Source organism: Misgurnus anguillicaudatus, chromosome 2 (genome assembly GCF_027580225.2).
Source record: "Misgurnus anguillicaudatus chromosome 2, ASM2758022v2, whole genome shotgun sequence".
Classification (NCBI taxonomy): domain Eukaryota; kingdom Metazoa; phylum Chordata; class Actinopteri; order Cypriniformes; family Cobitidae; genus Misgurnus; species Misgurnus anguillicaudatus.
In genome coordinates this window covers 11856772-11928860 of record NC_073338.2, presented here as the reverse complement: position 1 = coordinate 11928860, position 72089 = coordinate 11856772, and the positions used below count along the sequence as shown (strand labels likewise).

The 72089-nt window shown below is 38.5% G+C and overlaps 1 protein-coding gene and 2 long non-coding RNA genes across 5 annotated transcripts; all 3 read left to right on the top strand.

Moving 5' to 3' along the window:
• Window positions 1-24231: 24231 nt before the first annotated feature.
• Window positions 24232-58848, top strand: LOC129441706 (polymeric immunoglobulin receptor-like). Of its 3 annotated transcripts, none has more exons than XM_073872771.1 (8): window positions 24232-24406; window positions 44632-44958; window positions 45092-45391; window positions 45469-45505; window positions 57916-57972; window positions 58085-58179; window positions 58479-58534; window positions 58621-58848. In XM_073872771.1, exons 1-8 carry the CDS (start codon window positions 24349-24351, stop codon window positions 58687-58689), a joined length of 999 nt encoding a protein of 332 aa, XP_073728872.1. In that variant the 5' UTR covers window positions 24232-24348; the 3' UTR covers window positions 58690-58848. The 3 variants fall into 3 exon arrangements, with proteins under 3 accessions (XP_073728872.1, XP_055057365.2, XP_055057367.2); XM_055201390.2 differs by lacking the exon at window positions 24232-24406 and adding an exon at window positions 44200-44460; XM_055201392.2 differs by lacking the exons at window positions 24232-24406; window positions 57916-57972 and adding an exon at window positions 44200-44460.
• On the top strand, window positions 29068-32304 carry LOC141368385 (uncharacterized). Its single transcript, XR_012371943.1, has 4 exons — window positions 29068-29198; window positions 29294-29376; window positions 30097-30189; window positions 31616-32304. It is a non-coding gene; the product is annotated as an uncharacterized lncRNA (long non-coding RNA).
• Window positions 40751-41580, top strand: LOC129441708 (uncharacterized). Its single transcript, XR_008643628.2, has 3 exons — window positions 40751-40840; window positions 41138-41193; window positions 41281-41580. It is a non-coding gene; the product is annotated as an uncharacterized lncRNA (long non-coding RNA).
• Window positions 58849-72089: the final 13241 nt, after the last annotated feature.

Sequence of the window (72089 nt, the reverse complement as noted above, 5' to 3'; positions counted from 1 at the left end):
GTTTTACTATAGAGAAAGTTACATTCCTGTTAAACATCCCCACAAGGCTCATTATGTGGCTCATTATTAAACTCTTTTGTCTCTCAGCTGCCAATCACTGATTATTCAGGAGCTTTCCCGCCTCCACGCATACAGCCTTTCCCAAGCAAAAGTGTCTTAGAAATTGTAAATCAATCACCGTTTCTCAATGTCAAAGAAGGATCCTCGGAAGCCAGAATTTCGAGGATGCTACGTCATTGACCTCCATCGAAGGACTGTTCCAATGTCGAGGATCCTCGAAATTTCAGCCAAGGACTGAGTCCTTCGTTCGAGAAATATCCCATATACAGTAAAGGATGTATATGTGTATCCTTCGCGCTCTTCACGCGCTGAAATCACCCACAATCCTATGCGCGCAGCACCGAAAGCACACCTTTCAAACATCATTGCATCATAAGCAATGACGTGCACTTGCTAGCCTGTTCCATTAATGTGTTCTCCGAATTCTTAAAAGGAGCCTCGCCTAGCCTTTGAAGGAAGTGACTTGTAAGGTCTAGTCCTGCCAAGGAAGTATCCTTGACATTGGGAAACGGCTAATATCTTGCTTTATGTGAATGAGTAGGCCGAATGATTTTCACATCATTTTGAAGAAAAAACTCTAGACTACTAGATCCTGTTTTGGAAAGTCTTGGGAAAACATGTTTAGAATTAGTTTTGTGGACTTATATCAGTGACTTAAAAATTTAGCTTTTTCAAAAACCATGCATAAAAATGTTTCTCTCAAAAATACAAACATGTACATACATGTTGATTATATGATATTGTAGCCCAGTTTGTGATGAACGCAGTGTTATGAGACTTTTGCCATTATTATATTTTTAAGCAACTGAAAAAAGCACAAATGTCAGTGCATGTTAAAACTTCCACAGGGCCCTAAAAAACACCTTAGACCCCAGAGGGTTAAATGTATAGTGATGTTAATATTGTTTGTAGACAGTAGGCTATATAGATATTTTTTGCAGGGTAGATAGTTTGCAGCGTGGTTTCGAAAGTTAAAAAATATTTAACGGCTTTATTTTACAATTCTACAAGAACTAATTAATAGTGCTTTGCCAAACTAAAAGTGTTTTGGCAAACTAACCGAGACCGGGCCTTACCGACCCGGCTTTTCTGACAATGCTAACGTAACTTCTAGCAATTAGAACGCGGTCTACAAGCAGTATACATCCCCCGTCGGGTCTTAATTTCTGTAATTTGCGGAAAAAAATGCATTTGAAAATGTTTTATAACAGGAATATGTTAGCATTGTCTAGGGAAAATTACCCAGACAGCACACATACATCTGGCCGACGTTGTGCCGACTTTCAAAGTTCCATCGGCAAGATGTCGCTCAGGGAGCGTTTGCTCATTGGGAAGATGTCGTCTAGATGTCGGCATCTCGTCGCAAATGCCCTCGGGCCGATGTTTAAACGATGCAATTTCAGCCGCTCTGCACGGGCTTTACCGGGCATTTATTTATTAATTTAAACCTTTATTCATTCACACTTATTCAGAATAATGTGCTTCTGTGCAATAACAACTAAAAACAAGTATACCACTGTCAATAACCGTTGAAAATTTATTCATTTGACAAATATAACACATAAACAAGTCAAATCAATCAGTAACAGAATATTTAGATGTGTCACACATAAATTACATATTCTGTAACTATTATATACTGCTATACTACTGTGTAAACGTTTTTAAACACTTAACTAAAATATTTCTTATACCCTTCAAAATAATTTACTCTTAAGGTATATGATTCAATTACGTTTGTGGACAAAAATAGTCTCAACATATACATTTATTTCAATTGAGAACTAAAATTTAAATTAAAACTTTTTTCAAATTACTTGGACAAAATGATAAAATAAACAAGTAATTCAAGCCCATAATACATGGACATTTCTTTAAAAATATCTCAGGGTGAGATCTCAAAAAATTACTGAAAAAACCCAAGGGTATATATTTCAAATTCTAGGCAAAAGGTGGCTGCATTTGAAATGCTAAAATATAACAGTTTGGATTTCAGAAGTTTTAGTCTCAAGATAATTCACATATGTTGTACAAATGGGACACAGCCTGTGAAAACCCAGCAAAGTATTTCTTTGTGACTTACTGTTTTCTACATAAAATCATCCTACACAATACAGAAAACATTCTCTGAAAATATAATCTTGACATCTTCAATACTGACTGAGTAAGGTCATGCCAAAGACTGAACTCAATGTTAAATCAGTAAATTCAAACTTTAGATGTCATTAGATGTTAAGACAGTAGCCTGGATTTCATATACAAGGTCACATATTTATGTATCTTAGAAATATAATGTAAATAATAATAATGTGCATGTACATAACAAAAACATTTAATCATAAAACATTCTCGTCAGGTCTTCTGTCTTTGTTTCCTACACTTGTCTCTGCAAGCAGCGCCTTTAAACCTTAGAGGTCTTCTTTGTTGCCTTTGTTTCCTGTCCCGAACGCCGCCTTTTAAGCTGGGCGTACACGGTGCGAATTCTGATGGTCGGAACGTCGTGAGCTCTCGCACACGACACGAGAGAGTTTATGCGAAAATAATTCGGACGCAGTCACACACGACAAGATTTTACTGTAGGACTTGACGAATTCTGACGTAAGCATTTTCGCAGCTGTGAGTGGCAGAATGTCCAAAAAAAACCCAAGAAGAATACGGCAAAGATATTGGCTTAAGTGCAGAAAACAGCCTGGAATTTCTGTTCTTTTGTATTTCTGTTTATGCATTCCGAAATTGCAATAGGTCTATAGCTGTTGCGGTGAAGGAATTTCTCTGGCAGTGGTTTTTCGTGCTAGCGCATATGCGGTTTTACCGTCTTAATATATCATGATTGTAAATATCTATATTGCTATTATTAATGTTACATATATATATATATATATATATATAGCTTTTTTATAAATATGACCGTTTAAAAAAAAATTCAGTGGGCCTATTTATTTATTTGTAAATGCAGAATGAGGAGCAATGAGATAAAATGCAAGGTAATCTAACACGTCTTTCCCTTTATGATTAAATTATTAAGACAATACATCTACAGCTAAATATTAATTTGTAAAACGAAAATCATTTAATTTAATATAAAGCACATTGTCTAGGCTTGTTTGCATTGTCTAGTGCATATGTACACGGAACCTCGGTCAATGCGGTGTCTTGAAGTAAAAGTGAGCCCGCAACATTTGTGCTCCTGTAACTGTACAAAATAAATGCCATACAGAAGGCATTGCATATTAATATATGGCATTTTCTCAGTAGGTAAATTAATACATAGCAATACAAATATAGTATGAAAACAAATTAATCATTATTTAAATAAAGTTTCAGAGATAGCCTACATTTTTAGTCATTTAAATATTCTCATCATTTCAGAACAAGCTAAGGCTACCATAACAACTTACATTGGGCTATATCTCGTGTTCCTTTGGTCGAAAATATGTAAAAAAAAAAATACTGAACAAAAACCTTTAAGCTCACTTATTAAAGCAAAAGCTCTATAATAATGTGTATAATAATGTGTAATTTATTATACCTGTATAAAGTGTAAAACAATAAATGCATATCTTATAGCCTTTTAAACATGGACATTCCGTTGTTTTTTATTCTCTGTCGCGACAGCCCTTTTAATATCCATTCATTTATGAAACTGTACTACAGCGACTTTGGCACAGCTTGGATTACACAAAAATTGCGACATTCATTGTCCATCCTGTACTATTTAAACCAGTGGTCTCTGCACGGAGTCTAATATTTTTTATATTCATTTATTACATATTTTAGTTGGCTTATTTTATGTTTAGATTGCAAATAATGATAAAACATATTAACAAGTAAAGAAAAATCAACAGTATTTCAAAGTAAAACAAAAAAAGTTTTAATATCAAAAAGTAGCCCTCGTTTTATGCATTGTGGTAGCCCTTATAGCCTTATCTACACTCTCTCTTTCCGCACACATCCAAAGCTGTGACAGGACATCACAAAAACAAGTATGACAGGTTTTTCGGTCAAAGAAGATGATCAAGAGGTCGTCACTGAAAGGACCTGTCATATTTGTCATGATGTCCGGTCACGTGAGTTTGTGTGTGCGCAAAACATAGCCAGCTATAGAGTTGTCGTCCATTTTTGAGGTAATGCCGCATTTTTCTTTCTTCTTGTGTGTTTTGTACATTTTGATTGGTCAACTTCAAGTGCTTTGACAGATCGTCTCGTTCACCTGTACCAACACTACGAATTTATACCGACAGCTCCCGAAGTTTTTTGACATGTTTAAAAATTATCGGGAGGTCGTAAGGTGCTCGTAACCTGCTCGGCTCGGCTCGTAATTCCTCTTACACGGTGCGAGCCGCGACCATACGAGCATGAACGATTTGCTCCCGAGAGCAAAAATCGCACCGTGTACGCCCGCCATCTGGACACCACTTCTTCCTATCCATTGTTCCTCTTTTGTTGCTTTAGGATCACCTGAAATGGAAACATCCCAAAAATTATTAATCATACGATCACATTTTTATATTTAAATTTAGGTGCCTATGGCAAACATGAACAATCGTGTATATTGGATAGATAATCAAAAAGTGGACCCACAAAGCATACAGCACTTTATGTAAGCATATAAAACATCTGGTCTACTGTGTTGTTGCATTCCTGAATGTCTGGCTGTGCATTATAAACAGAGTTAATTCTTCTTTGCATCCTCAGCTATACTTAAAATGAGTGCTATAGGAGGAATTAATGCAAATGTCTTGAAAATTATACATTTTATTGTTAAAGATATCTAAAGATAACAGTCACCCACTTGCTTACCACCAAACTGTGTTGAACAAGTGCTTGCTTCAGTGTTCGTGTAATCGAGTAAAGTATAACCTTATTTACACAGCACTTTGGTCCCAGAAAATATCCATAAAATTGGCAGACAGGCATTTGTGTGAACGCAAACATGTGCTGCAGATGTTCTGGGATTGTTCCAGGAAAGAGGACCTAGTACAATTACCGTAACATACCTGGAAAGCCCTCTTTGTGAATGAGATGCAGAAACAATGGCGTAGTTTTTAAGTTATGGTTCAGCTCTTTAAAACAAGGGTTTTACAAAGGTCGGCAAACTGTACTGAAGCAGAGATCATGGAGCTCGTCACTATCCACGCTGAAGCAGAGATAATTTAGCAGCATAACAGTTCTAGCGTGTCAGGCGCTCACATGAGCTTATATTAAACAAAATACATGTGCGCCATCGCAGCTCTTTAAAACGGGGGTTTAAATGAACATTTACATTCACGATGAGAAATGTCTGCAAACTGGACTAGGACAGAGTTCAGGGAGTTTCAAATATCCACTTTGAAATTGGGTTAATTCATGTGCATACTAGAACAGCGCATCACACATTCCATTATAGTCTTATCATAAACAAAAATGCAGTCTTCTGCCGAGAGAAATAACCAATAATAACAAACCTTCAGACACTGTGGATAAAACCTATCAAGTGCAGGACTTTAAAGACATCATGTGTCTTTACGGCATAAACACAGATTCCGGAAAATCATTGACAGTGTGAATGAACCAAAAATCAAATGGTCCTGGACCAAGTTTAAGTATAATATGAATGGGCCCTTCTTCAATGTATTGTGTCTAACAGATACCAGGTAGCAAAGTTTGTCTCACCTGTGGGCCACAACACTTAGTTCTGTCCTAGTATACGCCTTAGTCCTCGGTCTAGATCTCACCCAAACACTGTAAACGGAGCAGAACAGAAATGTTAATTTGTAAGTAGAAATGATAAGTGGACCCAGATTTGTTCCAGAATGTATTAAATGAAATTAACATGGTCTGCTTTGTCTAAGATAAAGGATAAAATGCACAGTTAAATAAAAGACATTTTAAAAGGGTTGAGTTGTCTGAACCAAGTCATCTTGTTGCTTTGAGGTCTTTGTTTTAGTTTATCTTTACCCTTCTGATTGTTAACAGCACACATCATCAGTTATGTTCAATTATCACTTTATGCATTACTTAATTATTTTATTAATGTTAAACACACCTTCAGGATCATCAGTGTACTTAAATAGATAAGACTGAGCAGTGTTGATTTACCATCAGGGATTTTGATCTGTAACTTAATTCAGTCAAAGCAACAAGATGACTGTCTGATGACTCGAATGAGTTAAAGGATTACTCCTCCACCCAAAATGAAAATTGACTGATTATTTACCATCATGTCATCCAAGAAGTTATCTATTACTTTTTCAACAGAACACAATCAGAGTTATATTAAATAATCTCCTGGTTCTTTACATTTATATATTGTATTTATATTTTTGCTTTATAATGTCATTGACTGGGATCAATGTTTTTCAAAGCTCAAAAGTATATCCATCTATTATTAAAGTAATCCATACGCAACCCAGTGGATTAATAAATGTCTTCCGAAGCAAAACAATACATCTGCGAGAAAAACATATTTATAGCTTTTTATGATAGAGACAAGACATTTACAAAGTTAAAAAGACAATTTAAATATGGCGGCACGTGTTATCGCATTGGATGTTATGTATCTCATGACTAGTCGTAATATGAATTGTGATGAAACACAGAGACACGTGAGAAACAATGCGATTGAGTTGTTGTAGTCTGTTTCCATTACATATGCATCGTAACTCGCTTAAAGCTTAAAATATAAAGTTTTTCTCACAAGCCTATCACCCCGCATCAGAAGACCCACTGGGCCACATATGGATCACCCCAATGATGGATGGATGCACCCCCGGAACTTCAAAACACTGATGCCCAGTCAATGCCATTATCAAGCATTGAAGAACCAGGACCAGTGGCGGACAATGACTTGATCTTCCGAGACAATGCAATGCGAAGCTCATCCCAACATGTATGTAGCCCGTCATGTGTGTTGTTCGTCATTTCAAAATATGTGTTAGGCCTATCGCATAAACCCATGTGAATCACGTGGTGTCATGTCAAAATAAGTGACTGCTGCATACACGTCTGAATGGTTTATGATAAAAGATACCTGCATTATCTCATGCATAATCAGAGTTTAATGTTAAGTGAATGTGTTGTGTGTATTTTGTGAACGTGAGCATCTCATCATACACGGTTTTGACGCGTGTGCAGCAGGCACTTCTTTTGACAAGACACGTGATGCACATGGTTTACACGACGCAACAAACACATATTTTTGAAAACACGAGCAACACACATGACACTCTGAACACTTATTTTGAATTCGCACCCCTCAGAAGAGCAGTCACGAGCCGCCACTGGCCAGGACAGTATTTAATATAACTGTAATTGTGTTTGGCTAAAGAAAGAAAGACAAACATCTTGGATGACATGGGGTTGAGTAAATAATCCTTCAAAGCTAAAAGTTTATATAAAAATTATAATTGTATCATTTACTCACCTCCATGTTGTTATAAACTTGCCAGAAATTCTTTAATCTGATAAATGATGTCAATCATACAGTTGATGGTACCCATTGACTTCCATAATAGGAAAAATAAATTTTATTGAAGTAAATGAGCAGCTGTGTACTTAACATCATTTATCAAAATATCTTGTGTTGTGTATATCACAATAAATAAACTCATGCCGATTAAGAACATAAACAGGGCCTGTCTGATCACTAAAGCACAATGAAAGACATGTAAAGCTATCTTACCTTGAAATAAAATTTGACACAGACTACTGAAAATCTAATGAATGAAAAAGACAAAAAATAATATATTATGCACAAACGTTAAAAACAACATTGCCGTATAGTGCTTAGTATAATGTGTTTTAAATAAGTAAATTCAACTTACATTATTTGTATAGTATATATCAGTACAGTGACATGCACAAGTTTGGGCACCCCTGGTAAAAAAATTCTGTTAATGTAAACATTTAAGCGAGGGGAAGATGAAATGATCTCCAAAAGGCATAAAGTTAAACATGAAACGCACATGATTACCACTGTATGTAGTCCAGTGCTGGCATTGTCTGAAGTCCTTGCAAGGGCCGATGTCATCTTTCCATTTGTGTTAGGTCATCTGACAGAGGCAGGATCCAGACTGCAGCTCACATAATTGCTAGTATAAATAGAAAAGCAAATTGAGAAAATTTGCATGACTGCTGTTCATAGCTTTTTAGGTAGTGGATAGTTGTGATTATTAAGTTATTTATAACCTGAGGCAAAGGTTAGTGAATGCAATTATGTGTATGCTAGACTTAGAGCTGTTGCGTTTGGTCGATTAAATCGGGGGTGTCAATTTCAACGTCAATAATTAGTCAACATAAATATTGTGTCATCACAACAAAAATATAGCCTTTTCCCCTTTGACATGGCAGATTTAAATGCAGATTAACATTCACAATGAGAAATATCTGCAGACTGGACTGAAGAAGAAATCAGGGAGTCACTATCAGCTATGAACATTCACCAGCATAACAAAACAGCGTGTAACGCAGTGCTTCCAAATCCTGGTCCTCGAGCACCCCCTCCCAAAAACTTATTTAAAACACCTGATTCAAGTTATCAGCCTCTTTCAAAAATGGTAAACATGTCTCCCTAACAAGCTGATGAGTTAAATAAGGAGACATCTAAAACTTTTTGGGAGGGGGTGCTCGAGGACCAGGATTGGGAAGCACTGGTGTAACGCACTCCTTTATGATCTTATCATAAACAAAAAAATACACGTGTGGTTTCTCGAGAGAGAAATCACGGATAAGCAAACTACAGATGCTACAAAAAAAACCTACCAAGTGCAAGACTTTAAATATGTCATGTCTTTATGGCATGTGTGTGAAAGCACAAACAAATTCAGAAAACTATTGGCAGCGTGAATTGACCAAAATCAAATAATCCCGAACAACTCCCGGATGTGTTTTCTGTATTTTTTCCATAATGTGTGTGTGAAAAGGGCTACAGACATTAACCATTCATTGAAAGCAAGTTGTCCATTGAACCTTAAATGTCCTTGTCAGTATCGGGAAAGCGGTCCTGAAACAAATATCCTTGTCATAAGAGATGTACGGCGTACTGTCTTGACTAAACATATGGAGTCCTTCTTTAGGATCTCTGACTGCCGCACTCTGATGTTGTTCACCTGGCGTGTAACACAACAACCCAATTTGTCTTCATTATCCCAGGCACCTGCACAGAAACATTGAGAACACAAGCTCCAGGGAAGCAGTAAGTGTGCGTCTTACCTACATCTGATGTAGCGTGTACATGCCGGGCGATGGAGGCCCCGGTGATCCCAACATAGCATCCGGTCTCATGAAGAGGGAGCAGTTATAAGTGGTTATCTCCAAAGCCTGAGGCAATGTGGGGGGAGAAGTGCTGGCTCGTGTCTTCCACTGTCGGTTTGCTGGCATTGGAGAGAATCTCATCTGGATAGGCCGCATCCTAGATGTACATGCCCTGCACAGAGAAACAGATGGCTTAGAGGTGGCATGTCCTTTCTCCGATAAAACTAATATGACAGTATGGTTAAGATTAAAAACACTTAGGGTTAAAGTCAAATAATAAAAATGTCTGTAACAGCTGGTTAAAAACAACTTACAGCAAATGATGTGGTGATCTGTTTTGCAAAGACATAAAACATAACAATTGAATATTACAGATTTACATAAAAGATTTCCAGTTACACCCACTAAAATGTCTTGAGGTGTCTGTCAGTGAAATACTTACACAGCAGTGCCAATGACCTGTTTACACACAAGAAGAGAAGAAACATATATAAAGGAAAATATTAGCTGAGGGAAATATTAGCTAAGGAAAAAGGCAAGAAATGTATTCAGTCATTTCCAGCCCTTGATGTGTTTAAAATACACAGTATGGCAAATGACTATGATATGAAACACCTGTTCATTAAATCACTGTACATTTCATTCATCTGACATACAATAACGTAAATCAGATTGCACTGTGCATAACAAAATGGTTGTCAAAGTATCTAAACTAACTTACATAAACATCTTGTTTGTTTTGCTTTTAAATTTGCTGCCATTGTAAGCACTCAAACTATCATACAGATCATAATAATACACTTTATACAGTAACTAAAACTGCTTGATGATTTAAACTTGATCATTTAAACACCAAACAAACACTCATAAAGAAATTAAACAACCAAAATTACTATGTTATTGAACTCAATTATATAATCATCGATACTCATCTTCGTATTTTTCCTAAAATTTAAATTACCTCAGATTACTTCCAACTGCTGTTCAGAAAAGCAATGGCCATCTGCCTATATTAAGTGCATCGTTATATAGCAACAAAAACACAATACTGAACGAAAGGGTATTTAGATTGATTTCAAGTACCACATTTTGTCATAGTATAAAAAACTAGACGATAAATGACATTTGTGTCCTCAACGTTAACATTACCTCTAGTCGGTCAGACTATACATAACAACAAACTGACACGTATTGCTTCACAGAAACATTTTAGAACAACAAAAATTAATGGAAATTATAATAATACACAAACATTTTAGCAAAAATGCCTCAAGTCTGAATAGCGCTGCAAGTACTACAAATGTTACTAACTATGACTTTATTTGCTGTGCTGTAGTAGACGGAGTGCCTTATACTAACTTTTAAGAGTCACAGACATTTAATATAAGATTTTTGTCGAAAACTTACCTGAACCACGGACCTTTGCGAAGCCAGCTCCCGCACTTTTTCCTTGTTGGCAAGACGAGACTGGAGTGGCTTCTCTGGGTTAAGGAATATATCGCCATCTGTTGGTTTGGCATGCTCATGACAATGCTTCATACCGGGGTTTTGCGTGTTCGAGTTGACATGGAATTATTTGTTTTTTATGAAGGAGGGGAACACAAAACAATGATACGTGTAAAACAAGCCAATAATTCCTTATTTTTCCTCACTTTCCCCAGTTGCATTTTCTCTAACTTACTTGAGTATTAACGGCGGCTGGCAACCAGCGTATGTACATTACTGCCCCCTTCTGCTTCGGAATAATGGAACTTAGCAGCTGTGTGTCATTAAAAGCAAAGAAGGCGCTGCTATTTTATTTATTTTACTTGTATATTATATTAAAACATTTACATTTACTTAACGGATTCCATTTTTCTCCACTTATTATCATTTACTTAGTTCTTGTACATACTTACACCCATAATGTCGCCTTTGCTCTGGTGGTTGCAAAGGGAGGAATAACTGGGCACGCACCAACAGAGAGAAGCGCGGCATCGGCCTCCGGTATAGTTATCCGACCCAAAGCCGACGTAACAGACAAGCCTGATGAGCGGGAAATACCGTCGACTTGACTGAAGATTTGGCAGATGCCTGGCCGATACTTATTAGATGTTTTAAATAAGGAGGCCGACGTACGCTCTTGAGCCGACGTCGGGCAGACGTACGTGTGCTGTCTGGGTAGTGTATTGTTGAAACTGCTACATCACAATTTACTCTGGAATCTTCGTGTGTCATGAGTTTCTTCTCCTGGAGTGTACTTATTAGTGATACTTTTCTGATTGATTTGTCTGTTGGCAACATAAACCGTTAATAATAATATATCAAAATAATAACACAGTATGGTCTGTACTGCTCACGATATCACTGAGCACGTGCACATGACGTTAGTAGTGGGGCGTGGCCAAAGGAGCAGCAGCTCATAAATATGTAATGACCACCTCGGCACAATCTGACCACGGCACAATCTGAAATGCATTGAAACAGAGGCTACTAGAGATGGGTAACAATCTTTTCCTACAAGTTATTTCGAGCAAACAACTTTTGAAACATGCTATATGGAACTCATACACCTATTTAACTAAAAAGCAGTCATAAGATGGGCACTTTAAATATAAAATCGAAACAAACGATTCCCAATTCAAAAATCCTGGTTTCATTCAAGTAATCGATGCATCGAGAAAACGAATGAATCGTTACACCCCTAATTTCAACATATTTCCTGAACTGCTTGTCGATTGGTCAAAATCAACGTGCGCGAAATTTCAACGGAACCCCAGAAGTAAACAAAAAGAAGGAGAATACAGCAGACACCAAGGACAGACAGCTGCGCATGGTAATTATGTCTCCGTGGTTGTTATACATAGTTTGTATACAGCACTCTAGACAAACTGTTCATTTCCAGAATGAATCCGCCTACAAACGGCGAAGACACCAAATTTCTGAGGCTCTGCTCGCACCTCCTCGCAACTCCAGGTATGTCCGCGATCTGTCATTGTTCTAATATTGCTAATAAAAACTGTCAACAAACACTCCTCATCCGATAATGCACTGCGCAGCTGACTACGGCAGCTGGTTTATTCCAAAATGCGCAGTAGCCTACTTTTGCAGTTAGGTCGGATCTCGGATCGTGTTCTCACCACAAACGAACCGCTCTACAGTTTGTTTGAAAGCGTACAGAGCGCTTGTTTGGTCTGCTTTTGGTGCACACCAGCATTAGATTGTTGCATTCTTACCTGCTCAAACAAACCGCACCAAGTGAGCAATCGAACTCTGGTATGATTAAAAAAACTGAACAAGGCAATTGTGAAAGCACACTTTCAGATCGAAACAAATTACATTTACCTGCAGTACCTTAAGGAGTTTTTTCTACCTAATCTTACTCATGTGTTTAGTTTTGCTGGAGTAATGTATTTATGTAATGCACTGATAGTAACTAATATTTCAGACTTCAAATAAAAAGGAAGAAACTCCAATAACGAGGCATCAATGACGGGTTGTGAATTACTACAGTATATTGTAAAGTTTTATGTTGTTATGTATTGCTTAGTTATTCAAGACCAGTGTATGGCAAACTGTGACCATATTCACTTCATACTCTTTTGGTTCATGTTGGTCCAGTTCAATTCAGAGGACTCATTGGTTTGGTGTATTCATTTTCATTGTAAGCCTTTAAAAAGTAATTTTTTTAGATCCAATTTTGTAATATTTATAGCTTAAATTCTCTAATATCTTCTAAAAACATTTAAAATCATTCCGCAGAGTTCCGCATTTTTCCGAAAAATTTCCACAGAAAAAGCAAAAAAAGTCAGCAGATTCCATCTGGCCCTGATTTTGACTAATAAAATGCTTAAAAAAAACTACATATTCCCTTTAAAGGAATCCAAAAGTAATCAGATTAAATTCTAATTTTATTATTATACACTCTTCTCCTGTTTCTCATTTTAAAGAGCACCTATTATGCTAATAATTAGCACGTTAGCACGTTATTGTAATATCCCATAGTACATACATGTTGTTAAAACTTGAACTAATGCATTATGAGTCTTATAAATTGCTTACATACCTCACTGATTTTTCTCTGTCTGGGAAACGCTCGGATTTAGTTCCTGTCTCCACCTCCCAAAATGTCTAGTGTTCTCGGATTGGTTAGATGACCTATTCAGCTATTATTGGTCAACTGGGTTCAGCGTGTGTTTGAAAGGTTACGCCCCTGACTAAGTGTGCGTTTTCCGGTTCTGACTGAGATTCACAGACATGACTGTAAACAAGCAGTTATATTTCTCTATAAATGATGCTGTCTGTACTGCCTTACCACTTTGAGCTCGATCCAGAGAGTTTAGACGGCCATTACGATATAAACGATCTCCGTCAATGAACGCGATTGGATTTAACTTTTATAGGTGTCTTTAGCTCTGCCAGAATGACGGAAGGAAGACGAAAATGTGTTGCAAAGACATCCAAAAGGTAATTATAATGTACTGCATTGCTGTGCAAACTATATGGAAAGACCAAATGTAGACATAAGCACTATTCGGATGGGATTAGTTTTCCAAACGACGTTTGAGTTTCAACGTGTCCCCTAGGACGTCTGTGATTTTATGTACTGATTCGGACGGGATTAAAATGATGCAGGCTATTCCAGAGATTGGAGTGTCTATTTCATGTATTTGGGCGTTGCAGTAGCACGTGCTCTGGATACGCGTGTTTGTAATGTTAAATATTTTGCTTTAAATGTAAAATTATGACAGAACATGTAATTTATTAATTTAATTTTAACAAATCAAAATAAAATATACAAATCCTACTAAAGTAACGTTAGCCTACGCGTTTTATATAACTGTCTGCTTATAACAAACACAAAGAAATGAAGAAATAATGATTAATAAAATTTTATATCTTTATTAATTAACATTACCATTCCGGAGTTGAACAAGTTTGAACGGAGTTTCTTATAACGTTAGTGTTTAGTCTTAACAGTGTATGATATTCAGCTCGTCTTGATTTAATTACTTTATTTTGCCAAATGCAAAAAAACATTCATATCTGAATGAATGGGACTCAGGAAATACAATAAAACCTACGGCAGATCACGTTGGCCAAAACACGAAATGAACCGCGTTTTCAAAAGATATTGCGGGCAAACACAGACATTTGCATACGGACGGGATTCAATTTCTCAGAGGACCTCTGAGTTCGGCGAAAAACAGTAGGGAAATTGCTCTGGAATTCTTACGGAGGTCGTCAGAGAAAAACACAGATATGGCCGATTCGGACGGGATTAAAAACACAGAGAACCTCTGAGAAGCACGATTTTCTCAGAGGTCCCCCTGTAAAACTAATCCCGTCCGAATAGGGCTATAGAAAGTATTTGTTGAAATGATTATAAAACGATTTCATTTGTTATTTTATTTGCTAACATTCTTTACTATAGTAAACTTTATTATAAAAGACTGCTTACATACTACATTACTGTAGCCTGGGTGCCAGCCGATCTTAGCCCCCGCCCACAAAATTTTGAGACTAGAATTGAGTATGACAACGTCAGGCTAATATTACTGTGCAACTATATGGAAACACAGAATGTATCACATGAAGTATTCATTGAAATGAATGTTATTTCTACATTATTTTACTATAGTAAACTTTATTACGAAAGAATGCTTACTTATAAGTGCTATGTTATTACTTATTAGGTTTTTAGGAGAATGCAACAGGTTCCAGGACCTCTTACCTGCGTGATTCATCATCCAGGTTTTGCACAAATTGTCTAAATCCCTACACACAGAACATTTATTGTACCGAATTTGGGCCTTTAAGGCGCAGGACACTAGAGTAAGTGTTTATAAGTTTTTAAACTAATAACAATAAAGTAGCATTATAGTAACAAAGTACCCAAAGTAACAAAAGATGCAACTTTAAAGAAAATATAGTAGTCAGTCAAGTTTTTAATGTATTACAAATATATATGTAAATGTTAAACAATTTACAAATAAACATACTTTAGTAACCATATTGTGCTCTTCTTTCAAAATTTTGTCAATTCACTTCTTTCAGATATATATACAGATAAATGGCATATCAAGGCTTTGTCAGCTGGTGCTAACTAAGACGACACTATAAGGTTATCATCCTGTCGTGTGTTGTTCTCCAGATACGCTTGGAGCTTCCTGATCAGACTGGTCAGTATGTTGGCATCAGACGACCCCTACACTGAAGATGGCATGCAATCACATCCTCCTTTGAAGGTCTCTCAAACTGTGATGCCAGGTCCATTGGACTCGGGGTTTCCTTCAACTTATCTTCAAATACCTCATCAAACACAAGCCGGATCACATCATCCACATAACTGTACAAATATTGCAGTCAATAAATCTTTTGTTTTGATCATTTATTTCCCTGCTTCATAAATTTTTCAACTGATGTTTATGTTGTCATTTTGTGTATTGGCCACCAGTTGTGTGATTGCAGTACCAGTTTTAGCCACAAGTTTTGTGATTGCAATACCAGTTTTGGCCACAATCCTACATACTGTTTTTTTAAATACCTGCACAGCATTCCAATAAATGGGAAAATCAAATTTTTTGCTGCAAATCTGAAATCTCAGGCTATGGAAGGCAAAGGCATCCACTGATGATGGTGTTGGAAACATTGTGAAATGACACTACTGCCTGGGTTCCTATGATTATGCAGAAAAAAAACTTTGTCATCATCAGTTATACATTTAAGACTGGTAGTGGTTTCACTAGCTAAATACATCATATGTGTTACATACCTTTGCTTCTCATATGCCAGTCTGACTCCTTGTACTGTGTGCCCACAGATGTTGCATGTTTGGCATTATACATCACGTCTACTGCTGCATACAGTGTAGAAGGATGTGTCCAGCTGCGAATCTAGATAGACAAATAAAACAAACATGTAATCAGTCAAAAATAAATTATTATTATAATTATAACAATAGGGTACAACGACTATAAATCGTTAGACTATTCATTAAAACTTTCATGTATTACATATTACATGCCCCAACATACGCAACACACGTGTTTACTTCGTCTCAAAATCTAAGAAAGCTTGAAGTAAATACAACAGTAAAATACATAAACAAATCATCTGTAATGTTACTTAGAGTCTCTTGAGTTTGATCATGAGAACAAACTTGACCAGTAACAGTTTAGCTGGTAACTTAGCAAGTTTGTAAACACGTCTAAATCAACATCAATAAAAAACTGATAGTCTGCATAATTCAACATACACGTGGGTAAATATGGTAAGTTGTTTATGAAATACAGTATTACAACACAAAACAATTAGCTTGCAAGCTTAGCTCTACATGCACACGTTAAGCTCCGGTAACCAGTAATGTAAAAGATAAATAATAAACATGGATACTTACAGCCTGTGATCCAGAAGTGCACGGTAATCCAACTTTCAGGAGGATACGTTGCGCAAATCCAGCTTCGGTTCATAAAGCAGTCATTGTGAAAACTCCATGAACTTACAAACAACTTCTGACTGGATTTTGCCGGAACCGTATTAACCCTCTGGGGTCCGACCATTTTGGGACACTGTCAGAGGTTCTGACATGCTCTTACATTTGGTCTTTTTTCAGTTGCTTTAAAACATAATATGAGACAAATGTCTCATACCACTGTGTTCAGCACAAACTGGGCTAAAATATTATATGAGCTACATGTATGTACATGTTTGTATTTTTGAGAGAAAAAGGTTTATGCATGGTTTTTAAAAAAGCTAAAATTTTAAGTCACTGATATAAGTTCACAAAACCCATACTAAACATGTTTTAACAAGACTTTCCTAAACAGAATCTAGTAGTCTAGAGTTTTTTCTTTAAAATGATGTGAAAATCATCCTGCCTTCTCATTCACATAAACCAATATATTGATTTAGAAATTGTAAGATACTTTTTGTTTAGAGTGGCCGTATGCGAGAAGGATTGATTGAGAGCTAGCAAACAAAGGCTCACATAATGAGCGGCATAATAAGGCAGGAGGGAACTACAGTAAAGAATGTGAGGACAAATGTACATGTTTGTTTGAGGTTTATTAAGAAGTTAACAATATAATCAAAATAGAAATGAAGGTCAGTAGGACATTATCAGTTTATTTGGAAACGAACGGAAATGAACCCTATTCAAAAAACTTAACTTGTATAAGAAACTGATAAACAACAGAGCTTTAAACTTCATGTGGCTCATGTTACCATATAACTTTATGTCCAAAGAGTGTGAATATGTTTTTACACTTCATAGTTTTGTACTGATGAGAGGGATGCAGACCTGTAAGAGAGTTATGAACAGCTGTCAGCATAAATTGTCCACAGAAATACCCTTACATATATAACTGATGGGTAAATGATAGCACTACATTCAGACAAACTATCATAAACTAAATTAGTATCTCAGATAAAGATCTGCAATGATTAGTTATATAAAAAGCTGTTTTCAGATGACTGTTTTCAGATGCCCATCCCCTTATCGTCTAGCTTCTGTTTTAAACGCGTTTCTGTAAGCGAGTATGAACTTACACATTGCAAAATGGGTGTGCGCGAGCTTGCGTCTCCGTGTAAACAACGCGGAGCTCATAATAAAACGGTGTCGCGTGTAAAGCGCAAATATAAATGAAGACAAATGACTTACAGTTTCTTCAGGAATATATCCTTCTCCATTGCGTCTTCCATTGTTCTTCTTCTTAGGTAACGTTAAACTTAGGAAAGTTCTTAGTAAACGCTTCTCTTCCTCAATGTCCAGACATAAATGAAGATATTCCTCACGTGTGTGTATAAAGTTTATAATCCAAACATGCGGTAAAGTCTTTAAATCTGATAAAACTTTACGCTTTGTTTATTATTGTTGGAACTGCTCGTCTCTTCATTACCATGTCAACAGCCTGAGGGTGTGACCGCATTAGAGATAATGAGCTCAGCCAGGAAAAACGGTACTCTCTTTACTTCAATGCAGATTATATAAACAGGAAATATTTGTTTTCGATGATATTAGCTTGTTTAAAAGTAGACATTTCAGGCTTTCTTTGGATATGTGTATCATGTTTGTGTGACGAGTATTCGCGGAGTTTCAACTGATTTTTGTAAAGTGATTTGAGAGACAGCTGGCGGAGACAGAAATGTCTGAATGCGCACCCTGTTTATTTTCTTTATTTGACAAAAACACAAAGAGATCTCGTTATTGTGAATGTACACTAATTAACGAGGACCCTTCAGAGTTTCAAATGATGTCAAACACGTAAGTGTTTGATTATAAATGATGGAGTATTTTAAGTTGATTCTGCTATGATAAGGAGAAAACACATCAAAACGTGTCCCCGCGTTTTTGGACCCCTGGGGGTTAAACATGATGCCTCTGTGGAAGTCCATAAAGTGCTATTTTGCCCTCGCATATAAAGAGACACCGTCTACTCGAGAGGTTTAATCGCTTAAACGATGAAACGAGTTTAAAAACAAACTTGAAACAGATGTACTCCCAACCTCCGCCATTTCAGCTCTCTTCTGACTCGCCGCTCTCCACCCCCGTCTTTGAGGGCATACCCAACCAAAGCAGAGAGGGATGAACTATGATAATGTTGGTCTTGTCTACGTCACCAATCCCAGGAAGTAAACTGTTGCCTACAATCCGAGTGTTTTTTGTAGTCCTAGAACGTTAGAGACGGTAACTCGCGTCATCGTTTTCTTTGAGGTATGCACTTTTTGAATATTGTTAGCATGTACTAATACACACTTACACACAAAAGGATGTTTAAAAACGTGTATCTCATAATAGGTGCTTTAAATAAATTGTGTTCTATCAAAACGTGACACGCAGTATTAAATGTACACTATATAATCTCTGCTAAAAGTTTTTAACAGTTTCTCACAGTGGTTTCCTGTTTTTGACCTCTAGTGTGCCATGTGCATAGATTAAAATGAACATTAAAATTATAAAGCTGTGCAAATGTCCTTAAATTTTTTGCATTTCCTCTCTAACTTTAACAAAAAAAATACACTTACAATACATGCAAACATACAATACATGCACACATGTAAGATGGTAAAGTAAGTGTAGTCTACAAGTTATACTTCAGGCATAGTAAACAACTTAAGAAACAGGAAGATAAAGTTGAGAAATTGTCGCATACAGGAAAGCAGCTCTATTGTACAACAACATCTGGTTTTACTTTATTTTAGGTGAAATTGTTCAATGTTCACAAAACCCATTCTAAACATGTTTTAACAAGACTTTCCTAAACAGAATCTAGTAGTCTAGAGTTTTTTCTTTAAAATGATGTGAAAATCATCCTGCCTACTCATTCACATAAACCAATATATTGATTTAGAAATTGTAAGACACTTTTTCTTTAGAGTGGCCGTATGCGAGAAGGATTGATTGACAGCTAGCAAACAAAGGCTCGCATAATGAGCTGCATAATGAGGCAGGAGGGAACTACAGTAAATTATGTAGTATAATAGTCTTTTTCCATGTGGGTTAATTTAAAAAGGGTGATGGACATTTTTCTAATGTTTTTAAATTAGCATAGGCATTAAAAATGTAAAGCAGAAAATACTGTTACTTTGCGATTGCTTTTCTTTTCTCTTCAGTTCCTAAAAGCTATCTTTTTAATGCCATAGTTTGCCGAATCTTCTGGGTTGTTCCTGTGTCGGTGGAGTTTTCTGTGTTGGTTTCCGCGATGGTTTCGGAGTCAGTTCCCGCCATGGTTGAACTTTCAAAGTCGGTTCCCGTAATGGTCTACGCACCAGAGACTTATTGGCCGGGCTGGTGACGTCAGGTTTCATCCTGTCTACAGTTCGGTCTAACCCGGCGTCGTCTCCTAAACCCTCCGTTCCTCCCCCTGAGTCGCCCTTACAGACTTTGTTCTGTTTTGTGGTGTCTGGAAGCCACTTTTTAAGGGGGGGGGGGGGTTAATGTCACAGTGGATCCGTGTTATGTTTTGTGTTAGTTCCATATTGTCATCACCTGGACATTTGTTAATAATCACCTGATTCATTCCACCTGTGTGTCATTATCTGTGTGTATTTATACCTCTGTTTGTGTCACACTCTTCGCCAGATCATTGTCGTTGCTACCATGTTTGTACCCTGTTCATTGTTCATCTGTTCCTGTGTTTTACTTACCTGCTGTTATTTTGATTCCCGTGTTTTGTTTTCCGTTTATTTATTAAATGTTATTTATTCAGTCTACAAACTCTGCACTTGCGTCCTCACTCCTGCAAACCAGTCATGACACTTACTTCTTGAATGAAATCTTCCTGATTTAATCATGTAAAATTACCTTTTTTCTTTACATATTAGGTACACTGTACAAAAAATCCATAGAAATTACAATGTTATTGCAGCTGGGTTGCCAGTAGTTTGCCGTAGATTTAAATTTATGTTATTTACTGGCAAGAGTTTGTTCAAAGTTAAATAAATTTTAAATATTAACAAGTCTTTATCTTTACAGAATAAAACTATACAATAACAGCCTCATGCAAAGCATTCTGGGAACCAGAAATCATCATCAACCTTTTTCTGTTTTTTGCTTCAGATTTTGTTTCCCAGAATGGTTAGCTTGATGCTGGTTTTTTAGTTTTACTCTGTAAAGACAAAGACTTAATGTTCATTTAACTTTGAACAAAATGTTGCCAGTAAGTTACTGGCAACCCAGCTGCAATTTCTACAGATTTTTTACAGTGTACCACATTATGATGAGCAAATAAGAAGAGACTGGTCTCAGTACTGGCAATGCAGAGTTATTGCTCATTGAGTTAATTAACACACATCAAGATTTTCATTGGGTCACTTCTATAAACAAGCAGCACTCTTCTGAATGATGGTAACCACAGAACTCAAAGAAGAAACAGAAATTCTTAGTTTCTGCCAGGTGTAAACGGTGTTCAAAACGTTTTGAGCTCGTCCATTTTCGACCACTTTCAACCACATCCAGAGGTGCGGAACGCACATGTGGTTGAATGCGTTCGAACAGCCACACGCGACAGCCTTCTCTACGCCCATTTATCTAATCTGAGGTATTAAACACAAGTTTTACGTCTTTTTTGACTTCTGGCGTGAACATTCGGTGAACAGCGCTATTTTTAGCCTTTCATTGATATAACTAAGCGGCTGATCTCCGTAGTTTCGTTTTGAAAGCGTGTAAAAGTTGCGCGATCCTATTTCATCAATTGCGCTGAAAATTCAAAAGAAAGCTCTTACATACTCATGTACATAACACTGTGCATCATGTTTACTTGCTAAACAAGCAGTGCACTCTGACATAATATTAGTTTGCATCCATATAAACTCATAATTACTCCGGCTCAGGTTTGAATGACAGCAGAGAGACTCGCCCACCGTCTCACAGACCATCCCCTCATAGTATTCAGCACAGAAGCGGTCGAAAGTGGACAAAAGAGACGGATTTGAATACCAGGTGTAAACTTAATGTGTCTCTCTCGTCCACTTGTGGTCCGATCGATGAAAACACATCTTAATACCAAGTGTAATCAGCCCCCTAGCCTAGTCTGTGACTTTCAGTGAGTTCAACTCATCTATGCATTACAGTGAAATACTCCAATTAGAGCTAGAGGGGTGTCAAAATTTAATGTGTTACTTTCAATTAATCAACGTGACAGCACATTACATTGTTAAAAACAAATAGTGATCTTTAACTGTATAGTAGTAAAGTAAAAACAAAATTGTTCAAGGTACCTTTCTCCACTTATCTCCACAGTCACCTCCTCAAAGGGCTCCAGAATGGTGCGGACCCCTTTAATTTTCACCCATTCCTCTTGAGTTAAAGTATCAACAGGAGCGTTGATTAGAGCCAGGGTGGAGATAATGGCATCTTTTGACTCAAGGATGCGTTTTAACATATAAAATGTTGAGTTCCACCTGGTAGTACACTTCTGTATGGGCTTTAGCTCTGGCATTCCCATCTGGCGTTGTGTGAATTTCAGCTTCTCTGTGGAAAAACTCTACAATAGCCTTCACTCTGTCTACAGTTGGTTTCACCACTTTCAGTGCATCTTTAATAATAAGGTTTATTGTGTGTGCCATACATGGGAGGTGGGTCAACATCAAAATTTTTAAGGCTTTTGTTATGTTTGCTGCATTATAAGTAACACAGCTTACCACTTTGTTATCTGCTTCCCATTCTTTTGCCACTCTTAGCTCCTCAGACAGGTTTTCTGCAGTGTGTCTCTCAGCAAACTCAAAACAGTCAAGAAGGCAAGATGTCATCTTAAAGTTTTCAATAAAATCACAAGTGTCAGCCATGTATGAAGATGTTGTTCTGGATGTACAGCAGTCAGTTGTCAGGCAAACAGCTAAAGCTTTTTTGACTCTGTCTTGCCACATTTCAACCTTCTGTCATATAGTTTTGGAATAATTGTTTGGGACAAGGTTTTTCTACTGGGGAGAACCTACGTGGGGTTTATTGCATGGACAAAAGTTTTAAAACTTTTGTCCTCCACAATGGAAAATGGCTGAAAGTCACTGGCTATCATTTTAGCCAGCTCCTCATCAACACTCATCCGTTTGGCTGGGGTCATTTGTTTTAGTGTGATCATCTTGGTTTGCCTTGCAGAAGGGCATAGTTTACCTGCAGTTTTTGTCAAGTGGATGCTGCAGCAGAAGTACTTGGCTCTAGACCTGTTTGAGTCGTGACTCACTCGGATCTTTCACCCGGATCTTTAAATTAACTCATGAGTCGCGAGTCTCTAGTATCATTAACCCGGATCAGTTGAGTCCTACTACAATTCAATGTAAAGCCATAAACAGCGCCACCACACATACAAACCTCTTTCAACATTATTAATGAGACTTCGCTCGTTCTACACATCCACTCGTAACCGTCTGATCTGCGTGAGAACTGACCCGGGATTCTCACTCAGAACCGGAATCATTGCAAACTCGAGAGACCTGCTGATCCGCGCGAGGCGCGAATTGTCCCGAGATTCTCACTCAGAGCCGGAAACATTGCAAACTCGAGAGACCTGCGGATCCGTGCGAGCCGCGAATTGACCCAAGATTCTCACTCAGAGCCGGAAACATTGCGGACTCGAGAGACATGCGAATCTGCAATGTTTCCGGCTCTGACTCGAGAATCTCTCAACTCGTAACCGGCTGATCCGCGCGAACTGTCTCTCGAGTCAGAGCCGGAAACACTGCAGATTCGCAGATCTGCCGGAAACATTGCAGACTCGAGACTCTTAAATGTCTGTGCAGGTTTATTGTTGACCCTGCTCTGATTAATAATTTTATTTTACACATTCTGGACTCAGCTTTCAGTCTCCAATATTATCGAATGCAGCCAGATGTTATCTACCCATGTACTAAAATGCATTTTGTCTAGTGTGTCTGATTAAATTACATGTTAAGAAAAAGGGAAGTGTACAATACAATATTGGCACAGTTAATGCAAGATACAAGATTAATAGGTTAAAAAGCAGCTCTTTTCAAAACCCTAAACTGCTTTTGGTTTATTTTAGTCAGGATGTTGATGTTTACAGTTTTATATTAAAATATATGTTATCCTTTGTTGATTACTTCTAGTAGTACGTTTTATTCAGGTATTGAATGTTCTTATTCCCCATGTTATTACGACAGAAAATATACACAGAATCTGAAAGGGCTTTATTGCCAAGTATTCAAACTCAAAGGGGATTTGTCTTTGTCATAGGAGCTTTCAGTGCAGAAGAAAGACAAACACATTGCAGACATACAGAGGAATTACACAGTGAAATGAAATAAACTCATTTAAGTAATCCAATATGATACAGTAATAGAAATATAAAAAATATTTTCATTAAAAGCCAGATGTTGTTATTGTAAAGTCATCAAACTTGATGTCACAGTGGTTTAAAGTTTTTGACCTCTGTTTCCCACGCATAGAGAAGCTCATGAATGTATATCAGATTTTATTTCCCTTTTTTGTCTTTCCTTCCTAGATTTTAGATTTTCTGAGAGCATTTTGTCTGCTGTGTCTTAAAAGGTTATCGGAAAGGAAGTGTAGAAGTTATTGCACTCACAGTACACAACTTAGAAAAAGGACGAGAGAGTTGAAAGATGGTCGCATACAGAAAAACAACTTATTTCTACATCATCTGGTTTTGCCACATTTTAGGTAAGATTGTTCAATGTTCAGTGTTTCTGATGTTAACTGATCAGGTCTATAGATGAACATTCAAGTGGATAATTTCATTTCATGTGATGATATAATATTCTTACAGTTACATGTAGGCTATTGTTACTTATTGTGTCAGTGTTAAGCTAATAATAGTTGATGTGTTGTTTGTTCAGGTACTGAATGCTTTAGTGATGGATCATACAGTAATGCTATAAGACATCTTTCAGTTAAGAGTGGAGGATCAGTCACTATCCCATGTTATTATGACAGGAAATACACACAACAGAAGAAATACTGGTATTCAGAATACGATAACATTTGCATATACACAAACACTACAGCTGGAGATGTGACAGTAAATGATGATCCTGCTCAGAGTCTTTTTACTGTCACTATGAGAAACTTGAAGGGTGAACACAATGGGACGTATTATTGTGCTGTGGAGACTGGTACACAACCAAAAACCATCACTACAGATGAGCTTCATCTCCATGTTCAACCTGGTATTATAAAAATATTTTCTGTTTACAATATAACAACGTAAAATGTCCTCTTTGGAAATAGTAATTGTACTTCCCTTTTCTTCCTTTTTCGTTTGGCTCTTTTCTACTACTGATAGAAGATGACACCAGCACTGAAAGCATCAAGTTAGTATTCAGATTTTTCTGGTTACATAAAGATTAAAGTAACGTTTCTGGTAATCAAACAGTTCAGTAGCTAAAGTCACTGGTGGCTGCCTGTAACAGGTCAAGGTCATGGGCTTGATCCCCTTTCAGAAAGTGATACACTTTCAAAAAGTAAAAGTTTGTACTGTACCTAAAGAATGCATTCAATTTATTTTATTTTATTTATTTTTATTTTATATAGCGCTTTTCACAATATTTTAATTGTTTCAAAGCAGCTTTACCTTAATAAAAGCAGGAGAAATCACAGAAAAAATTATGGACAACATAAGGAGCAAAATACAGTGGACAAGATTAAATCGTACTAGCGAGCGTAGTAATCATGTAATAGAGACAGTGAGAGAGAAACAAAATTATATTAGCGTAGGGGCCGTTTGCAAGTGTCATACACATAGACCGTAAAAAAAGATGGACGACGCGACGTCGCCTCCCACCATTGTAATGAATTGAAGCCAAAAATGTCCGACCACGGTCACCGCCATGGTACGTAAAAACGTCAGTTTGGAGCCAAGGCATGCGCAGAAGGAATTGTCCGTGGAGCCAGAGGCGGTGCCGCAGTATCAAACTTCCTCCCAAACGCTCACGTGACCAATTCAAAAAGTGATAACAAATCAAATCAACGTTTATTTATATAGCACTTTTTAAAAAACAGCAAGTGTCTCACAAAAGGCTGCACAGACAAAGCCAAACAACTTAAAAATAAAATATAATGTAAAATAAACAATTCAAGTAAAAAATAAAAACCTACTATTAAAAGAAACACACAACATTAAATTCAATAATAGAATAACAGTACAGACCACATAAAACACAAGAAACATAGAAAGAACAACTCTCAAACTGAATTAGAAGCAAGACTATAAAATTAAGTTTTGATATTGGATTTAAAATATATATGACTCTTCCTCATATACATACATTTACATAAACAAAATGATACCGAATTGTTAGATACGATCTAAACCAGGCTACCGCCTGACCACTGATGCCAATATAGTTTTCTAGTATATTGAGTAAGATTGTGTGATCTATTGTGTCAAAGACTGCACTAAAGTCTAGTATAGTCTAGTATATAAGAAATGAGATTTTACAATGATCAGGTGTTAAGAGGAGGTCATTTGTAACTCTAAGCAGTGCTGTCTGTGCTATGGTGGGGCCTGAATCCTGATTGGAACTTTTCATGCATACTATTATTTACTAAGAATGTGCATAGCTGGCTTGCCACTACTTTTTCTAATATTTTAGAAAGAAATGGAGATTTGAGATTGGTCTAAAGTTATTAGGATCTCCCTGGTCAAGGTGCAGTTTTTTAATGAGCGGTCTAATAACTGGCAGTTTGAAAGCTGTTGGAACATATCCTAGTTCTAGTGACGAGTTAAAGATATTTAGTAATTGGTCTGATACTACAGTGAATACCTCTTTAGTAGTTTCATGGGACGGTCTAATTTACACAATGATGATTTGGATGAGTTTATTAATTTTGAGAGCTCTTCTATTGTAGTAGCTTTAAATGACTCAATATGCTCATGTGGTAGTCTAGTGTTCAGTGTACTATAGGGTAGACTGGTGGCTGCTTGCATAGCTTCTATATTTTTCTGTATTTTTTGTTAGTGAAAAAGTTCATGAATTCGTTACTACTGTGTTAGAGTTTAGTATCTATTTCTGTTTGTTCTTTGTTTCCAGTCAGTTTCTGTGCTAAAGAGGAAACGAGGGTTATTATGATTTTCTTCTATACGCTTGCTGAGATAGGTAGATCTGACAGTTTTTATAGCCTGTCTGTAGTGTTGAACACTCTCTTTCTATAGAGCACGCCTCTAACCTTGTGCTTCTCCAATTTCACTCCATTTTTCTAGCTGCCTTTTAAAGGACTGCGGTATGATGGTCATACCATGGTGCTGGTGTTATTTCTTTGAGTTATTTGGTGTTATTTCAAAGATGTTGAAGGTTTCTATTACAATTTCCAAATCTTTACGGTTATATGCTAAATGTTTAATTTGGGACAGGTCTGGGAGAGTACTAATAAAGCTATCTTTAGTAGTGGAAATTATTGTTCTGCCTAAAAGGTAGCGTGTTGACCGAGCGATCCTATCTATAAGTACAGTGTTCGAGACAAGGCAGTGGTCTGAAATAGCATCGCTCTGAGGTGACGTTTCCACGTCATTAATATTAAGCACAAGTGACAGAACTAAGTCTAATGTGTGTTTACGGGTATGTGTGCATATTAATACCTCAAAGGTAAATTTTGGTACCAAATGAATGCATATCTGTACCTACAGTAAATGTTACGAATTAGGACCTTTTTAAACGGTACCATCCCAGTGACAGCTTTTGTATCTTTTCTTCTGGGAGTGTAGGGAACATGCACTGTAAAAAGTCATTCTGTAGGTTTGTAGATTTTATGAAATTGAATATGTAACTTTATTTGATAAAATTAATTTAATGTTTTTTGGTAATTATTTTGTGTTACAATTATTTAAAAATGTCTGAAATAAAACTAATTTTTTTTTTTTGAAGAATTAAGCTATTATTAATGCGTACCTGCAAATATAGCGAACACTGAATAAATCCAACGTAATAAAAATGAGCCGTTTTGAAAAAAAAGACATTTCTGATTGCAATGCAGGTTGTGAGTGCTGAGCTGAAGGATTTAGGATATATTATTGTTATTGTGACACAATTGTATGTTTTAAGAGCTTTTCAGTCGAGAAATTACGTGTTTAAAGTTCAAATCTGCGGTTAGAAGCTATCAGCTATCTTCTATTTTAAAATCTACTCAAAGGTTTTCGGAGACGAGCTCCAGACAATCGGGCGCTCATCGCTCATGTTGTACCCAGAGCAACGGAGACTCATCTCGGCAAGACCTACTGAAAATCACCGCTGGCTGTGATCTCAATGTAGTGGTTAAACTGGATACAATTCATTTCCGGTAAATCTGACGGGCAATCTTTGGTCGCATAAGTCTACAACCAGTGCCTTATATTAACTTAGTTCAAATGTAAGTTAACAATAAGGATTACATGAACTGGGTTTGGGTATACAGCAGACGCAAGTACTCTGTATTTGCGTCCAGAAATGAACACATGAAAGCCATAGGGACACAATCCGTTGTTGGAATTGAGATACGACCACTAAACACTATCGCATTTCGCATGTGCTGTTGTCCTTCGGATGTCGCACAGCACATAGCCGGTATACGTCAAGAAGCCTGGTTTATTTCATTTTAATAAGCATTACATTCGCAAGTCATAAGCATATTACAATCATTTACAATTAAGTGTAAACTTTATAATTTTAAATAACGTTATATGCACGTTTTGTATTTGTTAAGCTTTGTATTTGTATTTTGAACGATCTGGCAATTTAATATTAATATGAAAATTGCTTGTGTATCACTGTTTGCTAACGTCTGTCACTTTTAATTTTCATTAAAATGTATTTCATGAATAACAAAATTTATTTACGTTAATTACTTTAGTTTTGTATAACAATGTAAATGTAATAAAAACTTATTTTTTGTGCTGAATTAAGCTATATGTATTGCGAATATTGAATAAATTTAACGTAATTTAAATTTGCCATATTGAAATTGAAAGCCATTTCCGGTTTCAAGGCAGACCGTTCTGACTGATTCTGAGCGGTAGGCTGACTGACGACGGGTTCTGCTTTCTGGAGTCAAGTTTTGTAGTAAATATATCTATAAAGATATCGATTAAACTGGTAGTGTACAATATTGTCCACTGTAAATAAATTGTTTGCTCGTGAAGGCATTTGTTGGATTTTCCCATGGGTGACGGCATTACTGAGGGGAATCTTTACTAATCAATCCACGACAAAAGGCGAGGAAAATTATTAAATATATAACTTTAAATGTTTAAGTTGTCTAACATGATGTAAAATCGACGTGTTATGAAATATTTGCGACTTATTGACTGAACTATGTGCTCAAAAAGGCCTTTACTGGAGGTTTTGATGTAACGCAATTATAAATGTGTTTTTTGACTTACTGTATGAAGGCCTATAACTGTTAACTGTTACTGTGGTTTCCTGTAGCCCGAAGACAACATAAAGCACTACTCAGCTTTATTCATTTAATTCCACGTCAAAAGGTGAGGAAATTATTACATTTGTATCTTTAAAAAAATGTTTAAGCTTTCTAACTTATCGTTACATGATTATTTGACTAAATTGTGTGCTTATGCAGGCTTGTACCGAGTTCCTGCAGCCTGAAGACGACGTTAAGCACTGCTGAGAGGGATCTTTATGCATATAGTTCCACAATAAAAGGTAAGGAAGATTTTTTTATATATCACGTCTCTCAGGTTTTACCAAAGCTGTGTCCTAAATGACATACTATGCACTATACACTTAACAGTTTGTACATTGTTATTTTAATGTCACTTTTTACTACGTTTGCATGGACACATTTTCCCCTCTGTCGGAATGAAGTCATTTTAGTAGATCAATCCTATTGTAGCATTTACTTGAACACTAAATAATGTGATTAGATTGATGTGCAGGTTTATATGGCACAAGTTTATATGGCACATCAGATTTGATCATTTGACATGCACACATTGCACAAATATCTAGTTTCACACTGTTTGAAGCCATTCTCCTACAATCGCTCATTTGCTTTAGAAAGCAGGATTTCCATGTAACTAAACAAACTCTAAACACCAAGTGAGAGCCCAGGGTGAACGATAAAACATAGGCTACATCACAGACTGAAGAGTCAGCATATGAATATCTTCTTTATCTAGTTTGACATGTTTTTTTGTGAAGAAATACAACCATAGTAAGCCTTCCTGCTCTTCATTCTACATTAAAGGAAAACGCCACCGTTTTTCAATATTTTACTATGTTCTTACCTCAACTTAAACAAATTAATAAATTTAGTGTAGCTGAACACGCATCACAGAGCAGCAGGTGTCAGATTTTATTTGTAGTTAGTTCCTGACAGCTCTTTATAGACTGAACTAATAATCAAATCTTTAATATTTACAGACAAGTGATGTCAATATAAAGAGAGAGGCCATCCTAAGAGCTCTGTGTCTCTATTTTGGTGAGGATGAGAGATCCTTGGTGAAGGAATTCATGGTGAGTGTTTAGTATCCCCCCATACCTTTGGTCATTTTTTAATATACACCTATACAAACAGTGCCTTCCATAAATATTGTGACAGATGCCCTTTTTGTGTTATATAAGCTGTTTACAAAAATGTATATCAGTTACAGTTATGAATATTTTTCTTAAAGTGCACACTCTCATCTTTATTTAGAGAGTATTCACATCCAATTTGGCTAAAGGATTTCTGAATTAGTTGTTTAATATGTAAAGCTTTTGACGTGGACATGAATTTTGTATTTGTTAAATAATTTCCTCATAAATGAAGTATGTTAAGGTCTGGGGTTGATTCTAAAAGTGCCATTTGCATTTGGTGGCTGTGAACCCACATGATGTGTTTCAGGGATATCTCCATACAAGTTATACAGACCATGTTTCTGCTCCCTCTCTCTCTAATGGATTGTTGGGTTTTTGAAACTATGGTCTTTATCACTTGTATGGAAATGTCCCTGAACCACATCACAAAACCAAATGCAAATGTCACTCTTAGAATCAACCCCAGACCTTAAAGGGACACTGCACTTTTTACACAGCATCTGAAAGTAGTCCCCTTGTAACTTTAAATAGCAGGGGACTATTTTCGGGCACTGCGTAATATCATTGCGCCTCCTGCAGCCTTGTTACATAAGCAAAGTCAAATTGTTATGGCTGAATAAAAAAATATAGAAACTCTTTGGTTATTTTTGAGTGCAATGCTAATAATCTAATCAGATTTAACGGATTATGCCAAGTTATGCTAAAAGTGGTACCACCAGACCCAGAGATAAGCTGAATGGATTCTAAAATGGTAAAAAGCAAATGAAATGTTTAACTGTAGGGGAGCTTGACAATGAGCATATTTTCAAAAAAAGTGGAGTGTCCCTTTAACATGCTGCTTTATTTATGAGGAAATTTTTTAACAAATACAAAATTCATGTTAATAAAACAGCTTTTTATTCAAGCGTCCCATTACTTTTGGCCCCTTAAATAAAGCTGAGAGTGTGCACTTAAAGAAAATATTCGTTACATAAATGTCACTGAAATACAACACAGCTAAAATAACACACAAAATGTGCCTTTGTCCCAATATTTATGGAGGGCACATATATGGGAGATGGGGTGTCAAAGTTTTCATCATAATAGGCTTTATGCTCAGATGCACTACTTCCTGAACTTCAGCCAGCTCCTTGTTTCCTGTCTGCCATTATTGGACAAATTGTTTAATCCAGGTGTGCCTGACCTCAGTAGTCACAACAACAATAATCAGACACACCTGGATTAATCAGTTTGTGAGACAGGAAACAAGGAGCTGGCTGAAGTTCAGGAAGTAGTGCAGCTGGCCATAAAGCCTATTACACTTGCCTGTAGTTTCATAAATCAAAACCATCTGTAATAATTGCTTATTTTTATTTCAATGTAGGACAGTGAACAAGATGACTTACTACAAACCCTTGAAAACATCACAATGAGCGTATGTGTCATCAAAAAGGAAGGAGGTGGTGTCGGAGACTATGACGATGTTGCAATCATTGTCGATGGAGTCATTGTTCTTGATCATCTGAAATCTGTGGCACGAGCCTGTGCAATGTTGATGGGTGCAATTTATGCCTTCAATTTGGCATACCCTAAAGAACTTAAGTATTACTTTGAATTTGTCCAAAAGATTATTATGCAGATGGATTCTGAAAAGCTCTCACCAAAAATTCAAGCACTAAAAAATGTTTTAATACTGTAATTGTACATGTTCCGTAAATGTTAGTCCAGGTGTTACAGAGATACAGACAGGGGCGGAGCCAGACATTGTAGACATTGGGGGCTTAGCCCAAGTCTAGGTGTTTCAAAGCTTGGTCTCCTGTTGATATTTTTTCTCCATTTACGGCAGCTTTATAAACTATTTTTTAATCTAAGTGTTCTCTGTATTGTCCAGTGTTGGGTGTAACTAGTTACTAAGTAATTTGTTACTGTAATTTAATTACTTGAAAAAGTAATGTAAGGGATTACTCTTATTTTTCTTGTAATCGAATTACAGTTACTTCTGATGTAACTAAATACTGTCTATGGACTGTAGAACAATTATGTATACTATAATAAATAGTGGATTTAACATGGTTTTAGTTTACAATTCTCACTATTAACTGGTTGATTATTATTACCATTAATATTACTGAGATGTTTTTTAGTAGGCCTACTTAAATAGCACATATTAATGGCTGATTCTGCAAAACCTTATTCTACACCCTTAACCCTCCCCATTTCTACAAATACTTAATATACTCCAACTACTGCTTATTAATACTAAAGTAGTTGTTTATTTTGAGGCAAAAGTAGTTAATAGTTAATTAATAGAGAGAAATGAACCATAAAGTGGGACCAGAATAATTAATGTACTTTTATATACTGTTTCTTCGAGCCATTTTAAAGGTAGGGTAACACATTTAGAAAAATGCTAACGGTAGCCGCCTAGCAATGAAATCCCGATCCCACCCTCAAGTCAAACCACCATCCAAAGTCACGCCTCTTCAAAAACACATGAACACGCACAGATCAGACGGTCACATCTCATGTCTCATTCAGCAGTGAGACAACTTTGCAGTACAAAGTCGAATAACACTTCCAAAATAACCAAACAACTGGTTTACATCAGAATTAGTTTAAGCACACGTTCGGTTGTGTAGACGTAATAACTATATCGTTACGCTAATCCGTAAACGAACACAAATTTCATAAGCAACACAATGTTTCATCAAAGTAGAATATCTGAATCCATCTCAATACAAACATATCGCGTACCTACCTTACCAAAATAAACTGTGCAACGACTCTTTCAGACCCTTTACGTCCTGCAGCTGTTTGCATCTCGTGGTAAAGCAGTAAAGTTACAGATGTTAATTTGGGTTTTTGCTCTTGCTGATCCAGTTAGTTTTTGCTGTTGTTGTTATAAAAGATGCCTTTAGTTTTGTGGCTCCTGTGTAGGTTGTCAATTCAGCAGAAAAGTTTGCTGTTCTCACTGTTTACAGGCAGGAGGTGAGCGCACGTGAACGCACCGATGACGTATGGTGTCTGCGTGGACTCGCTGCGCGGTGGGCATTCAAATTATGCTTACGTATGAGGGACAAAAATGGAAACGTCCGTTCGGACCGAAATCTATGATTTGTTGAACATTTTTTGGTCCTACGCCTTTCACAGATGACATAAATTTCTACAAATACATTTAAACAACTTAACACAGTGATTGCTATCAGGATGTGAGGAGACTTTTAACCAGCATAACAAAAAATGTTTCAGGATCAAATCTGTTACCCTACCTTTAAGCCTATCCTTGTATCATGTACTAAATAGGATTTAGAAAGTAATTAGTAATAATTAAATACTTTTTGGAGTAATTTGTAAAGTAATTTAATTACATGATTGAAGATGTAATTAGTAACTAGTAATGAATTACTTTTTTGAGTAACTTACCCAACACTGGTATTGTCATTTTGAAACTGCAACATAACAATTTTTGACAATGATACTTTAACTTCTCTTATCCAAAAATAGGCAAACATGTTTGCTGAAGGCTAATCCAGTAACTATAAAGCTACATAAGAATAACAATTTTTGACTTCAGTGACAGAACAATTTCTCACCTGCTTATGGAAGCGTTTCTCTCTCTTTCTCTCTATCTGTCTGTCTGTGATCTCTCTCCATCCTCCTCTCTTCCTATTTGCACTGACAGTTATCACACATAAGGATATTTTAATGTAAGAGATTGGGGATTCACATTTTATAACTGTCTATCAATGTATTTCTGAGGTAAAATCATTGCGAATTTCAAATGCATATGGACAAAACATACCTAACTAACTATACTTTCTCACCTTCTTACTTCTGACGTCTTTAAAAATATAAATCGTATATCCATCTATAAAAAAGTATATATGCAACAATGAGCAAGTTTTTTTCAAAGTTTTAATTCACTGTTATTAAATGTACTTTAAATACAACGTTACCAATGACCAATGAGGCAGACTAGACCAGAGCACCACAGTAAGTTAGACGTTAGCCTTGCAGATAATATATCAGTTGACGCTATTTAACAGTATTTACATCACATAACTATAAATATACACTTACAGTAATAACGAAGGCACTGTAATAATAAAGACACTTTGAAAATGCGTTTACTGTGGGGAGATTCAGAATGATGTTTTGCCTTCAACACGCATCTCTTATTCATTTTCAGTTGAGTGGGGGACCGGAGAGTTAAAGCTGAGTGCCGCCACCTAGCTTCCTGGATGAATTCATTTTACAGATCTGAAAAGATTCGGGGCTTTTGACAAAACATTCGAGGCTCGAGCCCCAAAAGCCACCCCCCCGCTCCGCCCCTGGATACAGACTATATTAATTTACGACCTGTGTTTCCATGTGAAAATATTTATGTTTTAACTTATGTGAAATGAAAAGTCAGCAATATTGTTTTTGACAGAACTGCTGTATGCTGTTTTAGCATTGCCTCTTTACACATGCAAATTTTTGTTTGATATTTGATGAATATGTAATGTTGAGCACTTTTTAAACATTGTACTTTAGATGAAATAAAAAATAGCATTACATTTTACTGCTTGGTGTATTTGCAAAGCCATTTAAGGGCCATTTATTTATACATATATATATATGTATAAATATATATATATATATGTGTGTGCGTGTGTGTGTGTGGTATATTAAATGTAGTTTAAAAAAAGTATTTAAATGTAGCTAGAATAAATTGATTGCAACCACTTACCTTAAAAAAATTTGTATATTCAATTAATAATTTTTCATCAGTCATAAATAAATAATGTAAGAGAAAGTAGTATAATTAAATAGGGCTGGATTTATTCAACTTTTTATACTAGGCTTACTAATTAAAATTGATTAAGTTCAACTAATTTTTTTTGTTTAAATATAGCTTAAATAAATTGATTGCAACCGCTTACCTTAAAAAAATTGATTAAATTCAATGAATCATTTTTTTCAGTGTACTCTATAGGTACTCCAGATTAACATCAGAAATGCAGAAACAGCGTGTGTTACGTGAGCTTAAAATCCGCTTAGAAAAGCGCTACGTTTTATTTTGTACCACCAAACTTGCTCGTATAACTACTCGTCTTAAATGGGAAAAACGTTGATGTGTTTGGTCACTTCTGGCTTTGTCTCTGATTGGTACCATTGGGTGAATGGGGCTAGGCTAGGTGCTGTCGAGGTGTCGCGGCGCGCTCCGGCGCTTGCGTGCGCGCACACAGATGATAGAGGGATGTATCAACAATTCTTAGTTAAGGTAATAACATATTTTAATATTGAAAATGAGTAGACTATTCCTTTAAGACCAGGTAATAAAAAGATTGCTAGTGGAGAAAAACCTTGGGAGAAACCATGCTTGGCACATCATTTTGCCACCACGTGTGCCAATATTTTTAACCACTAAAGAAGCTCTGAGGAATTAATACTTTTTTTACTACTTTTTTCAGGAGGAGTCATGTTCTATTGATGTCACACGAGAGGTAGTCATCCGCTGCTTAACAGAATACCTTGGCGAACACAGAGGAGACCTCATCAAAGAATTTGATGTATGCATTATTTCAGTATTAAAGCTGTATAAATTTATAAAGTAATACAAAGATTTTAAGACTTAATTGCTGTTTAATGTTGCAGGATAATGAAGAACGGGCTGGAATTGAGCAGCTTGTGATGGCAATCATTGTAACCAAGGTATCTTCTGCAAGTGACAGCCCGAAGGATGCCGATATTGTTATTGATGGAGTAAAAGTTCTGTCAGGCCTCAAAGGCGTTCCCAGGGCTTGCTGTATCCTCCTTGGATTGACATATGCCTTAAATCTTCACTATCCCAAGCATCTTAAGTATACATTTGAGGTGTTTCAGAAACTTCCTGGAGCTTGATGCCTTAAAGCTTTCAAACCGAGTACAATACCTCAAGTCGAAACTGCTCTCCTAAAACTATGTTTTCTGTGTGGTCTGTATGGCACTTTTCGTGTTCAAGAAAAGTCAGACAGCTTTTCTCTTAAGGACGGTTAAGTAATTTTCCAAGTATACTCTCTTTTTACATATAAAAATATTTGTGTCAGAATCCAGTTTTTTATGCTTACACTGGAATGAATTTGTGTAGCTGTTAAGTTTTTGAAGTTTACACTTTGTTTACAATTGTTTTTTTTTATAGTATACAGTTTTTGAACTGTGTGTACAAGTATTTAAGCATTGGTCCTGTTTTTAAATGATACAAATGTGTTCTATGTGTTTGGCAGTACCTTTTAAAAAGTCTTAAAACTATCATATTTGTGTAATAGTAAAGTTTTGTTGTTTATACTGTAAAAAAATGAGATTCTTGACTGAAATAAAATAAGAATGTTTTAATATTTGTGTTATCATTCTGAAATCAGATTAAATTAATAATACTCAATAATGTTAATACATAAAATTATATTAACTAAATTGTGTTAAATTAAAATAATGTAATTGAGTAGTATTTATTAGTATAGTGCTACTGTATACCCACAATTTTTGTTTAAGCTTAAATAACTTTTTTATTTAAAAAATCGCAGTTTATCGTTTTGAATAGGTTAATATTAAGGAGCATACTCGGTAAATCTAACTCAATTTTTATTTGATGAATTTAATTAATGATATTGCTTGTAATCTGTTGCCACACTTTTATTGAGTAGATATGGGATAATATTTTTTATTGTATAGTGCTAGTTCTTTGTCTAGTATACACAATATTTTAGTTTAAATTTTAATAATTGTTTTATTTGCAGATTGCAGTTAATCTTTTTGAATGTGTTACTATTAAGCAAGGTTATTATAGTTTTGCATTTTTCATTAGTTTTTATTTTTATTTCGTTTTGACTTTTTGTTTTCAAATTCAGTTTAGTTTTAATTAGTTTTTAAAGTGGGTTTGCTAGTTTAGTTTAGTTTTTATTTTTTGAAAATGCTTAGTTTTAGTTTAGTTTTTATTAGTTTTAGTGTTAGTTTTAGTCTTTTTCGTAATTTGGGTTATTTGTCAGGGGCAAGAATTAAAAAAGGTCAGAAAAAGAATTGTGTGATAATAACTCAACAAAAACGTCATACAATTTTAGAAAATATTCATTCAAAAATAAAACCAGTTAAAAAATTTACATATGGGCACAAATATGTAAACAGTCTCAAGTTTAACACTCCACAGTAAGATGTGATGTGTGCCAGTAAAAAACTTAAAGAGCCAACAGACTAAAGAAGACATACATGAACCGCATGTATTCAACCCATTTTTGAGCCACAAGAAGACATTTCTGTCAGATTGTCAGGGAGCTCAATCTGAGAAAAGAACATGACAAATAACCAGAGGTGGAAAGAGTAGACAAAAACTTTACTCAAGTAAAAGTACAAGTAACTCAAGAAAAAAATACTCAAGTAGCAAGCAAGGTTATAATCGTTAACGAAAACGAACGAAAAAACGAAAACTAGGTGGGGAAAAACATTGTCGTTAACTGAAATAAAAATAAAAACGAGGCATTACAAAAAAAAACGATAACTAACTAAAACTGTAATGTGTGTCTGGCAATACTAACTAAAATAAAATAAAATTATAGATTAAATGTCCTTAGTTTTCGTCTTTGTTAATGTCTTTCATAAAGCAAATTACGTTAAGAGTTAAGCTTCAAATTCCTTTCCATGCGTCTCTCACTCGCGCGTCACACACACACATTCGCAAATTAATGACTCATTTAAGTTGATTCCTTACAGGGTGTTGCAAGTAAATGAGTCTTTTGAGTCGATTCTTTACAAAGCAAACGGGTCAAACTGTTTGAATTGGTTCGCGAATCAGTTTAAATGAATTGTTTAGATCGCTTCAAAAACTGAATCGTCTGATGCGGTTTTGCGCGTGTCTAGAAACACGCAGAACATAAAGAGTGTTGGATTACGTGAATATGATTTTACTAATCTTTTAACTAAAAGCAAAGCTTCACACGTGTACCCACCATTATATACGCGCGACCTTTCATCGTCAGAAACATTTAAACGCGCGCAACCTCCAGAAGCACTGTGTACACGTGACTGAATGAAGAAAGTCCATCTATGATTGACGTCTGATTCGCTGTATACTGTACTGTGTATAATGTAAGTGCTTCTCACAACACACATACACACACACACACACACACACACACACACACACACACACACACACACACACACACACACACACGTGACATGAGATTCACAACATAAGAAAACATGAGTTTTGTCTAAAATTAGTTGTATTTCATGTAAGTGTAAACTGTCGATGTCCTCAGACCATCTAAGATTTTCTGAGTTAACTTTAATATGCATAACTGAATGCAAAACTGTGTCGGTTAACTTGTCTGATATTTCAGCTATAAGCTGTATACATCAACCTTAAGAGTTGGAATATTGTGCATGTTAAAACAGGTGACATTTCTGTACTTTTGTCTATTCATCTTTTAATGTTTAGACTTTTCTTGACTCCACAGCAAACTGAGGATTTTTGCATGTTTTGTCTGAAAACTTTTGAAAGGCACGTAGGCCTACAGTAGGCTATATATGTGTAAAATTGCGAAATACACAAACAGTACATATTAAATAATACTTTAGACAAACACAGAATAGACAAGCATTTCTATGAAATTAACTTGTGTCTTAAGGTTGATGTATACAGCTTATAGCTGAAATATCAGACAAGTTAACCGACACAGTTTTGCATTCAGTTATGCATATTAAAGTTAACTCAGAAAATCTTAGATGGTCTGAGGACATCGACAGTTTACACTTACATGAAATACAACTAATTTTAGACAAAACTCATGTTTTCTTATGTGTGAATCTCATGTCACGTGTGTGTGTGTGTGTGTGTGTGTGTGTGTGTGTGTGTGTGTGTGTGTGTGTTGTGAGAAGCACTTACATTATACACAGTACAGTATACAGCGAATCAGACGTCAATCATAGATGGACTTTCTTCATTCAGTCACGTGTACACAGTGCTTCTGGAGGTTGCGCGCGTTTAAATGTTTCTGACGATGAAAGGTCGCGCGTATATAATGGCGGGTACACGTGTGAAGCTTTGCTTTTAGTTAAAAGATTAGTAAAATCATATTCACGTAATCCAACACTCTTTATGTTCTGCGTGTTTCTAGACACGAGCAAAACCGCATCAGACGATTCAGTTTTTGAAGCGATCTAAACAATTCATTTAAACTGATTCGCGAACCAACTCAAACAGTTTGACCCGTTTGATTTGTAAAGAATCGACTCAAAAGACTCATTTACTTGCAACACCCTGTAAGGAATCAACTTAAATGAGTCATTAATTTGCGAATGTGTGTGTGTGACGCGCGAGTGAGAGACGCATGGAAAGGAATTTGAAGCTTAACTCTTAACGTAATTTGCTTTATGAAAGACATTAACAAAGACGAAAACTAAGGACATTTAATCTATAATTTAATTTTATTTTAGTTAGTATTGCCAGACACACATTACAGTTTTCAACCCAGTATCACGAAATTGCGTGACTATTTCACGCATGGACCAGCGTGACAATGTCACGCTTTGCCGCGTTTGAGCGTGTGCATGTCACGCTTTCTGTTTGTGTCGCTGTCACGTATTGGTTACTCAACTTTTTTGTCCTAATTTCTTACCATTGTCGCTTCGGTTTAGGGTTAGATTTACATAAAATGACACCCTTACCTAAACAAACTCTAACCCCAACGTCAGGCGACAATTGGTTAAAGTTTAGAAAATATAAAAGAATAAGTATTGTATCTTTTTATTTTATAAACCAATACTTAAAGTGACAAATACTTAAAGTGACATATAACACAAGCACCAAATCTAACCCTAAACCGAAGCGACAATGGTTTGAAAATAGGACAAAAAAGTTGAGTAACCAATACGTGACAGCGACACAAACAGAAAGCGTGACATGCACACGCTCAAACGCGGCAAAGCGTGACATTGTCACGCTGGTCCATGCGTGAAATAGTCACGCAATGTCGTGATATAGGGTTGCAGTTTTAGTTAGTTATCGTTTTTTTGTAATGCCTCGTTTTTGTTTTTATTTCAGTTAACGACAATGTTTTTCCCCACCTAGTTTTCGTTTTTTCGTTCGTTTTCGTTAACGATTATAACCTTGCTATTAAGGAGCTATAGAGTAAATCTAAATCAATTTTGATTTGTTGAATGTAATTAATGATATTGCTTGTAATCTGTTGCCACAATTTTAATGAGTAGATGTGGCATATTATTTTTTACAGTGTGGAGGGAATAAACTATTTTTATAAATAAGTTTTTTTATTCTTGCTCTATTCTTCTTTAGTTAAATTACATGTCTTCAATAAATAACTCTTTTTAAATAACTATTTTTTCAGAAATTATTTTTCTTCTCTGTTTTTTCTGTTTCTGCAGAATTAAATCAGTTTGTTTAAATAAGATTGCTTATATAAAATATATATAATAATGGTATTAATATTTTGGTGTTCAGAATTGAATTCTTGCTGATGTTTCTTTATATTGTTTCTGACATGAGTGCCGCTGTGGCTTCCAGTTTCTGCCGGGCTTCTACTGCTTATGATTCTGGTTGGTGTTTTTATCTGGAAATGGAAAAGGAGATCCGGTCAGTTTGCCATAAACTCCTGCATTTTTATTTCCTTTTTAAATAATGAATGGCACCCCCAGCTATATCTCTATCTGAATTATGTGTCGTTCTTAATATAAACCATGCAAATAGTAAAACCATGATTATTTTGTGTTAACATGATTTTTCTGTTTAAACTGTAGTAAAACCATGGTTAAATTTTGTAAGGGATAACCCTAATTTGCTACCAACGTGACACATTAAAACAGTGAGATTTGCTAAGTTATGAGCTGTTTAATAATATAAATGTTTTATTAAACAACATTTCTGCATCAGATTCCAACATAGAAACAACTTACTGTGTTGTTGAAGATCTATCTGGACATAAAGCAGTAAGTTATACACAAATATTCGTATAAAAATGTATTTCATTTACAATTGACACCATATAGTAATTGAATTGTTGTATTTTTTTCCAGCAGGTTCCAGTAGATGGCACCCTTTACAGCACTGTAGAACCTCACTACCAGAACCCTCAGAAACAATAAGTCATTATAGCACCTATTTGTCTTGTTTCTTAATTTTCTTAAATCTCAAGACTTTTTAAACAGCTCAGCTTATCCAACAACATCTGTAATCTGTAATGTAATGCATTATATCTATTCCAAACACCACCACAAATACAAGAATGCCCTCATGCAGTTATCATTTCATAATTGCTTCATTTTTACCTGTTTACGGGTTAGGATTGGAAACTGTACTGTAGACGTAACTTTTAATTTGCACATTTCTTTTTGTAGTTCATAACTGGGATAGAAAAATGTATTGTTCAGAAGTACTTTTTGTATCATATTTTGTTTAACTGTATCTCTGTGATTGGGTTTTTCCTTACTAAAAAATCCCTTTCTTTTAATTTGTTCAGAACTGCTATTCACGCTCAGAAATAGGTACAAAAGCTGTCACTGCGGCATTACCTTTTTAAAAGGTACCAATCATATACTGTAAAAAAGATGGATGACGCGACGTCGTCTCCCTCCATTGTAATGAAGTGAAGCCAAAAATGTCAGACCATGGTCGCCGCCATGTTACGTAAAAATTTCAGTTTGGAGCCAAGGCATGCGCAGAAAGAGTCGTCCATGGAGCCAGAGGCAGAGCCGCGGTATCAAACTTCCACAAACGCTCACGCAACCAATTCAACCACGCCAATCATAACAATATGGTCCCGTTTCTATAGTATCATATTACTAGCTAAAATTAAACTACCAAATTAAACACTTGAACATATACACTACTTGACAGGACCAAAACCATCTTATTATTGGAAGTGTAAATAATTGTTTTATTTAGAACAGAGTCCCATTCGTTTGAATGGAGAGGGCGGGGTTTATGATTTGTACCTTAGAGGTACTAATAAGCACTTTATGTGCAAATGTGTTCTTTTAAAAGTGTTCCACCCTAGTGACAGCTTCGTGCACTTTTCTTTAAAGAAGGTCACTCATTGTGTGGGCCTCTGGTCACTAGTGAATTAATATGGGCAGTTTCCAGGAAAGGGTTTAAATTGATCCAGGACAAGGCTTTAGTTATATTGACATTTAAGTAATCTTCTTTTTTGGCTCTTAACGAAGGCGGTCGCTTACCTTCCCTGCTTTGCTCCTCTCGTCTATTGTCTCATACTTCGAGACTCTCTCCGCACTGCTCTCGAAACTAAAAAAATCTAAATATCATGGATTTGATCAACTGGTCTCTCAACACAAATTACACCCTCTTCTCGACAAGAAGCTTGGGGTTTGGGGGAACCGGACTGCCCTGCCGGAACGTTCGCAGCTGGCTATAGGATGTACACGTGGGAGAAGTGGTGGGTCGTGTGTCTGCCCAACTAACAGAAAAAAAGTTCTAAGAACGTTCCCTGAAAGTTCCCAACGTTCCCAAAAACGTTCTGCCAACATAAAAAGTGTCCAGTTTTCTTGTGTTTTAAGAATGTTTCTGGGTTGTCTGAATGTTAGAGGAATGTTACATTCTACCATTTTCAAACATTTTCAAAATTAAAGGAGCATTTCACCCGTGGAAACATTAATCTTTATTAAAAGTGTATCATATTTGTAGTTGAAATGTAACATAAATTTCGAATTTGGTGCCTATTTGACTGAGAAAAAGAGTGTTTGTAGTCTCACCCCCTCAACAAAGATATAGAACTTCCTTCTTTCAATGATGCAAAATGATGATTTTTACATCATTGAAAGATAGAAGTGCAACACTGAAATCCATATTTCTCCTGTCTCAGGGAAAACAGAGGGAATGATGCACGACCATTCAAAAACATGACTGGGTTTCTAACTATACAAAGCTTAATGCAAATGGGTGAAGTGTCCCTTTAAAGAGTATCTAAACCCTAAACCAACTTTTTTTAGTTAATGATCTGTATCTTCAATACTACAATATATGGGGTAAAAACGTCTGAGTGCTGCCCTCTTCAGGTTGAACGGTGGCTACTGCAGTTGAATTTTCCTATTGGATGTTGGGTCCAAAAAATAACTCGTGACGTAAGCAGGTTCAAGCTCACCACGCCCTTGTTACGATCTCACCACACACTTGGTACGAGCTTAGTTCGTCCCCTCTTTCTCCGTTGGGATCTGCTCACTTTTCTTGCATTTTTCAAATACTGCCAGTGGGTGGAGTCAGGCTCTGACCAGGGGTTTAGTTATGCTTTAACCTTCCAAGAGACTGAACCTTTATTCCCCATTCAGATTTGCACAGACGAAGATTAAGGTAGAATGAGATGATGAGGGATGCCAGGTGAATTGCAGCTTTACGCAAAGGCATGGAGATACATGGGAAACATTTAATCTGCTGTCTGTTATCTACCTATGTGCTAAATTCCTTTTTTTTATAGTGTGTCTGATTAAATTACGTAAATTACATTGGTGCAGTTAATGCAAGATACAACATTGTTATGTTAAAAAGCAGCTCTTTTCTAAACCCTAATCTGCCTTTGGTTCATTTTAGTCAGGATGTTGATGTATGGAGTTTTATATTAAAATATACATTATCCTTTGTTGATTACTTCTAGTAGTATGTTTTATTCATGTATTGAATGTTCTTATTCCCCATGTTATTACGAAAGAAAATATACACAGAATCTGAAAGGGCTTTATTGCCAAGTATACAAACTCAAAGGGGATTTGTCTTGATTATAGGAGCTTTCAGTGCAGAAGAAAGACAAACACATTGCAGACATACAGAGGAATTACACAGTGAAATGAAAAGAATATAACGCACAATATGAATAAAACTCAATAATCCAATATGATACAGTAATAGAAATATAAAAAAATATTCATGAAAAGCCAGATGTTGTTATTGTAAAGTCATCAAACTTGATGTCACAGTGGTTTAAAGTTCTGTTTCCCACGCCTAGAAAAGCTGATGAATGTGAATACTTAGATTTTATTTCCCTTTTTTGTCTTTTCTTCCTAGATGTTAGCCAGGCACAGTGTATCTGAGCATTTTTGTCTGCTGTGTCTTAAAAGGTTATCAGAAAGGAAGTGTAGAAGTTATTGCACTCACAGTACACAACTTAGAAAAAGGACGAGAGAGTTGAAAGATGGTCGCATACAGAAAAACAACTTATTTCTACATCATCTGGTGTTGCCACATTTTAGGTAAGATTGTTCAATGTTCATTGTTTCTGATGTTTACTGATCAGATCTATAGATAAACATTCAAGTGTGTAATTTTATTTCATGTGATGATATAATATTGCTACAGTTACATGTATTATAACTTATTGTGTCGGTGTTAAGCTAATAATAGTTGATGTGTTGTTTGTTCAGGTCCTGAAAGCTTTAGTGATGGATACAGTTTTGGTACAAGACAGCTTTCAGTTAAGAGAGGAGGATCAGTCACTATCCCATGTTATTATGACAGGAAATACACACAACAGAAGAAATTCTGGTACTCGGAATACGATAACATTCGCATTTACACAAACACTACAGCTGGAGATGTGACAGTAATTGATGATCCTGCTCAGAGTCTTTTTACTGTGACTATGAGAAACCTGAAGGGTGGACACAATGGGACTTATTATTGTGCTGTGGAGACTGGTGAACAGCCAAAAACCATCACTACAGATGAGCCTCATCTCCATGTTCAACCTGGTATTATAAAATTAGTTTCTGTTTACAATTTAACAACGTAAAACTTACTCTTTGGAAATAGTAATTGTACTTCCTCTTTCTCTTTCATTCCTCATGTAAATGATGATCTCAAACAACACTCCTGTGATGACAGCTCCTGATCTCTCTGTGATGTCCAGCAGTGTAACTGTAGATGAAGGTGTTAATATCAGTCTACAGTGCCTCTACAACACTAAATATAAGAATAAAAACAAACAGTGGTGCAGATATAAAGACAAGAGATGTTACACATCCCAGAATGCATCAGTTGAGATCAGTGATGATATGAGAGGATCTTTGACTGTGGTAATGTCTGGACTGATGAAGAGTGATTCTGGCTGGTATTACTGTTCTGTAAATGTTCAACAGTCTCCTGTTCAAGATCTACTGGTTCCTGTACAACTCACAGTCAAAGGTAAAACTCAATAATCAATAAAATAAAGACTTTCTGCATAAGAACTAGTTAACTTGTTTTGCTCTTTTCTATTACAGCAGCTGCAACCCCAGACATCAGCACTGAAAGCAACAAGTTAGTATTCAGTCTTTTCTGGTTACATTAAGATTAAAGGACAAGTTCGGTATTTTACACTTACAGTAAAGCCCTATTTTCAGATTGTTTATGATGTAATATAACGGTTTTGACTGAAATTTGGACATATGATGCTGGCCCGAGATTTTTCGGGTGTTTCTTGTATCACCTCCCACCTCCATAATGGCTTTATAGGTGCACAGGAACAATCCTTCCTAAAATGCATTAAACTTTCATTTACAGAGACGTGAAACTCACCGAGTGGTAAGGGGTGTTCACTGATATGCTCGCACAAAAATCGCTGCAAAAGACGCATTTATCGTAGTTTTGTCCAACTCCATTGACTTGTATTAGATGTGCTGTGAGGTACGGTATTACTCCGCGCCAGGAACCTTGTTTGTATTCTTGCAATTGGCAAAGGTGGATTTTCGCCACCAACTTGGCTGGAGTGTCTATTATTCAAGTGCTTAACGGAAGAATATACGGGTGTGAGGCGTTTGGAAAAATAGGTCCACAAGTTTACAACGAATGCTAAAACACCTGTTGGAAAGCATCTTTTGCAGCGATTTTTGTGTGAGCACATCAGTGAACACCCCCGACCACTCGGCGAGCCCCACGTCCCTGCAAACGAAAGTTCAATGCATTCCAGGAAGGACTGTTCCAGTGCACCACGCACACACTGCAGAGGTGGGAGGCGAAACAACAAACACCCGAAAATTCTCGGGCAGCCGCATATGTCGAAACTCCAGTCAAAACCGTTCTATTTCATCATAAACAATCTGAAAACAGGGCTTTAAGTGTAAAATACAGAACTTGTCCTTTAAAGTAATGCTTCTGGTAATCAAACTGTTCAGTAGCTAAAGCCACTGGTGGCTGCCTGTAACAGGTCAAGATCATGGGTTTGATGCCACTCTCTCAGAAAAAAAAGGTACAAAGCTCTTACTGAGATGGTACCCTTTCAGAAAGTTTTTACTGCATTCAATTTTTTTATATATACATACATACAAAAAAAAAACAATTGTTTCAACGCAGATTTACATTAATAAAAGCAGGAGAAAACACAGAAAAATCGATAAAAATAAGCAGCAAAATACAGTGGCTAAGATTAAACCATACTAGAGAGCATAGTATTAACCCTCTGGGGTCTAAGGGGTTTTTAGGGCCCTGGAGAAGTTTTGACATGCACTGACATTTGTGCTTTTTTCAGTTGCCTTAAAACATAATAATGGCAAAAGTCTTATAACACTGTGTTCAGCACAAACTGGACTACTATATTATATGATCAACATGTATGTACATGTTTGTATTTTTGAGAGAAAAATGTTTATGTGTGGTTTTTGAAAAAGCTACATTTTTAAGTGACTGATATAAGTAAAAAAAACCATACTAAACATTTTTTCCCAAGACTTTTCAAAACAGGATCTAGTAGTCTAGAGTTTTTTCTTTAAAATGATGTGAAAATCATTCTGCTTACTCATTTAGATAAGACAATAATATTGATTTACAATTTCAAAGTCACTTTTTGGTTAGGAAGGCAATATGCAAGGAGGCTGGAAGCTCTTGAATAATCTGTGATTGACAGCTGAAGAACAAAACACTTGCATAATGAGCTGCATAATGAGCCTTTAGGCAGAAGACGACGCCTTGTTACGTGTTTGTTTGTGAAAGCAACACAAAAGAAATGCCTTCCCATGCGTGATCCTGCGTTAAATAAACTTACCGTGCAGAGATATACGCGAACAAACAGGGTTTTAGATGTGTTTAGATCCGTTTTAATACAAAAGTGCGTCAAATAAGAGGCATTGTGTGTGCGTTTGGCCGTCAACCGCGTCTGACGGAAGCACAAAGAAAGCATAAGCGCCTGGAGATAACCTGGAGCATACTTTATAATTTTACCACAAAGCGCGTCAAATATGAGGCATCTTGTGTTTTTGTGTGCTTTTGGACCTCGATCCCGTCACACTGGCGAAGCACACACTCGCGTCTTTTTGGAGATAACTTTATGCGCGAGTAAACCAGTAGATGTGATGTTTGCAATGGCACCTTTTATAAGAATACCACAAAGCGCGTCAAATATCAGGCATCGTGTTTGTGTGTGTGTTTGGACATCGCGTCACTGACTAAGCACACGCACTCGCGTCTGTTTGGAGATAACTTTAGGCGCGAGTAAACAAGTAGATGTGATGTTTACAATCGCATATCTTATAATGATACCACAAAGCGCGTCAAATATGAGGTATTTGTGTGTGCGTTTGGACGTCAATCGCGTCTGTTTGATGAAGCACACACACTCGCTTCTGGAGATAACTTAAGTTACAGTCTGAGTAAACAAGTAGATGTCATGTCACCAACACTTGGATTAAAACTCAACACAGCACTGCCACTGACTGAATGGCTACAGAGACGGAGTCTCCATTGACTGGGGTTGACTAATGAATATGGATGATCTCTGCTCTTCTCTTCAATAGAGCGGGGCATGGCTCATTATAGATAATGCAGGAACACGAGAAAGACGGTACATCTCCCTCTTCTAACACAGTTAACAACGAATTACAATATTTGTTTTCGATTTCACTTACATCTTCCAAAAGCAGACATTCCAAGCATTATGTAGATATGTATCTTTTGTTTATATGACAAGTATTCGTTAAGTTACAGTTAATTTTTCTGCCGTGTTTCTGAAAGGACTTCACTGAGGGAGAGAGAACAAAACACGCATCATGTTTATTTTCTTAATTTTGCGAAAAGCACAACATTCTGTTTTTATTGGGCGTGGACAGAAAAAAACTAGACACTTTAACGTTTTAAATGATGTATAAATCATATCTGTATGACCAAAATCAGCAGAGTTATCTAACTCTCTTTGCGGAGTGATTGAAAAATAAAGAGTTTGCGGCGCCCGCGCCACCGTCGACCCCAGAGTGTTAATGTAACCCATAGAAGAGGGTGCTAAGTTTAGCTGACTCCTCAGGGGTTGAAAAAAAACCCTTCTATAGAGGATATATTATTATAATAGGTAAGATTATATAAAATCTTATGGTATTTAAAACACTATATATATACGAATAAGTAGATCAAACAGGAACAGTCTGTGGTCGTTTATCTGACATAGGCTGGGCATCATGTTGAAGTGGTGGGATGACCTTCATGGCAGCCAGAACTGGGTCTGTTAGTCTGAGTCTGATACTCTATGGATAATTAAGTGACCAGAATTTTGCGACCACAGTGTATGTGATGGATTGTATTCTGATAGTAGATAGCAGTGAAAACTTATGTTGTGTTTCCTGATAATGTCTCCTAAAGGTAACATATATAACGAGAACAGAAGAGGGCCTAAAACTGATCCATGAGGTACACCGTATTTAACCAGGGAGTGATATGACTCTTCCTCATTTACATAGACAAAGTGATAACGGTTGGTTAGATACGATCTAAACCAGGCTAAACCTGACCACTGATGCCAATATAGTTTTCTAGTATATTGAGTAAGATTGAGTGATCTATTGTGTCAAATGCTGCACTAAGGTCTAGTAAAATAAGAATTGAAATTTCACCAGGATCGGAGATCATTTGTAACTCTAAGCAGTGCTGTCTCTGTGTTATGGTGGGGCCTGAATCCTGATTGGAATTTTTCATACATACTATTATTTACTAAGAATGTGCATAGCTGGCTTGCCACTACATTTTGTAATATTTTAGAAAGAAAATGGAGATTTGAGATTGGTCTAAAGTTATTAAGATCTCCCTGGTCGAGGTGCAGCTTTTTAATGAGGGGTCTAATAACTGCCAGTTTGAAAGCTGTTGAACGTGTCCTAGTTCTAGCGATGAGTTAAAAATATTTAGTACTTGGTCTCATACTACACGGAATACTTCTTTTAGTAGTTTCATGGGAACAGGGTCTAATTTACATGATGATGATTTGAATGAGTTTATAAATTTTAAGAGCTCTTCTATTGTAGTATATTTAAATGACTCAAGATGCTCATGTGGTAGTCTAGTGTTCAGTGTACTATAGGGTAGACTGGTGGCTGCTTGCATAGCTTCAATATTTTTCCTAATAACTACAATTTTGTTAATGAAGAAGTTCAAGAATTTGTATCTGCTGTGTTGGAGTTTAGTATCGGTTTCTGTTTGTTCTTTGTTTCTAGTCAGTTTCGCAACTGTGCTAAAGAGGAAATGAGGGTTATTATGATTTTCTTTGAACAGCCAGTAAGATGCACATTTTAAGCATCCTATCACAAGTCCGGGACAACAGGTTTAAATGCATGCAAGGTAAAAAAAACACTGTAATTTTCTCAAAATAGAAATTAAAAATTACTCAATTTCTCAGAGATCCCCAAACGATTCGTGTGAAGCCGTTCAATGACTCAGTCTGCCTAAACCCCACCTTTCAGTAGCCTCCTCTGCTCTGATTGGTCAACGGACACAGTCTCCCCACAGACCACAGATCAGTGGCACAGACAAACAATAGTACAACATGTATTGACCTAGTGCTAACATGATTTACTGAAAAGACATTATAGACATTAATACACATCATTCATCATTAATCCAAGCAATGACGACGACAGAAACTAACATTTTACACTCAATTGGATGCGCAAGCAGCGCGTTTCAATGCCAGGAAAGCTTAGTGGACGCATTTTTGGAGCCTCGTCTACCTCAAATAACATATAAAAATATATATTATATAGGCTAATATATAAATATATGTTATTGTAGCCCGGGACATGGATTAGTGATGACACCGGACACAGGATATAAAATTTAAACGGGGATCTTTTATTTCAGACTGCACGTTAAGCAGTGCAGCGTTAATTATGCAAACTTTGGAGTTGTAGAGATGGAAAGGTAAAGCTTGTAAATAAAGTTTGTACGGTAGCAGCCCTTTTTTTTAGAAAACAAACAGACACATGAATATAACACCTGAATGCACAGAAGACTAAATAAGGCTGATTGAGTAACATGAGAATACACAAAAACACAGTCATACATAACATGTTACATCTTTTTGTGTGATTAATACAGCTCAAACATTAAAAGTATCATTACACCACATAACTCTTTCTCTTACACTTAAACATCAGTGTTACATCACAGTAAATAACTTCAAAATAAGCTTATAGAGAAAATTAATTAAATACAATGTCTCAAACTTACTTTTTATCACCCCTCTGACACATGCACACACTATCACAGCATATGACAGACTCGTTCTTTCTCTGCATATATAAAAGAAACAGAATACAGAACTTTCCTTTTACATTGGGAACCCATGACATGAAAGCAACACTATAATTGCACTCATTTCAATAAAACATGCATGTACATGACACATGAACCCCTTTTGTGAAATTATTTAAGGTAAACAACACTTACTCTGATGCTTCACACTCCCCAGGAAACACACAGAAGGCTTACGAAGCACTTTCTCCCCTCTTAATTAAACAGAATAACCATGTTTCAATATCACTGGTCCAAAATTACACACAAAACTCAATAATCATATACTCAGAACTCGTATACTGATTATATGTAAACACTTACGCTTCTTTGAGAATCAATTTCGTGCTATTTACACACCACACGAGATGTATCTCAACAGAAATCGCCGTCAATCAGCAAAATACACAGCCATCCAAATAACATAAAACACTCAAAAGCTTTTAGCTTCACTATATCTCACTATAGTATTCTTATTTTGTGTTTCTTCTTCTTCTTCTTCTTCTCCATTTTATTGGCAACCGCACTTAACAGTGCATTACTGCCATCTTCAGGTAGCATGGAGCTTGGACCAGAAACCTTTCTTTCTCTAAACCTTTCTAACCCCCCTCCCAAGTAAATCAAAAAAAAAAAAAAAAAAAAAAAACACTTTACTTTCCCTGACTCTCTATACTTCATCCACTACTTAATTCTATAATCCTATCCATATCTAATCCTACACTCTCTTCATTAAACCAGTACTATTCAAAAACTGAAACAACACATCCATCGTACTACTTCCTATATCTATATCTAATATATTCTTTACTGTTAATTCTTTCCCTTCATTGTTCCACACTCCTTCTCTTAACACTTCTCTTTCTTCATCATATCCATAACAACTCATAATCACATGTTCTACTGTTTCACTCTGTCCACATTTCTCACACAAACCCGTTGGATGCTTAGCTATTAAATGCAATGTTTTATTCAAACCTGTATGCCCCACTCTCAATCTCGTAAATATACTTTCCTCTCTTCTATTTCTTCCTCTTCTCCTACCTTTTCCCACTTTCTCTTGTATTGCATATAAATGTCTTCCTCTACTCTCATTATCCCAATATTGTTGCCACTTTTCAATCACTTTCTCTTTTATTACTGATTTTATTTCTTTTATACTATGTGGTATCTCAATTTCTATCCTCTCATCATCTACTGCTTGCTTAGCTAACTTATCTGCTTCTTCATTGCCTTTAATTCCTACATGTGCTGATACCCATATAAACTGTACTTCTATCTTACTTTGCCTCAACTCATAAAGATTTTGAAAAATTTCCATGATTAAATCTGGCCTTGATTCTGATTTTTTATTTTCAATACTGACTATTGCTGAATATGAACATATTACTGCATTTTTTATTTCCCTTTCCTTAACTAACTGCACTGCTAACAGCATAGCCATTAGCTCACCTGTATATACTGAAATTTGGTCACTAATTCTAACTTTTTTCCTCACCATTAACTTTGGCACATTGACTGCCACTCCTACTCTTCTTCCTTTCTTGGATGCATCTGTGTATATCTGTACATTGTCCTCATACGTACTACTTAAATACTCTTTTGCTCTTATTACTTCCATCTCATAATCCTTTTCACTTTGTCTTATCTTCAGTAATGTTAAGTCTACTACTGGCTGAGGGAGAATCCATATTGGGATATGTGGATATATCACTCTTGGTACACATCTATAATCGTTAATCCCCATCTCCTTAACGTCATTTCCTACCACCCATCCAAAACTCTTATATTTCTTCATTCCTTTTTCCCAACATACCCCCAGAATTTTCCTTGTTGGGTGTACCTCATTTTGACAATTCAGATTTGTCCAATACACAGCCATTAACTGTTGTCTTCTCATATTAAGCGGCATTTCATTCATTTCTACTTGCATTGCTGCAATAGGTGTTGTTGGATAAGCTCCACAACAGATTCTCAATGCCTGCGCTTGAATTCTATCCAATTTCTCTAACTGTGTTTTTGCCGCCATCCCATATGCTATACTTCCATAATCTAGTACCGATCTTATCATTGCTATATATACTGTTTGGAGCGCCCCTCTATCTGCTCCCCACTCTTGTCCTGCCATACATTTCATTACATTTAAGACTCTTTTGCACCTACTCACTATCTTATCAATATGATTTTTCCATGTAAGTCTAGTATCAAGCCACATTCCCAAGAATCTAACTAATGTTACTCGATCCATTACCTTGTTATATATCCTTATCTTCAACTCATTGTCTACTTTCTTGTTTGAAAATATAATAACCTGTGACTTCTCCACAGATAACTTAAATCCCCATTTATATGACCAATTCATTACCTCATCCACAGCCTTCTGCATTTTCCCCATAATGAACTTATTATTTCTACCTCTGAACCACAAAGCTCCATCGTCTGCAAACAATGATCTACCAACACTCCTATCCACCTTACTAAATATATCATTTATCATTACTATAAAAAGCACTGGGCTTATTACACTTCCCTGAGGAGTGCCATTTCCTATTATTCCTTGAGAAGATATAGACCCTCCCACTCTCACTCTTATTACTCTTTGCCTGAGGAAGTCATTGATCCAATTAAACATTCTTCCCCCTACCCCCATCTCTTCCAGCTTAATCAACAGCCCCTCCCTCCATAACATATCATAGGCTTTTTCAATATCGAGAAACACAGCCACTACTGACTCTTTATTTGACAGTGCTTTCTTTATTTCTGCTTCTAAACACATAACTGGATCCATAGTTCCTCTTCCTATTCTGAATCCACTTTGATAATGTGTTAATTTCCCTTCTTTTTCTAAAAAGTATACTAATCTATCAGTTATCATTCTTTCCATCACTTTCCCTAGATGAGATGTAAGGGCTATTGGTCTATAACTAGCCGGTTTACTTGGGTCCTTCCATGGTTTCCTTATTGGCAATACCAATGCCTCTTTCCAACTATTCGGTAGCACCCCCATTTCCCACACTTTATTATAGAACTCTAATATTACTCTCAATGATTCCTCACTTAACTGCTTGATCATATAATAGCTAATTTCATCTTATCCCGGACTACTTTCTCTCATACTCCTCAGTGCACGTTTTAGTTCTGCCATTCCAAACGGGATATCCATTATATTATCACTTTCCTGTCTCTTTTCCAGCAGATAAGGATGCTCACGTAATATTTCCTCCCTTTCTCTCTTAAACTCTTCTGTCAGATTTTCCATACTACTTACTTTTATAAATGAATTACAAAACATTTCTGCTTTATCAATGTTTCGAATTGCTAATACTTCCCCTTCATTTAAAACAGGATATTCCATATCCTTCCTTATTCCATTCATCCTTCTAATCATGCTCCATACCTCTCCTATTGGTGTACTTCTCCCTATTCTATCACAATAATCTCTCCAATATTGCCTTTTTGCCCTTCTTACCACCAATTTTACTTTCGCTTGTTCTCTCTTATATTCAATTAAATCTGAATAATTATGCATTCTTCTTAACTTCTTATATGCTCTCCTTTTCCTTCTAATAGCTTCATCACATTCCTTATTCCACCATGGTACCATCTTTGTCTTTCTACTTCCTTTACTCTTAGGGATGTTACTCACTGCTGCATTTTTCATGACTCTTATAATTTCCTGATTTATAGTTTCTATATCATCTGCACTTCTTACTTCATTTATGTCTAAGCCCTCCTCCACCCTTTTCACAAATTCAGTCCAATTAGCTTTTTCATACTTCCATCTCCCTTCTCTTCCCTCACTTTCTACATAGTTATTCATACACATTTCAATCAATACAGGGAAGTGATCACTACCTATGGTACATTTCCTTAATACCTTCCAGTGAATTATTCCCCCTAACCTACCTTTTGCCAAAGTTAAGTCCAACACCGCTTCTTGACCTGTTCTCATGTCTACTCGTGTACCTCCCCTATCATTCAAACAAATTAAATTCTTCTCATCCATTAAATCTTCAACCACCTTCCCATTTCTGTCAGTTACGTTTCCACCCCACACACTACTATGAGCATTAACTCTTTCACCGCCAGCATTTTTAAAAAAAGTTGCCAGTCAGCGCCAGCGTTTTTCATGATTTTCACCAAAGTTGAATGCCTTCCAGAAAATGTTCTTCTTCAGATATATAAACATACAATAAGAGAACAGACCCTTTGCTTTCAAACAAAAAAAGTGTTTCATCCTACCTTGAGCAGTTCTTTTGTAATCAGCTTTTAAATATGGGTAGGTTTTTGCAAAAACACCACATTTTGAGCAAAAAGCAGAGATATTTCTATTTTTGTGACGGACTTTTCATAGAGATCCCATTCAGAGCGATCTTTAAAACAGACACGGACATGCAGCAGCTTGCCCTAGGGCAATACTTCCGGGTTTAAAAAGTTGCGGAAGGGCGCCACCTGGTGGATAATAGCGGTATTGCGGAAAGACGGAAAATCTCGTCATTGGCGGGGAAGCGTTTTCTCTTAATTGACGAGATATCTTGTCAATGGCGGGGAAAGAGTTAAAATCCCCACACCATATCACCCTCTCTCTACTTTGCCCTTCTATCTGCAACATATCTTCCAATACCATTTGTTTACATGGATTATAAAAATTTATTATTACAACACTCTTTTCATCCTTCCACACTTCCACCACCACATACTCCATTCCTCTTCCTTTCCCCACCATTCTATACTGCATTCCAGACTTGATGAAAGTAACACACCCACCCCCATTACCCTCTTTCGGATCTCTTCTCACAGATACATACCCTTTAATTACAAAATCAAAACTAGGTTTCAGCCAAGACTCTTGTACACATATCACATCTGGCTTTACCTCCATACAATTTAGATAACCCTTAAACTCCAATCCATTAGCCACCAGGCTTCTAGCATTCCATTGCAATATTGCCAACATCATTATTATGAACCAACCCATATCTCTTGACTAGGCTGTACTTCTAAAGTTAGACCATCTCTAACCATTTCCCATGTCAGCCCTTTGATATCCAGGAACCTCTCTGCTGCTCTCACTATTATCTGAATCTTTTCTGTTCTTCTTTCAGTCTGTGCAGAACAATTTATGACCTCTGCAATAAATAACACAAAACTCTTTTTACTTACTATCATTGCATCTTCCGACTTGTTTCCTTCCTTTACTTCATTACTGATTCGATCTTTCCACTCCTCCTCACTTTCTCTCTTTTTTTTCCTTGAGTCCACTTTGTTCACTGCCTCCGTATATGACAACTTATTTCCATCTCTCTCCTTCTGGATTTCTACTGCTCTCTTTCTCACTTCACACCCTCCAAATGCTACATTATGGGCCCCTCCACAATTACAACACTTTGCTTCCACCCCTCTTCCACATTTTCCATACTCATGTTCTTCCCCACAGTGTGCACATCTCTTTTTGGACTTGCACACACTCGCAATATGACCATATCTCTGGCAGTTATAGCATCTCAGCGGAGCACGAACATATTCTCTCACCCGAAAGCTAACATATCCAATCATCACTTTACTTGGTAGCATTCCTCCACTTTCAAATCGCAACATTATAGAAAGGCTTTCTTCCTTGCTACCTTCCCTATTCCTTTGCAATCGTTTTGCTTCAATTACATTTCCTCCTTTAATATTTCCCATCACTTCTTTCATATTAACCTCCAATGGTACCCTTGTAATTACTCCACATACCCATGAATTTCCCCCAATTTGATTACAACTTGAAATCACTTGTTTACACCCCCCCTTCATTTTCATTACTTTATCCCTCTGCTCCTTATTATCACATACAACCATCAATGCTCCATCTTGAAGCACTCTTGCACCACTTGAACCAGGAACACCATAACAGTTTTTACCACATTCGCAACGCACGTGTGCATTATATGTGTATATGCAACTTAAATGAGGCTCAGCGGAGCGCGCTGTCGACTTATGAGAAACTAATGTCATACAGAGGTAGTGATAAACACAATGTGCAAACATCTTTGTGGTGGTCATTTTTAATTTTGCGGACTGAGAAATAAATAAATGAATGGGGATGTTTAGCATTCCAACAACGCTCTCACATATGATACAACTGCAGGCAGCGCAAATATAACGACACACCTATAATCCCTCCCACTGCGAAGTGTTACTATACTCAATGGAAAAGCTAACCAAGCCGAAGTGAGTTGAGCTGACCCGACCTGACCCAAACCAAACCGTGTGGTACTATGCAATGGAAAAGCGCAATAAGAGTGCTCCAGACCAACCTTCCAAAGGTATGACTTACCGAAGGTAAACTTAACTAAGAACATTTTGGGGAAACACGTATTAACGGTAAGGTTTAGCTTAAAGGCGGAGTCCATGATGTTTGAAAGCCAATGTTGATATTTGAAATCACCTAAACAAACACGCCCCTACCCCAATAGAATCTGGACCTTCTGTTGATAGACCCGCCCCACACATACGCAAACCGGCATTTGATTTGATTTGATTGGCTATAAGTGTGTTTTGGTAGTCGGCCCGTCTCCTTTTCCAACGTGTTTTTCAAACATCGTGGACTCCGCCTTTAAGGTACAACTGAAGAACGACATAGAGCTAAGAAGGTTTTGAGGAACCCAGCCCAAATCTTCACGGTTATCTTCTACTTGTTTCATTTGGGAAAGGTCTGGGAGAGTACTAATAAAGCTATCTTTAGTTTTGGAAATTACTGTTCTGCCTAAAAGGTAGCGTGTGTTTACAGAGCAATCCTATCTAGAAGTATAGTGTACGAGACAAGGCAGTGGTCTGAAATAGCATCGCTCTGAGGTGACATTTCTACGTCATTAATATTGAGCCCAAGTTACAGAATTAAGTATAATGTGTATTTACGGGTATGTGTGGATATTAGTACCTCAAAAGTACATTTTGGTACCAAATAAATGCATATCTGTACCTACATGCTACAAATTGGGATCCTTTTTAAACTGTACCATCCCAATGACAGCTTTTGTACCTTTTCTTGTGGGAGTGTAGGGAACATTGACAAACTAAATTATTATTTTTTATTCTTGCTCAATTTTTTCTGTCTTTAAATAACATGTCTTTAAATTAATAACTTTTAAATAACTATTTTCAGCCCCACAAATTATTTTTCTTCTCTGTTTCTTCTGTTTCTGCAGAACTGAAACAGAAAATAATACAAAAAATACCATACCAGCAGTAAATGAACAACAACCGTATGTTTGTTTAATAAAGATCGCTTATATAAAAAATATATAATAATGCTATGAATATTTTGGTGTTCAGAATTGAATTCTTGCTGATGTTTCTTTAAATTGTTTCTGACAGGAGTGCAGTGCCGCTGTGGCTTCCAGTTTCTGTCGGGCTCCTACTGCTTATGATTCTGGTTGGTGTTTTTATCTGGAAATGGAAAAGGAGATCTGGTCAGTTTGCTATAAACTCCTGCATTTTTATTTCCTTTTTAAATAATGAATGGCACCCCCAGCTATATCTCTATCTGAATTATGTGTAGTTCTTAATATAAACCATGCAAATAGTAAAACCATGATTATTTTGTGTTAACCATGTTTTTTTCTGTTTTAACTGTAGTAGAACCATGGTTAATTTTTGTTAGGTATAACCCTAATTTGCTACCAACGTGACACATTAAAACACCGAGATTTGCTAAGTAATGAGATGTTTAATAATATAAATGTTTTATTAAAAAACATTTCTCCATCAGATTCCAACGTAGACACAACTTACTGTGTTGTTGAAGATCCATCTGGGCATAAAGCAGTAAGTTTTACACAGATATTCGTATAGAAATGCATTTAATTTACAATTGACACCATACAGTAATTGAATTGTTGTAATATTTCCACCAGGTTCCAGCAGATGGCACCCTTTACAGCACTGTAGAACCTCACTACCAGAACCCACAGGAACAATAAGTCATCACAGCATGTCTTTTTCTTGTTTCTTAATTTTCTAAAATCTCAAGACTTTTTAAACAGTTCAGCAGCTCTGCTTAGAGGGATGGTTCGGCCAAAAATGATGTTGGACCCATGATTTGCTCGCCCCGGAGCCGTCCGGGATGCGTGTGTCCATGGTTTTTCGGACGAACTAACACAGTCTCACCCCATGTCGTCAATATTTGACGACACTTGACCATTCGTCAATATGTGACGCGGAGGGTATACCTTTCGCGTCATTTTTTGACGAACTGGGGACTTCAATACTATTACGTCCGTTGCATTCTCTTCTCCTATTTTCTTACCATTTTCGTGTCGGTTTAGGGTTAGATTACGCAAAATTAAACAGTGTACGCGAAATTAAACAGTGTACGCGAAATTAAACAGTTGTCACCTGGCGTTGGGGTTAGAAACAGTTGTCACCTGGCGTTGGGGTTAGAGTTAGGTTTGGGTAGGGATGTCATTATGTAAATCAAACCCTAAACCGATGCGAAAATGGTAAGAAAATAGGAGAAGAGAATGCAACGGACGTAATAGTATTGAAGTCCTCAGTTCGTCAAAAAATGACGCGAAAGGTATACCCTCCGCGTCACATATTGACGAATGGTCAAGTGTCGTCAAATATTGACGACATGGGGTGAGACTGGGTTGGACGAACACATTTTCAGTTATTTAAGAAATTTTCGGTTAATCAAATGTGAAGTTATGGGGTCTACGTCCTGTTGGTCCAGGAAGTGTGCATCTATCCTTCACAGGATGAATCCAAACGGCTCCACGATGATAAACAAAGGCCTTCTGAGGGTAATCCGTGCAAAATATCCACATTTAAAACTTTATAAATGAAAATAACTTGCTTCTGGTAATGCCGAAATCTTAGTCGCGTCCACATTCAAGATGAGAGCTTTACGCAGCTTACGGAGGTTTCTGTGCTGCTGCTCTGTGCCCCCGCCCTGAAGCCGTTTGGATTTATTTTGTGAGGGATGGATGCACGTTTTTTGCACTTGAAGGACGTGGACCCCGTAGCTTCACATTTGATTGGCTGAAAGATCTAAAAAAATTTCTAGGGTATCTGAAGGTGTGTTTGTCTGAAGGCCGGTGGACGTGTGCATCTCGGACGGCTTGGGGGTGGGTGAATCATGGGTTTGATATGGTTTTTGGCTGAACTATCCCTTTAATTAACCAACAACATCTGTAATCTGTATTATAATACATTATATCTATTTATAAAACGGTTAGTTCCAATCCTTGATTCTGATTGGTCAATACCCTGATAGCACACAAACATCTCGAAGACGTCTATTTGATGTCTGCGTTTACATCTGCAAGACGTATTATTTAGATTGTTTGCTCATCTGCAATACGTCTCTGAGACATTTCCTAAAAGATGTCATATAGACATATTGAAGACATCTGCAAGACGTTTTTGATTTAGAATGTATGTAAAGCAGCTCTTTCTAAGACCTTTATAAGACGTTTTTACACACCAGATGTATTCCAGATCTCCAGATCTTTACCAGACATCTTGCAGACGTACCTGTGCTATCTGGGTAGGTGTGCTTTATTCACGATAAAACACTGCTATGACCGCTTCACCCAACAGTTCTATTTAATTACTGCATCCTTAGCAACACCCTTAGCAACACATAAACATATAATGAGACAAAGTTTGAGAACAATTGTTGTTTTTATTTGAGCTTTCATGTTATTGTTCGCAGTCAGGGACTTTTTTTCTAGCAGAAGGAATGCTTTTATTGATTTAACTTCATGAAAGTTGCACTAATATTTTTTTTACTTTAATATTGTGTAGTAACTGTTTTATAAAAGCGCTTCGCGTCGTGCCTAACAACGCCCTTCACCCGTTGCTTGTTCACGATACAGCGCAGCCTCTCGTGCCTTATTGCTTACTTCAAACACCTCCACAAATACAAGAATGCCCTCTAGCATGGTTGCTTCATTTTTACCTGTTCATGGGTTAGGATTGGAAACTGTAGACATAACTTTTAATTTGCACATTTTTTTTGTAGTTCATAATTGGGATAGAAAAATTAATTGTTCATCAGTAATTTTTGTATCATATTTAACTGTATCGTTCTAATTGTGTTTTTTCCTTACTATAAAATCCCTTTCTTTTAATTTGTTAAGAACTGCTATTCACTCTCAGAAGTAAGTACAAAAGCTGCCACTGCGGCATTACCCTTTTAAAAGTTACCAATCATAGACTGTAAAAAAGATGGACGACGCAACGTCACCTCCCTCTATTGTAATGAATTGAAGCAAAAAATGTCTGACCATGGTTGCTGCCATGTTACGTAAAAACTTCAGTTTGGAGCCAAGGCATGCGCAGAAGGAATTGTCCGTGGAGCAGAAGGCGGAGCCGGGGTATCAAACTTCCACAAACGCTCACGCGGCCAATTCAACCATGCCAATCATAACGACACGGCCCATTTATATAGCATCAAATTACTAGCTAAAATGAAACTTATCACAAAAATAAACACTTTAACATATATACTACTTGAAAGGACCAAAACCATTTTTTGGAAACTTATTGGAAGTGTAAATAATTTTTTATTTAGAACAGAGTCCCATTTGTTTGAATAGAGAGGGTGGGGTTTATGACTTGTACTGCGGCGATCAAAGAGCCAGCGGCTTCACTTTTCAAGACTTATGAGGTACACCCGGTACCAAAATGTACCTTCGAGGTACTAGGCACTTTATGTGCAAATGTCTATTTTTTTATTACGTGTTGAATTTGAAAAGTTCTTCATATTAACCGTGCATCTTACGCAAATTGCGCTATATGGAGAATACATGACTGAGTCAGATTGTCAAGCCAGGATCAAGCCAAATCGTCAACAATCAAATCCAGCTAACTGAGCAATCCACGTACGAAGCCATTATTGATTTTTTTTCTGCCCCTAAGTGTACTACGTGTTGTATTACAACCCGTATGTGGCAGTCACATGGATCACTGTGTCCATTATTTGCTATCTTTCTCGTTGCATATTTGGTGATTTTGCTATTATCTACCATGTCTTGTCCAAAGACTTAAAAAAAGGTTTTACCAAAAAAGCTTGCATGCACTTAAAGTGGTTTGGAGGGATTTTTCACCTAAAAAAAACCTGCCATCTGTTGAAAAAACCAGCATACCAGCAGAACCAGCACCAAACCAGCATTAGCACCAGCATCCCATGCTGGTCATAACAGCAAGACACAGCATTGTGTTTTGGTGCTGGTATGCTGGTGACCACCAGCTAAACCAGCATAGACCAGCATAATTCCCATGCTGGTCCATGCTGGTTTGATGCTGGGTTTTTCAGCAGGGTCACTCTCATGTTGTTACAAACCTGTATAAATTTTTTTGTTTTGATGAACACAGAGGAAGATATTTTTAAGGGATGTTTATATCCAAACCCATTCACTTCCTGATCGGTTTGGTTAAAAACATCCCTCGAATAAAATACAAGTCGGCAAAGTGTCCACAGTCCACAACGTCATAAATCAGCAAATGTATGAGCTAGGCTAGGCTAAGTTAGGTCCATGTGCTCTGCTGCTTCCATTTATACCATTTCATACTTCCTGTCATGTGATCAGATTTTGTAACATTAACATTAGCTCAGCATACAACTGAGATCTGTACAAACGTTGAAACTTTATTTACTTTCACATATTCCCATATCAAATTATACAGAATGATATTAAAGTCTGTTGATAATGTCTGCTGTGACACGGACTCACTCTCAGAGAAAGGTATAAGTCAAAGGTACAAAAGTTGTCACTGGGTCGATACCTTTTCAATAAGTTGTAGTGTACAGCATATAACAAAGCATTTCAGATCCCTCCCCAACCGCTACAGGACTGGATGTTGGTGGGTTAACACAAACAGGTGTTCAGTTTCATCAGATAAGGCTGCTCGGACAACTCTTATGACTGACCTCCGTTACAAAGCTGAGAAGAAGACAACGTTTTGACCAACAAAATGGACATAAAATCATCACATATTGACTTCATACTCATTTAGAGAAAGTAGCATTCTATATTACATCTCTGTGTTATGAAACTGTTCAAATAATCACAGTTATTAACATATGAATGGATGTATACATGATATGGTAACATTTTGCTGTCATGTCTATACTTTTACATTCAGGACAATGCAAGGGTATTTTGGAAGTGGTTAGGTAAGTGAAAAATGCATAGATGAAATTCTAAAGACAAAGTTAAACTCTTTGTTAAAGATAAAATCAAAGTTGCTCAACAATATGCCAACAAAGTAAATGTGACCTCTCTCTCTCTCTCTCTCTCTCTCTCTCTCTCTCTCTCTCTCTTTCCAAACTCATCTATCCCTTTTTGCACTGACAATTATCACACATAAGCATATTGTAATGTAAGATGGGGATTTACATTTTAAAACTGTTTATCAATGCATTTCTGATGTGAAATCATTGTGATGCATATGAGAAAAACATAAGCAACTATATTTCTCCGACCATTACTTCTGATGTCATCTATAAAAAGTGATATTTGCTATCAGCAAGGTTTTTTGTTCAAAGCTTTAATTCACTGTATTAGATATACCAACAACAGTGTGCAGCGGAGGCAGACTAGATCAGAGTCTTAACAGTAGCGTTAGCCATGCAGATAATATATCAGTTATTTAACAGTATTTACATCACATAACTATACATATAGATGACACTGTAATAATAAACACTTTGAAAATGTTGTTTCTGTAAGGAGATTCAACATATTAATTTGCATACATTGGCCGTTTCTCAATATGCGTTCTTGTCTATACAGTATGTGAGCCAAGAACAAGGAACATAAGCTTTGCATGAAAATGTTATCTTTATTTGAATCCAAAAATAACTTAACAAACACATACATTTCTTGCAATCAAATAAAGTAAACAAACAGAAAATGAGATCAAACAATTAGACAAAAACCAACCAAACAAACTAAAACTGACCTGCTCAAATGAACAAAGCAACAGCTTATAAAGGAAAGAATGGGCCCATTACAAATTAAGAGGGGAAACAATGAAACTTTACATTCAACATAGAACCTCAAATGAATCAAAATCAAATTACACAGAGGTATATAGTAAATAAAGCTAAGGAAAGCAAAATATAATCAAATATACAACTATATGAATCAATTGATAAAGACATTAATGATTCTTAATCCAATGGGCAATTCCCAGCAAATGGTATGTTCGGGTGGAACCAATACTACTTAAGTTCTGTTCCTGCCCGGACCCTAATCCTTGTCGTGTCACTTGGGGGAAAGGCTGGGGACAGGGGCTCCTTTGGGGGCTCTGGCCCAACAATCCGTGGCGCGCTCCGCTTCTCCTGGAGGCAGAATCAAATAATAGTCAGACAAGGGTAAGGTACTTCGTTACTAGTCGCTGTTCGTTCAACACGGGACCTTCGTTGGAACGGTAAGTGATGGTTATAGCCACAGGTCAAGTTCTCTCCACAGGTTACGTTACCCACAGCACTGGAGGATCTTCGTTCCCACAAGGAGCTTCACCAGCACAGGTAGGTAATTTCTACAAGTACAGAACAGTTTCACTTCACAGGTTATATTACTCACAGTACTGGAGATCTTCATGCGCACAGAGCTTCACTTGTACAGGTAGGTGATTGCTATAAGCACAGAACAGGTTTACTCCACAGGTTACGTTACTCACAGCACTGGGGATCTTCACTCACACAGAGCTTCACTCGTACAGGTAGGTAATTGCTATAAGCACAGAACAGGTTTACTTCACAGGTTACGTTACTCACAGCACTGGGGATCTTCATGCACTCAGAGCTTCACTTGTACAGGTAGGTAATTGCTCTAAGCACAGAACAGGTTTACTCCATAGGTCACGTTACTCACAGCACTGGGTATCTTCACTCACACAGAGCTTCACTCGTACAGGTAGGTAATTGCTATAAGCACAGAACAGGTTTACTTCACAGGTTACGTTACTCACAGCACTGGGGATCTTCACTCACACAGAGCTTCACTTGTACAGGTATGTAATTGCTATAAGCACAGAACAGGTTTACTTCACAGGTTACGTTACTCACAGCACTGGGGATCTTCACTCACACAGAGCTTCACTTGTACAGGTATGTAATTGCTATAAGCACAGAACAGGTTTACTTCACAGGTTACGTTACTCACAGCACTGGGGATCTTCATGCACACAGAGCTTCACTTGTACAGGTAGGTAATTGCTATAAGCACAGAACAGGTCTACTTCACAGGTTACGTTACTCGCAGCACTGGGGATCTTCACTCACGCAGAGCTTCACTTGTACAGGTATGTAATTGCTATAAGCACAGAACAGGTTTACTTCACAGGTTACGTTACTCGCAGCACTGGGGATCTTCACTCACACAGAGCTTCACTTGTACAGGTATGTAATTGCTATAAGCACAGAACAGGTTTACTTCACAGGTTACGTTACTCGCAGCACTGGGGATCTTCATGCACACAGAGCTTCACTTGTACAGGTAGGTGATTGCTGCAAACAGTGGATTTTCGCTACAGTGTCGGTGCACCGTATTCCTTCGCCCATCCACTCCGGCTGTCCGGGCGTCGTAGGGACTAGTGGGTCCGATGACACGGAGCCGAACGCTTCCCAAACTCCCCCTCCTTCTTCCACGACCGGGGTCACGAGTTGGGGCGAACCTTCGTCGGGGCTCCGCTCACCACGAGCTTCTGTTGGAGAGGTCAGTACACACACCGTTACTACCCACAGTCCGCACGGTACACTCTTGATAATACTCACTGGGTTTCACCACTGTCTGCTCTATGGACAAACGAAGCTCTCGTTGACACACCCCGGGAACAGGGCTCAATTTTCTCGCTCTCCTTAGGACCCAGGCCACAACGGATGAGGTCGTCTCGTGACTCGTCGGAGGCTAGGCAGTTTGAACGCTACAAGCACAGCATACACACAGCAAGTAAAGCGTAAACACCATCAATCAGTGAAACTCACCCACAGCACTCATATACAACTTCACGTGATTTTTAGATCGCCCTTGCCACCTGGCTACGACGACCTCGAGAGGATGGTTGGGCGATAACTGGACCGCAAATGAGAGTGAGATGCGTGTTATTCACAGGCCCGGCGTGTTGGTTATCACTCCTCTGGCTCACCTGCGCTTCCTTTCTCCCACAGGGCCACTGTTTTACTGGTGAACGGTGCTTCCTACGGTGCTGTTTTACTGGTGAAAGTGCTTCGTCTGTGCTTCCGGTCAACCCGCGGCTCGCCCACGCTTTCCTTTCCAGTGGGGCCAGGGACCTCAAAAACACAAAGGCACACACCAAAACAACTCTTCGTACCAGTATTGCACAGATAAGTACCACAGCTGTTACTCACGCTTGGTTGTCAACAACTGCTATTAACTGCACTCTTGATGGCTCTGTGTCCACTCTTTCTCAAATGAAACTCCACAATATTCCTTCGTCAGCTGACTGTCTCTTCCTCTCTTCCCCAGGAGAGCGATCCGACCAGCGTGGTCCGTCTGCAAAGCAGCAACACAGCGTATACAAAGCATACCACAAGCACCCCGTTTGATGTCTGCAAAGGTGTTTTTATACACTGACTCTTCTCCTTGTCAGCCTATTAGCAACCGCTGTGTTAATTCGCCCCACCTGAGCGTGATCAGGCTTAATTTTGGTTTCGGGGAAACCCCGGAAATTCCGGTGTTCTAAGTGAAGCGTCCGGGCGGAACCATCGACGGGCGGAACCCGTCTTCCACACTTTTGGTTCCGCCCTCACAAAACGTCACCTGTGACATCCTCCCCCGCCGAAATGGTTCTAGTCCCTGGATCTTCTTATTGACCTGTTCGTATGCGAAGTGGAGATGATGGTGGTGTCGTCCTACCCACTCGGTCACGTTCCCGTCTTGCTCTCCTCCCGGCGTTCCCAATAGGAGATCTGTGGGCAGGCGAATGTGTCTACCGAACATTAAATACGTGGGGGCATACCCTGTCGTGCTGTGGATGCTATTATTGTAGGCTTGTAATAAGTTCGGTAAGGAACTCACCCAATCGTCCTGGCGCCTCTGATCCAGCGTTCCCAACAGGTTCAACAACGTCTGGTTAAACCGCTCACATCCCCCGTTCCCTTGGGGATGGTACGAGGTTGTGTGGGTCTTCACACACCCATATAGCTGGCACAGTTCCCGAATTATACGGGACTCGAAATTTGGGCCCTGGTCTGAATGCAGGAACTCAGGGCACCCAAACGGCTGAAAGACCGCCCTCCACAGTGCCGTGGCCGTAGTGCTTGCGGTCTGGTCGAGGGTGGGGATGGCCCAGGCGTACTTGGTGAACAAGTCCGTCACGACCAAGATGTTCTGGTATCGGTCCTTCGGACGACTCAGGGCCGGGTAATCCATTGCTACGATATGGAGAGGGGCCTTTGCGTGGATGGGTACCATCGGTGCTCGTGGTTCCTGTCGAGACTTAAACAGAGTACATCGGGGACATGCTTTAATGAACGTACTCACCGAATCCTCCATCCCTGGCCAATAAAAGTGTCGGCGTAGTAATGACGTGGTACGCTCCTGCCCTTGATGCCCCATCTGGTCATGGTAGGCCTCCAGGAGTGTCCGGACTAGGCTGGTCGGCACCACGATTTGACTGACCTCTTCATCAGTCCCCGGATCCCGGATAGTCCTGCACAACACACCTTCTCTCAATGTCAATCTCTCCCACTGCCCCAGTATTTTACGACCCACCTCTGTCTGGGCTTGTCTCTCGGCTGGGGTCGGTCGCCGAGCCTGCTGAAGCCACTCGCCCACATTCCGCGGCTCCTGATCCTCCTGCTGCCTAACCCTCCAACGCTGGGGGTCCCATCCCCAGCTCGCGGGCAATGCCTCCTGTCGGCTCCCAGGCGCCTCCACTACTCCAATCATTAGTCCTTCCTCTTCCTGTCCTTCTTCGAGTGGGGCCGGGCTCTTCGAGTCTTCCCTTGCTGGCAACCGGGAAAGGGCATCTGCGTTGGTGTGCTCCCGCCCCGGACGGTACTGCAGCTGGTAGTCGTAATTGGCGAGCTGGGCCACCCATCGCTGCTCCACTGCTCCCAACCGGGCCGTCTGCAAATGAACCAGAGGGTTATTGTCAGTGATCACGGTTACCTTAGCTCCCCAGAGATAATCCTTAAATTTTTCGCTCAGGGCCCACTTTAACGGCAGCAGTTCGAGCTTGAAAGAACTGTAGTTCGCATCGTTTCTTTCAGCGGGATGGAGGCTCCGGCTGGCATAGGCGATCACCCGTTCCACTCCATCTTGTTTCTGTGCAAGCACCGCTCCCAGGCCCAGGTTGCTGGCATCTGTATAGAGTAGGAAGGGTTGGGAGAAGTCAGCATACGCTAAAATCGGGGCTTGTAAAAGTTCTTGCTTCAGGACCCTAAAGGCCGTCTCACACTCTGGGGTCCATTCCACCGTGGGGGATCCCCGTCCCCGTGGTCGCCCTGTCCCGACCAGCAGCTGGTTCAAGGGTCTGGCGATCTTAGAGAACCCTTTTATAAATCGTCGGTAGTAACCAACAAAGCCTAGAAATGATCTCACTTGCCTTACAGTCCTGGGGGCCTCCCAGTCCCGAACTGCCGATACCTTCCCGGGATCAACGGCCACACCAGCTGCACTCACCACGTGTCCCAAGAACTGCACCTTACGGCGCAGCAGGTGGCACTTCTCTGGTTGCAACTTCAACCCATACCTCTCCATCTCTCGGAACACCTTTTCCAGGTGCTGCAGGTGAGTCTCGAAGTCTGGGGAGTACACAATCACATAATGAAGGTATACCAGCACGGATTCCATTAACTGACCTCCCAAACATCGTTGCATCAGTCTCTGGAAGGTGGCGGGAGCGTTGCAAAGACCGAAGGGCATCCGGTCCCACTCAAAAAGACCAAAGGGCGTGGTAAAGGCGGTCTTTTCTCGATCTCGTTCCTCCACCGGTACCTGCCAGTACCCGCTGGCCAAATCTAAGGTGGAATACCATCCAGACTTGGTCAGACTCGTCAGCGAGTCCTCAATGCGAGGTAAGGGAAACGCATCTTTCTTGGTCAGGCTGTTCAACTTCCTATAGTCCACACAGAACCTCCAGGCCCCTGTCTTCTTCTGGACAAGCACTATCGGTGCCACCCATGGGCTACTACTCTCTCTCACAATCCCCTGCTCCAGCATACCTTGCAAAAGGGTCCTCACTTCGGTATATAAGGTGGGGGGTATTGTCGATACCACTCCCGACTCGGTGCAGCTTCTCCCGTAGGGATACTGTGTCGTATTACCGTCGTGCAACCATAGTCTTCATCATGGGTGGAAAACACGTGTTGCCATCTCTTCAGTAGCTTCTGTAGCTCTTCCACTTGTTCCTGCTCCAGGTCCTCTCCTCGTAAGGAGTCCCCTGTCAAATGGGCCGGTACCTTGTTCTCCCTCGTCCTAGACGCTTCTCCTGCTTGCGTTAGTGCTACCTCAACTACTGCGGGGTGCACTCGCCGGAAACTCACATCTTCCTTATCCCGCACCTGATGGCCCTCGACCGACGTCACCGTCACCAACCGCTGGTGCTTGTGTAAGTGTACTGGGTAGGGGTTTTCATTGCAGACCTTTACCGGCACTCGGCCTCGTCGCACCACCGTCAGTCCTCGGGCCACTCTCACCTGTGTGCAGTCTTCGTGAGGTTCGACCAACACCCAGCTCTCGGGGCCTTGACGCTGTTGTGGCACCCTGGCCCACACTATGGCTTCACTTCCTGCTGGCACCGACAATGCAAATCGACATGCTACTCGACCAACTTCTTCTCGGTCGTCCCGGCTCTTAGCCAGCTGCACTCGCCTGCAGTCGGCCACTATTCGTTCCCAGCCTGGCCGTTCGGCCCTTGGTATTGTCTGAACGGGCCTAGCCCGAAATAGCTCCTCCCAACACTCCGAGAGAACATTCATACCTAGGAGGGCTCAATGACGGCCGAGGCAGTGGTCTTGTACGATGATGACCCCCTTCTGCGGGACTCGTACTCCATACAATTCAAAGTCCGTAAGTCGATAGCCGATGTAGGGGATCTCCAAGCCGTTCGCCCCCTTCAAGGTCAGCCAGGGCGCTTCGGCCTTGTGTGCGGGGTAGGCTCCAAATAATTCATGGGACAGGCTTTCTGAGAATAAGGTTACTTGGGAACCAGTGTTGACAAGACAGCGCACCGTGGTGCCACATACCTGGGCCTCCACTGTTGGGCTAAGCCCGATCATCCCGTCTCTGGATTCCATTCTTCTATGGGGGTCACTTTGGGGGGCGCCGACCACATGACCCACTGTGGCCGGTCGCCTTAAAAACCCCCTCGGAGGGTCTTCGTGGTCCGCACTGCCTACTCACATGCCCTGCAGTCCCACACCGATTGCAAATGGGCCTCCCCTGCTCGTCCCACTCGAACTTAGGCCGACTAGCCTGCCAGGGGCGCCTCATCCCATCTCGGCCTCGATCGGAGTACATCCGTTCTCGGGGGGCGGGCCCTCCTTCTCTCCTTCCCGGCCCTATGCGCAGCTCCCCTACCAGGGCCTTCGATAGCTCGGCCATCTGATCTCGTACGTCCTTTAGGAGCTCCATCTTCAATGTTTGCTTCCAGTCGGTTACCTCCGAGGTTGCCGCCGGACCACTTACTGCTGCACATACGGGGGCCTCCTTTACTTCCGCTTGGTCGCCTTCCAAGGCCATGGCCTCCTTTTTCAGGTCATCGAACGTGAGCTCAGGATCTCGTCTAAACTGCACTCGGAGATTTTGTCGTAGGGGGCCCTCCCGTAGCCCTAGCAGGAACTGGTCCCTTAACAGGGTCTCCTCGTCTCCTAACCCATGATCTCGTCGTCGCTGTAGGCGTGTATACTGCTCGCGCAGCTTCAGGGCGAAGGCTCGAATGGACTGGTGGGGGCCCTGCTTGCAATTAAAGAACTGCGCCCTCAGGACGGCCACAGGGGTGGTATCACCATACTGCTCGGTGAGGAAGTGGAATATGGTCTGGGCGGTGGCTCAAACGGCTTCGGGGGCGGCTTGTACTTCTCGCCGGGCTTCTCCTCCTAGTGAGTTTAATACAAATTGCTGTTGTTGACTGGCACTCAGCCCCTGAAGGCCGGCCAAATACTCGATCTGGGCCCTCCACTCAGTCAAACGAAACTCGGACTCGACCCCATTATACTTCTGCACCCAGGGGTTTCCCAGGAACACGGGCATGGCACGGGGTGGTGTTTCCGGCCTTTCAGGCACAACACGGGGTGGGGTTTCTGGCCTTTCAGGCACAACACGGGGCGGGGCTTCGGGCAACTCGTCGTCGGCCATTGGAGGGCCTTGGTCGCTCAACTCGAGGTGGAAATCCTGCCGACTACGCCAAATCTGTCACACCCCGGGGGCGGACCCAACTAGGCTAAAGGTCACGCCCCTCTCAACTCTTCCACCTCGAGGAGTTTCCCAAGACCACCCCAATGACCAGACAGATGAGTATACTATAGTTAAAACAAACTTTATTAAATATTTAAAAAGGAAAGGGGGAAGGGGAAAAGGGCAATTTAAAACTAATGTGCCTCTTCTTCGCCTCCAGGGCCACTTGGGGGAAAGGCTGGGGACAGGGGCTCCTTTGGGGGCTCTGGCCCAACAATCCGTGGCGCGCTCCGCTTCTCCTGGAGGCAGAATCAAATAATAGTCAGACAAGGGTAAGGTACTTCGTTACTAGACGCTGTTCGTTCAACACGGGACCTTCGTCGGAACGGTAAGTGATGGCTATAGCCACAGGTCAAGTTCTCTCCACAGGTTACGTTACCCACAGCACTGGAGGATCTTCGTTCCCACAAGGAGCTTCACCAGCACAGGTAGGTAATTTCTACAAGTACAGAACAGTTTCACTTCACAGGTTATATTACTCACAGTACTGGAGATCTTCATGCGCACCGAGCTTCACTTGTACAGGTAGGTGATTGCTATAAGCACAGAACAGGTTTACTCCACAGGTTACGTTACTCACAGCACTGGGGATCTTCACTCACACAGAGCTTCACTCGTACAGGTAGGTAATTGCTATAAGCACAGAACAGGTTTACTTCACAGGTTACGTTACTCACAGCACTGGGGATCTTCATGCACTCAGAGCTTCACTTGTACAGGTAGGTAATTGCTCTAAGCACAGAACAGGTTTACTCCATAGGTCACGTTACTCACAGCACTGGGGATCTTCACTCACACAGAGCTTCACTTGTACAGGTAGGTAATTGCTATAAGCACAGAACAGGTTTACTTCACAGGTTACGTTACTCACAGCACTGGGGATCTTCACTCACACAGAGCTTCACTTGTACAGGTATGTAATTGCTATAAGCACAGAACAGGTT

Excerpts from the sequence above, each read along its gene's own strand:
- LOC129441706 (XM_073872771.1), top strand. The coding sequence starts at position 24,349 with ATGGTCGCATACAGAAAAACAACTTATTTCTACATCATCTGGTTTTGC. Across the intron at positions 24,407-44,631 it reads CTGGTTTTGCCACATTTTAG|GTCCTGAAAGCTTTAGTGAT; the intron begins GTAAGATTGTTC and ends TTGTTTGTTCAG. Across the intron at positions 58,180-58,478 it reads GAAATGGAAAAGGAGATCTG|ATTCCAACGTAGACACAACT; the intron begins GTCAGTTTGCTA and ends TTTCTCCATCAG.